At 40.3% G+C, this 72,089-nt stretch overlaps 1 protein-coding gene across 1 annotated transcript; it reads right to left on the bottom strand.

The window, feature by feature from the left end:
* Positions 1 to 40,505: 40,505 nt before the first annotated feature.
* LOC140130430 (protein FAM240B-like) lies at positions 40,506 to 63,913 on the bottom strand. Its single transcript, XM_072150812.1, has 2 exons — positions 63,739 to 63,913; positions 40,506 to 40,652 (listed from the first exon to the last, which is right to left on the bottom strand). Exon 2 carries the CDS (start codon positions 40,647 to 40,649, stop codon positions 40,506 to 40,508), a length of 144 nt encoding a protein of 47 aa, XP_072006913.1. The 5' UTR covers positions 40,650 to 40,652; positions 63,739 to 63,913.
* Between the last annotated feature and the right edge of the window lie 8,176 nt (positions 63,914 to 72,089).

Here is a 72,089-nt window from a genome sequence, read left to right as displayed (position 1 = left end):
AGTAAGCCGTTTTGATTCTCCTTTGGCTATTTTCTAGCCAAGTATGAAAGCACACTGATGAGATGACGCTGAGTTATGAAAAAATAAACGTAAAATAAAAAGAAACTGCCAGACTGTGCCTAATTGAAATCCAACCCCTAATAAATTTTCCCACTTCGGTCTTTGCGATGGATATGTGCGTCACTAAGCGCTAAACACAGCGGTTGCAAGTCTCACTACAAATTCCTCACAATTTGGTAGTAGATGCACTGCAGCAAGGACAGCCACCAGCAGATCAACCAGAAATAAAATATATATAACGCTATTGTAGGCGTAAGTAAGCCGTTTGGATTCTCCTTTGGCTATTTTCTAGCCAAGTATGAAAGCACACTGATGAGATGACGCTGAGTTATGAAAAAATAAACGTAAAATAAAAAGAAACTGCCAGACTGTGCCTAATTGAAATCCAACCCCTAATAAATTTTCCCACTTCGGTCTTTGCGATGGATATGTGCGTCACTAAGCGCTAAACACAGCGGTCGCAAGTCTCACTCCAAATTCCTCACAATTGGCTAGTTTATGCACTGCAGCAAGGACAGCCACCAGCAGATCAACCAGAAATAAAATATATATAACGCTATTGTAGGCGTAAGTAAGCCGTTTGGATTCTCCTTTGGCTATTTTCTAGCCAAGTATGAAAGCACACTGATGAGATGACGCTGAGTTATGAAAAAATAAACGTAAAATAAAAAGAAACTGCCAGACTGTGCCTAATTGAAATCCAACCCCTAATAAATTTTCCCACTTCGGTCTTTGCGATGGATATGTGCGTCACTAAGCGCTAAACACAGCGGTCGCAAGTCTCACTACAAATTCCTCACAATTTGGTAGTAGATGCACTGCAGCAAGGACAGCCACCAGCAGATCAACCAGAAATAAAATATATATAACGCTATTGTAGGCGTAAGTAAGCCGTTTGGATTCTCCTTTGGCTATTTTCTAGCCAAGTATGAAAGCACACTGATGAGATGACGCTGAGTTATGAAAAAATAAACGTAAAATAAAAAGAAACTGGCAGACTGTGCCTAATTGAAATCCAACCCCTAATAAATTTTCCCACTTCGGTCTTTGCGATGGATATGTGCATCACTAAGCGCTAAACACAGCGGTCGCAAGTCTCACTCCAAATTCCTCACAATTGGCTAGTATATGCACTGCAGCAAGGACAGCCACCAGCAGATCAACCAGAAATAAAATATATATAACGCTATTGTAGGCGTAAGTAAGCCGTTTTGATTCTCCTTTGGCTATTTTCTAGCCAAGTATGAAAGCACACTGATGAGATGACGCTGAGTTATGAAAAAATAAACGTAAAATAAAAAGAAACTGCCAGACTGTGCCTAATTGAAATCCAACCCCTAATAAATTTTCCCACTTCGGTCTTTGCGATGGATATGTGCGTCACTAAGCGCTAAACACAGCGGTCGCAAGTCTCACTCCAAATTCCTCACAATTGGCTAGTATATGCACTGCAGCAAGGACAGCCACCAGCAGATCAACCAGAAATAAAATATATATAATGCTATTGTAGGCGTAAGTAAGCCGTTTGGATTCTCCTTTGGCTATTTTCTAGCCAAGTATGAAAGCACACTGATGAGATGACGCTGAGTTATGAAAAAATAAACGTAAAATAAAAAGAAACTGCCAGACTGTGCCTAATTGAAATCCAACCCCTAATAAATTTTCCCACTTCGGTCTTTGCGATGGATATGTGCGTCACTAAGCGCTAAACACAGCGGTCGCAAGTCTCACTACAAATTCCTCACAATCTGGTAGTAGATGCACTGCAGCAAGGACAGCCACCAGCAGATCAACCAGAAATAAAATATATATAACGCTATTGTAGGCGTAAGTAAGCCGTTTGGATTCTCCTTTGGCTATTTTCTAGCCAAGTATGAAAGCACACTGATGAGATGACGCTGAGTTATGAAAAAATAAACGTAAAATAAAAAGAAACTGGCAGACTGTGCCTAATTGAAATCCAACCCCTAATAAATTTTCCCACTTCGGTCTTTGCGATGGATATGTGCGTCACTAAGCGCTAAACACAGCGGTCGCAAGTCTCACTCCAAATTCCTCACAATTGGCTAGTATATGCACTGCAGCAAGGACAGCCACCAGCAGATCAACCAGAAATAAAATATATATAACGCTATTGTAGGCGTAAGTAAGCCGTTTTGATTCTCCTTTGGCTATTTTCTAGCCAAGTATGAAAGCACACTGATGAGATGACGCTGAGTTATGAAAAAATAAACGTAAAATAAAAAGAAACTGCCAGACTGTGCCTAATTGAAATCCAACCCCTAATAAATTTTCCCACTTCGGTCTTTGCGATGGATATGTGCGTCACTAAGCGCTAAACACAGCGGTTGCAAGTCTCACTACAAATTCCTCACAATTTGGTAGTAGATGCACTGCAGCAAGGACAGCCACCAGCAGATCAACCAGAAATAAAATATATATAACGCTATTGTAGGCGTAAGTAAGCCGTTTGGATTCTCCTTTGGCTATTTTCTAGCCAAGTATGAAAGCACACTGATGAGATGACGCTGAGTTATGAAAAAATAAACGTAAAATAAAAAGAAACTGCCAGACTGTGCCTAATTGAAATCCAACCCCTAATAAATTTTCCCACTTCGGTCTTTGCGATGGATATGTGCGTCACTAAGCGCTAAACACAGCGGTCGCAAGTCTCACTCCAAATTCCTCACAATTGGCTAGTTTATGCACTGCAGCAAGGACAGCCACCAGCAGATCAACCAGAAATAAAATATATATAACGCTATTGTAGGCGTAAGTAAGCCGTTTGGATTCTCCTTTGGCTATTTTCTAGCCAAGTATGAAAGCACACTGATGAGATGACGCTGAGTTATGAAAAAATAAACGTAAAATAAAAAGAAACTGCCAGACTGTGCCTAATTGAAATCCAACCCCTAATAAATTTTCCCACTTCGGTCTTTGCGATGGATATGTGCGTCACTAAGCGCTAAACACAGCGGTCGCAAGTCTCACTACAAATTCCTCACAATTTGGTAGTAGATGCACTGCAGCAAGGACAGCCACCAGCAGATCAACCAGAAATAAAATATATATAACGCTATTGTAGGCGTAAGTAAGCCGTTTGGATTCTCCTTTGGCTATTTTCTAGCCAAGTATGAAAGCACACTGATGAGATGACGCTGAGTTATGAAAAAATAAACGTAAAATAAAAAGAAACTGGCAGACTGTGCCTAATTGAAATCCAACCCCTAATAAATTTTCCCACTTCGGTCTTTGCGATGGATATGTGCGTCACTAAGCGCTAAACACAGCGGTCGCAAGTCTCACTCCAAATTCCTCACAATTGGCTAGTATATGCACTGCAGCAAGGACAGCCACCAGCAGATCAACCAGAAATAAAATATATATAACGCTATTGTAGGCGTAAGTAAGCCGTTTTGATTCTCCTTTGGCTATTTTCTAGCCAAGTATGAAAGCACACTGATGAGATGACGCTGAGTTATGAAAAAATAAACGTAAAATAAAAAGAAACTGCCAGACTGTGCCTAATTGAAATCCAACCCCTAATAAATTTTCCCACTTCGGTCTTTGCGATGGATATGTGCGTCACTAAGCGCTAAACACAGCGGTCGCAAGTCTCACTACAAATTCCTCACAATTTGGTAGTAGATGCACTGCAGCAAGGACAGCCACCAGCAGATCAACCAGAAATAAAATATATATAACGCTATTGTAGGCGTAAGTAAGCCGTTTGGATTCTCCTTTGGCTATTTTCTAGCCAAGTATGAAAGCACACTGATGAGATGACGCTGAGTTATGAAAAAATAAACGTAAAATAAAAAGAAACTGGCAGACTGTGCCTAATTGAAATCCAACCCCTAATAAATTTTCCCACTTCGGTCTTTGCGATGGATATGTGCGTCACTAAGCGCTAAACACAGCGGTCGCAAGTCTCACTCCAAATTCCTCACAATTGGCTAGTATATGCACTGCAGCAAGGACAGCCACCAGCAGATCAACCAGAAATAAAATATATATAACGCTATTGTAGGCGTAAGTAAGCCGTTTTGATTCTCCTTTGGCTATTTTCTAGCCAAGTATGAAAGCACACTGATGAGATGACGCTGAGTTATGAAAAAATAAACGTAAAATAAAAAGAAACTGCCAGACTGTGCCTAATTGAAATCCAACCCCTAATAAATTTTCCCACTTCGGTCTTTGCGATGGATATGTGCGTCACTAAGCGCTAAACACAGCGGTCGCAAGTCTCACTCCAAATTCCTCACAATTGGCTAGTATATGCACTGCAGCAAGGACAGCCACCAGCAGATCAACCAGAAATAAAATATATATAACGCTATTGTAGGCGTAAGTAAGCCGTTTGGATTCTCCTTTGGCTATTTTCTAGCCAAGTATGAAAGCACACTGATGAGATGACGCTGAGTTATGAAAAAATAAACGTAAAATAAAAAGAAACTGGCAGACTGTGCCTAATTGAAATCCAACCCCTAATAAATTTTCCCACTTCGGTCTTTGCAATGGATATGTGCGTCACTAAGCGCTAAACACAGCGGTCGCAAGTCTCACTCCAAATTCCTCACAATTGGCTAGTATATGCACTGCAGCAAGGACAGCCACCAGCAGATCAACCAGAAATAAAATATATATAACGCTATTGTAGGCGTAAGTAAGCCGTTTGGATTCTCCTTTGGCTATTTTCTAGCCAAGTATGAAAGCACACTGATGAGATGACGCTGAGTTATGAAAAAATAAACGTAAAATAAAAAGAAACTGCCAGACTGTGCCTAATTGAAATCAAACCCCTAATAAATTTTCCCACTTTGGTGTTTGAGGTGGATATGTGTGTCACTAAGAGCTAAACACAACGGTAGCAAGTCCCCCTGCAAATTCCTCACAATATGGTACTAGCTGCACTACTAGTGCCAGCAAGCCCAGCCACAAGCAAACAAAAAAAAAAAAAGTATAACGTTATTGTAGCCCTAAGAAGGGCTGTTGGGTTCTTGTTGAATCACTCCTGCCTAACACTATTCTAATAGAACACCCTAACGCTTTCCCTGACCAGCAGCAGCTCTCTCCCTAGCGGCATCCAGACACAGAATGATCCGAGCAGCGCGGGCAGCGGCTAGTCTATCCCAGGGTCACCTGATCTGGCCAGCCAACCACTGCTATCGACGTGTAAGGGTACCACGTCATGCTGGGTGGAGTGCAGAGTCTCCTGGCTTGTGATTGGCTCTGTTTCTGGCCGCCAAAAAGCAAAACGGCGGGAGCTGCCATTTTCTCGAGCGGGCAAAGTATTCGTCCGAGCAACGAGCAGTTTCGAGTACGCTAATGCTCGAACGAGCATCAAGCTCGGACGAGTGTGTTCGCTCATCTCTAGTTATAACCATATAAAGTGACACAAGTCAGAATCCAAAAAATGGGACTGAGCCTTAAGCTGTAAAATGGCTGCGTCCTTGTTAGCTGACAGAGATAAATCTGCCCCAATTTTAACAAAAGTTTGTGCTAAATCTGCATTTCCAAAGTAAGAGTAAGAGAGTATTCATCCATTATTGTCGATCAATATCAGTTACAGAAGACACCTTCTGTCCCCAACTTTATTCATATAATATAAACTACATTATTCCTTAGATAGTTCTACTTTAGTTCCTATGCTGTTATTGCAGTGATCCCTACATCCCATGATTTACTTACAAACCCTTAAAATGTTGGTTACTAATGACATTACTTGTCGTAGCAACAAAGCTCTGCCTGGCCATACAAATGACCATACAAATGGCCATACAAATACAAAGTAGCCCCATTCTGGGGAGAATATCTTACAGCGTTTATTAATCCCTCATTAGGGGATTGGAGTAGAGCATAAATGATCCTGGGCCGCTCCACCTCTTAGCAGGGATGCTTTGCAATACTTTAATAAAAACTGGGGTTAAAATAAACTTTTAGGAATGTGCGCCCTCCTTTATGATTCTATATATCATACAGTCTCTTTTACTCCAGAAAATTTAGCAGACCATACTTACAGAGACTCACCTTGTTTTCCATGCTGACTTCCATGCTGTTTGGTGCACAATTTTAAACCAATGTTTTATATACGCAATTGTGCAAAATGTCAGACCACACAAATAAAGTTTACCCTGTTGCAGCACAGAAGTCTGGTTTATCAGGATAATCCAGGATGCAGCCCTTTAGATAATGTAGTCAGGGCAGGCGAGCACTATGGGGGTCATTTATCTTTATCTTTGTGAGTCTATTTTTTGCAACTTTTTTGTCTTTTATCTTTTAAAAAAGGTGCAATTTTGGTGCTTGACTCATACTGTTGCTTTTCCTAAAAATGGTCAGGACTGGCGTGTTATTGCGCCCATTTAGGTGAAAATCACTGTTAAATAAGGCACACACATCTGGATGCAGGAAAAATACAAAGACAAATTAGGCGCAAACCAGGAAACTCTGGTGAACTGCTGGAAAAAGTCACAAAAAATTGCGCAAATACCTAATGTGACCAAAAAGTGACTAAAATACAACAAAAAAACATGCATCAGACTATGATGAATCCACCCCATGACTACTGTGAACCTATTTTTTTTTCCTTATTAGATAGTTCACAAGCTTTTTTAACCATAAGTAAATCCAACAGCGAGGAAGCAGCACTCCAAGTTCAGTAGTGGTATTTATTTCACCAGTGGAAAAAGATACAACGTTTCAGCTATCTCTATGTAGCCATTTTCAAGTATACTGAACTTGGAGTGCTGCTTCCTCGCTGTTGGATTTACTTATGTAAGGGTCTTTCTGAGCCAGATTCCCTGAAGCGTGCACCCACACGGATCTCAATCCAATACACCACTGTGCTACTCCTCCAACTTTTCCTCTACTTTGCTTTTTTAACCATGTCATAGACTAACAGGATGTAAAGATCTCCTGAAGGCCCTAGGCAAGTGGTGATGAACCTATGTAACGGCTTCTAGAGGTGGAACTTTGACTTATCTCTGTTGGCACCCAGGCCATCACCCCAGAGTTTGCTAGACACAGTTTGACTCCAGGCATCCTCCTGCAGTCCTAGGTAGCCCGGGAAGTGGTACGTTCAGTGCCATTTTGAAGCAACAATTTCTGGGACTGGAGGTGTGAATAGGGCAGGATTATGATTAGAGCTCCTGGCCCTCCAGTCTTCATATTCAAGTGATCCCTACAGGCAGTGGCGTAACTAGAAGCTGATGGGCCCCAGAGCAAAGTCTGTGCCAGGCCCCCGACTATAATGTAGACTATAGTAATAGTCTTCTCATATGGGAAAGTGACACCATGAGGGCCCCCTAAACCTCTTGGGCCCTGGTGCGCAACCTCTGCACCCCCTCAAGTTACGCACCTGCCTACAGGGACGCTACAATGATAATGCAAATTTCTCCTCCTTCTTTCAACAGTATTGGTGTACTCAATAAGCCAATATGATTGAAAGCTGGGCCAGAGAAGGCAGCAATAAGTTACTGTTTAAATTGCCATGTTGCCACTTTACAATAAATAAGTGGGGTTTTGGCACTCACCCTCTAAAACGTTCGACATCACTGCCCTATTCTATTCTCATTTTGTGTAAATTTAGTAAAAGGAACATAAAGTCCATGGTCTGAAACATTTTCTTTGTTAACCGCAGTAGTAAATCAATTCTACAGAAGAAACTCACTTTCAGAAAAGGATTTGAGTAATACAGACAAATTGGAAAGTCCCTTCCACCCTTGACGTGCTGCAGTGTCATGCTGAATTCTCACTGAATAATGAACAGTGAATGGTGTGGCTTCTTTCCACCTGTTACCACTGCAGTCATCCACGTCTAGATTAACTATCATCTATTCATGACAAGTACATTTTTCTAACACATTACCAAGTGTTTTAGCTTAAATCTTTAGGAGGTATGATAGAGAAACTAGCAGGTAATCTTGGAAATTTATAGACAGCCTGTGAAAAGGGCAGAAAGGTTGGCACATAAATTAGTTTTACTGCAGAAATGGTAATAGGGCACTTAGTCAATAAAGCCATGGATATGAGCTAAACCTGTCCAAGACGTTGTATTACAGTGCAATCTCCAGAGTTTTATAAATATAAAGGGGCCGTAAATAATGGACACATGGTCAGACACAATATTCTGATATATTTATCAGCCCTTTACTAACTATTCTGTATCACAGCTCCTATTAAAATAAGATGGTAATTAAAACATACAACTCGATTATTTTTGTCCTGTAGAATTTTTTCCTGTTAGAAAAATAATTGCACTGTCTATACTAGAATGCCATTGTGTTCATCATATTAGCAATAACAAGTATTAAACAAGCAGTAGTTTTATAAAGAGTTTTATACAGTAGTCATAAACAGTCCTGTCCATATGAACTAATAGAATGATGATGGAAGATCACTGCTGGAACCACTGGGTCTGCCAGGAGTGACTAGCTGTAATCTGCAGAAAAACCTAGCAGCAAAGGTTCAATTCTTCTTCCCCAGTTTTCTGAGATGAGTAAATAAATGAATAAATGTATAAAGAATTCCAAATTCAGCACGGTTTCTCGATACACCTTCAGTGTAGTTGGAATTGTATCTCTTTACAGTATTTTGCAGTGGGTGTCAGGACTCGCAAATTGTACTGAATGGATCTGGTTTCAGGCCTTTTGCTGGAAAACCACACCCAGAGCTGCCTGTGATTGACAGCTCCATTTCTGATCCTGGGAAAGCTGGGTATATCTTTGTATTCGTTTTGCCTGCAGCTGTGGTTTGTGTGATGGACGGCTGAGCCAGTCAGTGCTGGAGGCAGTGTCCATTACTGCTTTATATTCTGCTCAGCCCCTTTATTTGGTGCTGGTTATTGCAGTCTATCTGTGTATCTAGTGCTCTTGCTATTGTGTTTCTGGCTATTCTGTGTACTGACTTCTAGTAGGTTTTCCCTGTCATCTTGTAGGGTCACTCAGGGACCATCAGTTAGGTTCCTGATAGTGGGTTCGCCCTTACCAGGGCGGTTTATCTGCTTTAGGCAGGGCCTTAGCCTGCAGGGACGTCGCAGGGTGAGTTCGCCACCACCTACCTAGTCTGACAGCTGGCGCCAAGCATGGTTGTGGTTGTGCGATTGCTGGACAGGTGCTGACAGTTTGGTTCTGGCTCTGTATCTCTGCCATTTTTCTGGCATACAAGTTCTCATAAGTCCCCCTGAAGTGTCAGTTTAATAGTCTGATTGCGGGTCCAATGATGAAAAAACTGCACAGCAGGAATCAATCACTTCTTTCATAAGCTTGCCTCCTACAAGATATGCAGTAGCAGTATCTCCAGCCTAGGGTTTGAATTCTGTGTCTATGTACTGTAGTAAGCTTGGTTCTGGTACTGCATCTACGCAGTAAATTTTATTCTGTTACTATATATGATTACTAAGCATGGTTGTAGTACCATTGTCTACCACACTTGCAATGTAGCCAGCAGCACTTGGGGCCTCTGGCAGCATTGACTAGTATTAGCCATTCAGTGCAAAAATCAATTGCAATGGTGCCTTTAAAGGAAATATGTATGCCACATTACATGGTTTATCATTCGTATAGAATACAACACTTATCAGGAAGGATAGTTCTATTAGACAGACAATATTCACTTCATGTTCCATTACATTGACCTCTACTATATAAAGTTCATTAGGCATGTATATTTGAATGTGAATTTACTAAGCATATACTACCAAGTGAAATGGATTCTGGCCAATATCTAAGTACAATGGATTTCTAAGCTGTGTGTAGGTGGTGGACCAAAGGTGGGCCTATATGTCTAGAAATTTTGATCATACAACTGTCCTGATTCTTAATGTATTTCATTTCTATGGAAAATACAGTAAGTTAGTAGCCTTGAGATTCCTGTAACACAACTCCTACTTTGATGAAACATGAGCAAACAAAAGAATTCTGCCATATCCATGGCCATGCCTATTATCCATTCCACTTGGAAGGAATAATAGGAAATGGGTGGATAATGCTGCTAAGCTGTTTTTTTTTTGGCTTAATGTATGTGGCTTACTATATTATTCATTAACCTTTTACAAATAATTTAATGGAGAAACATTCTTATCTGAACAACTATGAAGTGCATGCCATTTAAGGGAAGTTCATACTAATTTTCATTAGATTGCAGGATTGAGGATTCCCACCCATGCTTTACAATTACTGATGATACATTTAAAGGGGCTTTAATGTTAATCTGCACATAGGCCAGTTGTCAGTGCCCACAAGTGGGCTTATAACTGTATAGAGGTGTAGTCAAATTAACCCTGCTTATCTGTATAGTTGGGACTGTCGGAAAGATACCAAATATATCTGAGTATAAGCCGACCCGAGTACTGTATAAGCCGAGACCCCTAATTTTAACACAAAAAAACGTGGAAAACCTATTGACTCAAGTATAAGCCGAGGGTGGGAAATGCATTGGTCACAGCCTCCCCAGTATATAGCCAGCACACCCCCTGTACTATATAGCCAGCCAGCCCCCTGTAGTATATAGCCTGCCAGCCCCCTGTAGTATATAGCCTGCCAACTCCCTGTAGTATATGTATAGTCAGCCAGCCCCCTGGAGTATATAGCTTGCTTGCCCCTGGAGTATATAGCTTGCCAGCCCCCTGTAGTATAAAGCCTGCCTGTCTCTGTAGTATAAAGCCTGCCAGCCCCTGTAGTATAAAGCCTGCCAGCCCCTGTAGTATGTAAAAAAAAAAAAACAACTAGAAACTGCAGGCAGCAGGGTGGGGGCAGCAACCTGGGGAGTCAGCAGGTTGCACGTGGCCCCTGGGTTGTGCACCCCTGGTATAGAGTCTAAGACATTCATCCTGACAGAGGTCAAATTGTCTATATTCCTTTATGATGCATGAGAAAATGCCATCATAAAATGGGTCATTGAATTTGCCAACCTTTTCTTGGATCTTTGTTAAAATCCTCTACTCTTCTTCCTTTTATACAAAAAAACTAAATAAAGCAAAAAAATGTAAATAAAAAAAAATTAAGTTAGTATAATTCCTCCCCAAATGAATTTATGTCTTCCATTCTGATGTTTTACTGAAAACCTGATCGATGCTTGAATTTTATTAAATAATGCCTGATATCAAATTAAAGAAAATGTTAATATTCGTTTATGACATAGGCTCTTTAATTAATAAGATTTATCTGATGGAAAATAAAGCACAAGGATGAGGGAAAGAAGATAGGCTTTATCAAGATTTAGAGACAACTATTAAATAAAATCTATTTTTCGGAACTCGTCTTGCTCTATCTGTCATTCCTTCCATAAATGTGCATTTTTTCAGATGATATGGACAGCTAAAATGAGGGCACTCTGCTTTTATTGCTAAATAACTGTTTAGAGAGCGCAAGCCGTAGACAAAGAAATATAGCCAGCCGTGATAAGGCCACGAGTCTGTAAAATTTTTCTTTTTGGTTTAATAATGTCAGAATGGTCTTTTCTTTCAATAGTTCATTTACCACCTAATGATGCCAATTCATCCTTTGTCAGGAAAAAATGATCTATCATTGCAATTTTCCTTTCATACGCTCTAACAGTTCCCTGACAAAAGTTTTGCTCAGACTGAATGTACGGATGGCACTTCTTCTCTTCAGGGAAGCACCCAGACCAAATGTCTTAGACAGCTGGACGAAATCTCAAAAGCTTTTAACTATTGCTCTCTGACATTAAGAACTCCGCAACAGGATTACCATGAGGTAGAGAGGCAGCTAGTTATTAAGAATATGAGAAATGTCACTGGTGTTGCAGGCCTGGAAAACCCCTTCATTGTGCGCTGGTTTGATACTTTACTGAAGCACAGTGGGGAGATCACATTGAGGGTTTTACTTTCTTTATATTGAGACTTAGTGTCTTTGTTCCTTATGTGCTTTCGATACTTGAGCGGCGGTGGATTTACTTATAAATAGATCTAGATGGCGATTGCAATAATGACCTACAAAGCACAGCAACCAATTTACATTGCAGAAAAGAGCAAATTAATTAACCAAATCATTATGGCAATGTGCTGGGATTGAAGGATAATATCTATATGGAGTTTTTATGTTTTCTATGTGTTTTTGTAACACACCAAATGCTTATCATTGAATCGACATTATTTTCATTGATGTCACACCCATAACAGGAATATTTAATAAACTTAAATAGGGATTAAAAAGTTGCCCCTTAGTGACCACCCATACATGTTTTTACCGCTGCCCAATCTAAGTTTTGGGCCTGTCATACCTGGAAGGGAAATTGCATTTGCTCTAACAGGATGGATAGACGCAAGATCCCACCAGGGCATATTAACTCATTAGATCCCTGCTGCTTACCAGGGTATCTAAATGTTTTGCTTCTGCCTCTGATGACACATCTTACGTTGACCAATCAGAACTTAGACATTTGGACATGTAAGTCAATATTACTGCTTTGTATCAATTGGCTCCTAAGCTGCACTAGATACTAAAAAGTACCAGTTAGCAAGTACACCTTGATACTTTGCATTGGGGAAAAAAACCAAAGTAAACCAACCCTAAATAATCCAGTACTATGCAGTGAAAAGGTGCCTTAATATTAATTTAGTATATGTTACTACATATAATAATGTTACTACCTACTACTACTAGCTTTTTACCATTGCTATAAGGTAGTGCTGTATATGTCAAGTAGAGAAATAATATGCTTTTATCTAGACCCCAATTTAATATATGTTAAAGTGGGTTGTCCATTATTTTTTAAAAGTACTGATTTTGTACTTTTTCCCTCTTACACTACCTCCATGTCCAGTGTGCTTGGAGTGGGCTGGTCCATATAGTACAGGTTAGGCACGGGTAGAATTGTCTGGCCTCGCGGTCAGTTGCCAGATATACCAAGAGGCCACCAAGATGCGCCATCGCTTGATAAATTATATAGATGCGTAGAATCATGTAGATATCATTCATTCAATCTATGGATATGATTCCTTTATTTCAACTAGCATCACAGGCAAAGTCTGGCAGAATTTCTAGCTACTCCATTTTACAAAGCGCACATTTGTTCTATAGAAAAGTTGAGCAGTTTTGTAAATCATTCCTTTCATATAAATAAAATTGCCTAACTGTTGCTGTCAGTTTTCTTTGGTATATCTGGGACAGAAACCTATTAATCTATTTGGAGTACTTTGCCAGTAACTGTAACAAAACAATATTAAAATATTCCATATACAGAGGGAATGGGTTGCAGTGTGTTGGCTTTGTGACAGATTCATTTCTCAAATTTGACAGCTGCTTCTCATGAAATAGAAGGGTCATTAGTCCATGTAAAATATTGCTTTGGTTTGTTTATAGCAAATAATTGCTACCACAAAGCGAGACTGAAGTTTATAAATGTCACCTTGTATAAGTAACAGGGAAAGAACACAGTTTACCGCTAGCATGCAATGTATTATATGTATAGTATATAAGAGATTTTTCTTACTACATTGACCTATTTGTAAAATTATGGTAAATGCAGTTCAACAGCATATTCACCTCCTCTCCCTTTCCAGTACAGACAAATGGAATTTCCTACATTCATATCTAAGATGCAGACTATTGTTATAATGTAACATCATTTTTATTAAAGGCCTATTCACATCTGATTATGACCCTATCATATATTCCAGGAGGTCTATCCATCAAATTAAGGTGCATAATTAGATATGAACCCTGTTCTATTGAAGTTTGCATGCAGTAAATATCAAAGGACATACTACTATATACTGTATTTCATACAAACGCATCCTGGGCACCCATTAGCATTCCATTGCATTATTATGTAAAATAAATTGTGGCCTTCCATTAGAAGTATGTATGAGAATGGGCTCATGTATAAATATTTACATCTATTTAATATAATAATAGTAGAACTTCATTAAGTTTTTCTGTATATGAGAAAGTTAAAATGTGGCTTATATTGGATGAAAAATAAATCTATTACCAATGTCAAAAACAATAACGGTCTCTAACAGTGACCCATTTATTGCATGGCATGAGATTCAAAGAACTAACCTTCACAACTGCTCTAACAATAATGGACTCCTTGTAAATGATCTATACTCCATCCTTAGTGTATGCCCTCCTTCTTAGATTACAAGCCTTGGTGTTCGAAGATTCTTAGTAAGATCTCTTTAAGATGTACTACAGGCGGTCCCCTACTTAAGAACACTCGACTTACATACAACCCCTAGTTACAAACGGACCTCTGGATATTGGTAATTTATTGTACTTTAGTCCTAGGCTACAATAAACAGCTATAACAGTTATCACAGGTGTCTGTAATGAAGCTTTATTGTTAATCCTGATTTTTATGACAACCCAACATTTTTAAAATCCAATTGTCACAGAGACCAAAAAAATTCTGGCTGGGATTACAGTGATAAAATATACAGTTCCGACTTACATACAAATTCAACTTAAGAACAAACCTACAGACCCTATCTTGTATGTAACCCGGGGACTGCCTGTATTTAGAAAGGTGCAGTGTTTTGTATTTCCTCAAACCTCCTTGTCTGCTTTTTATGTGTGAATTTAGTCTGTAGGTAAAGATCTTGGTAAGCGGGAAGTTTAATTGTTAGTAACCTGATGCCCGACAATCTCAAATGCTAGGCAGTTTATCAATCAGAGTAAAACATAGATAGATAGATAGATAGATAGATAGACGGCTTTTCACTTCATAATGAAAAATGACACCTAATAAATTAGTGCAATGTTAAGAACAAGTTAAAGGGATTTTACAACTGGAAAGCATAGTAAATGGGTCACATGTCTAACCCTTAATCCCACCTCCTCTCTCTATCGTGTCATTGCAAGGGATTGTCTCAGCACAATAGCCAATGCAGCCACAGCTTGTGCAAAGCAATAGAGAAGACTGGGAATGGAAAAGGGAATTGGACATCTCTGGTCCTCTGGAAACTGTGGTTCCAATGATAGTGGGTTGAGAATAAAAATGATTAATTTAAGGTTAGAGATTTAAGGCTAGCAGTGAATATGGAAAAATGTATTGTTCTGGGGGAGTAAAAGGTTTGATGATGTCTGTGTAATTCCAATTGGGGGTTCTTGAGCAGAGTGTATCATTTTCCATGAATATTATTTCTGTAAGAAACATGCATGAGCATGGGCTGAATCCTTGGCAGGCAAAGCTGCTGGATCGCATAGAAGCATAAAACTGTTACAAATGTTACAATATTTTCACTCATCTCTTAAAGGAACAATCTGAGCAGAACTGATCTGTTGTGCCTACAGCAGGGCCAGTACTACAGTCAGTTGCTAACAGACTTAACACCATTGTATAAGCTAATAAAGCGTTTCTCAATAGAGTTGCCAATAAACGCCTTCTCTTTGACACAATTCTAATGCCATCGCCTGTCAGCCTCATTGCTGTGTGATTTACACAAATAAGAGTGGGACTAGTGGCATGAGACTCCTCTGATATAATTGGAAACCTGGTCGGACATCAGCTTCGTAAAATGAGCTGTTAACCCTGTCAGTTATATCATAGGTATCACAAAAATGGGATTCGACCGCAGTTTGAGAAAGAAAACATTGACATCAAATTGAGCTTAAAAGAAAACTCTAGAATCATTTAATTTCATTATGCAGAGTTTAATCATTTCCTTGTTCTACGGAACAAGCAGATGGATCCATCAATTGCTTTACAACAGGTTTCTCTCTTTTCATTAGCTGACTGTATTTATGCTCCTTTATTTTCTGCCCATTAAGCTCATTAAAACGTGTGCAATAAATATTTTGCTTGCGCCGTGTTTTATGTGCTATGACGGCTGTTGAGTGACCTCGTTGCATGCATGGCATGCCCTGACTCAGTCGACCTGCAAAATTCCCATTGCTATTCCAGCAGCAAATAATATGCTGTCCCGAGCCTTATTATACATGATTTATGGAGGCAAAAATCAAGGGGGAGATGTATAAAGCAAAATGCTATGTTTTTTTTTTCCTGAAACATAACACACAGTGACTAAGAGAACTTTGTGTACATGATCTGAGAATTAAAGCATTCCATCCATTATACAGCACAACAGCCTCAGTAATAAAAGAATTTTAGTCATAGAAATTTAGCCACTCACTACAGAACAGTCTTTTAACAGAACCCAATTTTCAGCTTCCATTTCTTAAAGTTATCTGTTTTATGTAGAAACAGCAATACAACTGCTGAATGTGTAGGTCATTTTCTATATTTTAACCTCTGCCCTGCAATGTTCTATATCTTGTAACATAAATCACATCCAAATCCTGCACATAAAAAAATACAAAGCCATAAATCAAACTGCAGTTTCTAAAATCATATCTAACGTTTTTTATCAATATTCAAAATGATGCTGTAACAGGGATGGAAACGGCACCAGGCAAAGCTGGGTTTGGGGGACAGGGGCTGTTGTGATCAGGTTAAGCCTTTGCAACTAAGCATAGGGTAGACATTTGCCCACTGATTCCATCATCTATTGCTTCCGGCCCACATTTACCAGACCTGACTGTATCTATGTTGCCTATTCTGTTACTTTTTAGAGAATAATAAGGTAGCACTGCAGGTATTGGTGTAATATGTTATAATACATCTATGCCATTTGGTTCTGCAACACTGCCTTGTGCAAATGATCTGCCTGCATAAGGAAACAGAATTATAGGATGTTATAGCAATACAGGTGACTGCAAAACAAGTGCATTTCATAACCATACCCATAATGCCTAGACAATTAAAGAAGATTTCACGGTAAGCATGACATTGGGACACATTTCTGTTGAGTTTCCCGACTATTACCGGTTAGCGATGCATTTAACAGAGGTTTTTGGCGCACTAGATTGGATTTTGGCGCAATCACACCGACTTTTATGCAGCACAAATTGGGGGCCGTGGCCGTCGAACAACCAGACCAGACGGACTAAGCGTGGGATTTAAAATTCAAATTGTGTTGCAAGACATGCACTTACATACAGCGGGAAGAAGAAGGTGAACTCTGGTGGACCTCAGCGGGAGAGCGACACATGCAGGATATTGGGCGCACGTGAATCGCGACGGACTTCATCCTCGTCGGACAACGCACCTCGGGGATCGCGACAGGACCTGGTAAGTAAATGTCCCCCATTGTGTCAAAGTGTATTCATTACTTATATCAGCATTAGAGGTTTTTTTGCTCTTTCATCCCAATCTTCTCACATTGTAAATGAGTGAAGTCACTCCTGGAAGTTGGCAAAAGACTGATGGTATTGATGTGCAAGTACCTTGTGACATACAGTGCTCATTTGAAAGTTCTACACTTTTGGCATTGACTCTATTGAAACATAAAGGTGAATAAAAGATACCATAAAAGTACTCATATAAAGCAACTGCTTCTTTTAAGCATCTATTTTTATGTTATTTGAAGAACATAAAACCAGACAATCCATTCAATGTTGTGATGCTAGCATACAAACTATGTGTACATGTTAATTGCATATACAGAACAGTATACTGGCTAATCATCCAATTTAATAAGCAGAAAATTAGATATTAAGAATATATGATGCAGAAACTATGGTGATTCCCGCAATATTCTGAAGAAACAGGGAATGGGAAGGGATAGATTTTCACACATTTGCCCTCTTGTTTTGATTCTGGCTTCTTATCATTTCAATCTTTTTCTCCAGTCTTTCAGCCCATTCATTTCGAAGCCTAGAAATAAGAAAAAGGGATATATTAAAATTCTTGTACAATATTTTAAAGTAGCGTCCCAAGTTTGAATACTATTCACTGCTGCTATCCATCATGTGAACAGGGAGCTTTTTCCCTATTCATGTAGAAGCTGGTCAAGTCCATCAAGTAACCTCTTGAATGCACAGGGTTTTTTCGCAAATTTTTTGCTCACTCCCTTCAAAAATCCATAACTTTTTCACTTTTCTGTGTACAGAGCTGTCTGATGGCTTATTTTCTGCGTAATAAATGTTGCTTCTCAGTTATTTATTATTCCACGCTGTGTACTGGGAAGTTGGAAAAAAATCCAAATGTGGTGAAATTGGCAAAAAAAAGAAATTGGCAAAAAAAAGTTTTTACAAATTTCACCAAATTCGTTCTCCAAATAACGCATCTGCATTATTCTTTGGTTCGGTACGATCACGGTGATACAAATTTATATAAGTTTTATTGTGTATATTTTCAAAAATTAAACAAAATTGTAAGGAGAAAAAAAAATTCTCTTCAGACACTAATAACTTTGTCATACTGTAATGTACGGAGCTGTATGAGGTGTAATTTTTTGCTAAATGAGCTAATGTTTTCATTTCTAGAATTTTGAGGACTGGCCAACCTTTTGATCACGTTTTCTCACAATTTGTATGTTATGTAAAACAGTGTAAAAGTAGTGGTGTCAGACATTTGGGCACTATTTTCCGTTTTGGGGTTTATCGCTGGCAATAACCGTTTTGATATTTTGATAGATCAGGCATTTTTAGACGCAGGGATATCTAACATGTTTGAGATTTTTACTCTTCATTATGTTTTATACCAGTTCTAGGGAAAGGGGAGTGATTTGAATTTTTAGGTTGGTGGCAGCATCGGAAGGGTTCATACCCGCAATCAGTGCTAGTACCAATAGTGGGTATAAGCAGTGAAGAGGGCTCAACCTGTGAGCCCTTTTTATATAGCCTCCACACCTCTGTGCTGTACATGTTATGGCACAGAGCATGAAGAGATTAAGAAATAAAGAAATGCTTTTTTTCCATAACCTGTGATATTTTTGCTCTCCATAAAGGCATCCAGGCCTCTTTTGAACATGTACATAGAGTACGCCATAACAAATTCCTGCAGCAGAGTTCTATAGTCTCACTGGTCTAACAGTAAAAAATTCCCATCTATGGCGATGGTAGAACCACCTCTCTTGGTTGTTTACTCTGCAATGTCAGTACTTCTATGTCCTTTTTATACACTGGTGCCCAAAACTGTACACAATATTACATGTGTGGTCTGACCAGTGATTTGTATAGGGCAAAACTAAGTCCTTATCATGAGAATCTATTCCTCTCTTGATAGATCCCATATTTTTATTTGCTCTTGCAGCAGATACCTGTCTCTGGTCACTAAAATAAAGTTTACCATAAATCAATACCTCAAAGTCTTTTTCAGCTGCAGTAATTGACTGTTTATAACATAATTGTACTTTTTGTTTCCATGGCCCAATTGCATAACTTTACATTTATCTACATTAAACCCCATCAACCATTTCTCTGTCCACTCCTTAAGCTTCCACAAATGACTATATTATCGGCCTCAGTACTAATTACTTTGCACAGCTGAGTATCACGGAAAATATTTAAACTTGACTGTGTAAACCCACTACAAGGTCATTAATAAAAAATATCAAAAAGTAGTGGCCCCAATACTGACCCTTGTGGCACTCCACTGGTAACGTCAACCACTGGTAATGTGCCATTAATGACGACCCTCTGTTTTCTATCCCTAAGCCAATTGCTTACCCAAATACAGGGCAGTATCATTTTATCTACCAACCTTTTTTAAGTTCAGATATACAACATCCACAGCCTCCCACATGTCCAGTCTGGAACTTACCTCCTCATAGAAGCCAATCAGATTAGTCTGACAGGACCGATTCTTCATAAACCCATGCTGATGTTTGGTTACAAGGTTATATACAGTGAGACACTCCAGGATAGCATCTCTAACAAACTCCTCAAATATGTTTCCCACAATATAAGTTAGACTCACAGGTCTGTAGTTTCCAGGATCACTTTTTGATCCTTTTTTGTATGTTAGTACCACATTTGATATGTGTCAGTCCTGTGGAAAAGAACGAGTCCTCAAGGAATCTTCAAATATTAAAAATAATGATCTCTCTATCATGGTACATAGTTCATGCAGTACCCGGAGGAATTCCATCTGGGCCTGATGATTTGTCTATTTTAGTGGTTGTGAGGTGGTGCCATACCTCTTCCTAAGTTAAACTGTTGACATTCTAAATTTACATGATTTCTTATCATGTCTTCCACTATGGGATTCTCCTGCATAAAGACAGTTGAGAAGGCAAAATTCAATAGATTGGCCCTTACCTCATCTCCCTCCATCATGACCCCAGGCTATTCTTCAGAGGGCTCACATTCTCTGTTTTTAGTCTCTTATCATTTATATACTTTGCTGCCTTTATCTGTTTTTTCAGAATTTATTTTTCTCTCTATATTCCTGTAACGCCTCATCACTACTTTCACGTTTTAGCACCTTAAATGCCTTATCAATTTCATTTATGGCTCTCCTTACAGTACTAGTTAACTACATTGGGTTTTTCTTGTTTCTCTTATGCTTTTCCCCCATATGTAATGTTTGCGACAGGTTATTGTCTTTTGTTGTTGACAAAAACCTGCTACCTTTAAAGGACCTGCAGGTTTCTGCCCCCCAGACTATATTGGGGTAAGTGAAGTCCCCTGTTATAAGTACTTGATATGAAGCCGTATCCACTTGACTTATCAGCAGTTATTTATTATTCTTTTTCTCTCCCCTTGTCTCCACCCATATGGACTCCACATTTTCATTTTCACCCCCGCAATCTTGCAGGACAGGCTTGAGGCAATATTTCACATATATTTATTTATACAACCATTTCTAAAAAGAATATAATGATTTATATTAACAGCCCAGTCATAGCTATTATCCAGCCATTACCGATATCATATTTGCCCTAGAACATGAAGAGTTCTAGTTTCTCCATTTTGTTTGTGATGCTTCTGGTATTAGTGTACATACATTTATGTTTTTTTTCTATCCCTATTCTTTGGTTCTTATTCCCTGATCTTATCCCAGCTTCCCTTCCCCCCTGTAGCTTGACTCTTCTCGGATCTCTACCTACCCTGTCTTCTTGCCACATACAAGTGTAGTTTCTATCCCAGCAGGTCTCTAGTTTAAACACTCCTCCAACCTTCTAACCATTTTCCCCCTCAAAACAGCTGCACCCTCCCCATTAAGATGCAGTCCATCCCTACTGTAGACCATTTTTAAATTTTTTGCTATTATTACAGACCCCCCTAAGGCAGTCATGGTGAACCTTTTGGAGACAAAGTGCCCAAACTACACCCAAAACCCACTTATATGTTGCAAAGTGCCAACATGACAATTTAAGCAGTAACTTATTGATCCCTGCTGTATCACAGGTCCAGATCGTATTGGCGTCCTGAGTTCAATACAGTAGAACGATGATGGGGAAATTTTGATTGTAGCTTCCCTCCAGGGTCCCCTGAAAAGGAAAAATAAGGGGAACAAGAGCAGAAGCTCCAATGATAATCCATCTCTGTCCATACTTTCTTTCTCTGTCCATACTATGTCGCTTTAAAATAGCGCTGAGCTTGGCACATCCTGGGATGTATTGGACCACAGGAGGAAGCCTTGAGTTCTATCTGGCAAACTATGTGTTGGGGTGGAGGCCTGGGTTCCCACAAAAAGGGCTTTGAGTGCCACCTCTGGCACCCATGCCATAGGTTCGCCGCCACTACTTTAACTGTAGGAGATCAGATTGGTCACACAGTTTTGTGAATATACTGCTCATCTGTAACAGTCATTAATTCATTTTATGGAAAAGCATTGAGACAGTTTTTATACACTTTGGGGCACATTTATTATTTGTTTCACAAGGTCCGTAGAGTGTGACTTTAGATTGTGTGCAGGGTTTTATAATATGGCTTACGGCAGAAGGTCTCTGTAATAACTCTCCATAGGTGTTTATAGAACTTGGTAGACTTGCTTTTTGTGGGTCTAATTGTGCCAGAAAAAGGTAAACTGTATGAACTTCAAAAAATGGACCGTGCACAACCACCAGTTACATATCAAATTCTGTCACAAGCGGTATCTGTCAACACATCAAAACTAGAATCAATTTATACAAAAAAAGCAAGAGATGTGTCATCTGACAATATACAAAATCACTTTATTGAAGTAACAAAAAGGCATACATGAAATTTATTTGTATCCCGACACAGATAAGAAAGACAGATTAAAAACAATTAAAATTGTACCAAGTACATTAGTAAATTCATTGGCCAGAATTCCCTGTGAGGATAACTGGCAAAACACCTCCTGCACTATAACAGTACTCCAAAAGCACCCATAATCCCTATTAATCAGAGTCAATGCTGAGTAGAAACTTGAACAATACACGGAACCTGTTGTAGAAAAAATAAAAGGTCAACAGAGGTAAGTCCTAAGTGTGAACTGGTCTCAATACTTTACATGTCCAATTCCCTCACAGGGAATTCGGGCCAATGAATTTACTAATGTACTTGGTACAATTTTAATTGTTTGTAATCTGTCTTTCTTGTCTGTGTCGGGATACAATGAAATTTCATGTATGCCTTTTTATTACTTCAATTAAGTGATTTTGTATATTGTCAGATGACACATCTCTTGCTCTTTTTGTATAACTAGAAACTAGCAATGCAGGAAAGTTGCACAAGTATTGAAAGAAAAAATCCAATTTGTGGCCCACAATAAATAGGTCGCCTCGGAAAAAAAAATGGCAGCTCACACCAAAAAACAGGTGTAACATGATAAATGTGCTCCTTTGGCAAAAGAGACCTGACCTTGGAAAAGGAGACATTTGCAAATTAGTCCCAAAGTGTGACAAAACATTTATCTACAGTGATAGCCCATAATTTGAATGTGCTACAATGCACTGACATTCATTGGAAATAGAAGGTCATCCATCTCAATTTTAACATATATTTAATAAAGGTTATTTTTATAATTTGCACTCGCACTTTCCCAACAAACCACTTTTTCCCTTGATAATTTACTTTAAATAAAAAAAAATGCAAACGCATTTGATTTTTACATATTTTTGTGGTATAAACAAAGCCAACTACATGTAGGTGTGCAGTCAGACTAGACAAAGTAATTAGGAACACTTCTTGATCTAACAACGTGTACTGAAATAATTGATGTTTTTTGATCTTTTATTTAAAAGAAAATTCTAAATCTGTCCTATAGCAGTATATAGGTTTTAATATTGATATAATATTCTAGCAGAAATAGATAATGCAATTCATTTTATTATGTACTAGGAAAGTAAAACTTCAGTTTTTTTGCATTTGTTGTTACAAATTGATCATCATATTTAATAGTTGTGAGGATTTAGATCTAAATAACAAGACCTGCTGTGTCTTCCATCCACCCAGAAAACTTCAAACAAGTTGCCTTGTCTCCCGTTAATTATTCTCGTTTGTTCCACCCAGGCCATAGCAACAACTGGTAATCTATATTTAGCGGAAGCATTTTCCATTTGACTAAGATGAAACATGACACCTTTTATCTAGTCCCAAATGTGTTGACTAATCATGTCGTTAATTAGGATTATCGCATAAGAATAGTAAATATTCTTGCCAAAAAGAATTCTTTATTTTTACTGCTATTCGTATTTTTATGTACATACCTGCACTCCACGATGTGGCTGTAACAACTGAAGATGAATTTTTATTGTGGTGAATTCCTTTTGTGAAGTACCCTCTTGAAACCACTAACTCCATCTAAAGAGATTTTCCCCAGTAAGTGATGATGTAATGTTAGGATATGAGGTAGTTAGGCCGGTTGTACACAAGCAAGTTTGTTCCAACAAACTCTAGGCAATCTGATTAAGATATCATTTTACAACTTTAAAAGTGCAGGGGTTGAAAGCAGCAGGACAGCCGTAGCAATTCCTGGAAGTGCGGCATGTTATTTGCTGCAGTGGACTTCAGAAGAACATGTTGCTGAGTTCCTTTGGGAAAAATTCAACAAACTAACTGCCCCAATGTGACTTCAGTCTAAGCCATAAAAGGGTCTGCCTCAAAGTCTACTCAATGGGGGATATTTATCATTAGGTAGGCTCCTTGAGACAGTTCTATGGTTGTCTTTGCAGCAACACAATTCTGCAGCGGAACAGCCCTTGCAGATCTTTGTGTTGCATCAGGGATAGTGCACACGCCACACAAATGTATCGCAGACACTTTATAGATATGTAAATGAAGATTGTTGCTGTGTGACACTACTCAAAATTTCTTAGTAATCTTGTTCTTATTCTGTCTGTCTGTCGCTTCAAGTGCGAAACAGCTGTCGGGCACCTTGCGTTATTCTGAGTCCCTGCATCCTCCCCCCTCCCCACATGCAACTGGTGATTCGAATTAGCTTTTGTAAGTATGTACCAATAAATTGGATGAAGGAAGAGAATTGAGGTGAGTGCCGATTTACTGTTATTTCCCATTATAGATATATGTGCAAGCAGTTTACTCTGAAAAGAACATGCAAAGTCAGACAAAAACTCGTGTAGGGGCTTTGATATGTGTAATAAATATTATGTCGCTTTGCTTTGTATTTTTCACTATAAAACTTTATTATAGGTTTTTGGATGATATGCAATATATCACTTCTTAGCTCTTGTTCCATTATCTATGTTTTGAGACTTGTTGGGTCCTTATTTTAAAATCTGGGGATTTTTTGCATATTCATTTTGTATCTAACACATTTTCACAAGATTTATTGCTGCCTTATCATTTTCACCAACTCTTTTAACCCCTTCCCGCCGCGGCCCTTTTTTCGATTTTGCGTTTTCATTTTTCACTCCCCACATTCAAAAATCTGTAACTTTTCTATTTTTCCATTTACAGAGCTGTGTGACAACTTATTTTCTGCGTAACAAATTACACTTCAAAATGGTGGTATTTAATATTCCATGCCGTGTACTGGGAAGTGGGAAAAAAAAATTCCAAATGCAGTGAAATTGGTAAAAAAAAGCATTTGTGCCGTATTCTTGTGGGCTTGGATTTTACGGATTTCACTGTGCACCCCGAATGACATGTCTACTTTATTCTTTGGGTCGGTACGATTACGGGGATACCAAATTTGTATAGGTTTTATAATGTTTTCATACATTTAAAAAAATTAAAACCTCCTGTACAAAATTTTGGGGGGGGATTTTGCCATCTTCTGGCGCTAATAACTTTTTCATACTTTAGTGTACGGAGCTATGGGTGGTGTCATTTTTTGCGGATTTTTAATCACTTTTTATAGAATTTAAAATTTTTTTTTAAATGGCATTTTCGACTTTGGGCGCGATTTTCCGTTACGGGGTTAAACGCAGTGAAAAACCGTTATCATATTTTGATAGACCGGGCATTTTTGGACGCGGCGATACCTAATGTGTTTATGATTTTTACTGTTTATTTATATTTATATCAATTCTAGTGAAAGGGGGGTGATTAGAATTTTTAGTTTTTTTTATTATAATTTTTTTATTTTAACTTTTTTTTTATTTTTATTTTTACTATTTTTCAGACTCCCTAGGGTACTTTAACCCTAGGTTGTCTGATCGATCCTACCATATACTGCCACAGTACAGTATGGCAGTATATGGGGATTTTACTACTCATACATTACAATGTGTTGACAGCACATTGTAATGAATGGGTTAACCCGAAGTAGCTTCGGGTCTTCGTGAGACTCGAATCTACCTTGGCGATGGATCGCCGGTTCCCAATGACGTCACGGGGAGCGACGATCCACGGAAAGATTTGCCGGCGGCGATCAGCGGTAAAACACCCACGATCGGTGCCGGCACCGATCGCGGGTGTTACCAGTAAGCCTTTGCTGCAATATGCAGCAAAGACTTACCGGCTGTGGAGAGCTCTCTCCATGTACCGGGACCCGACATGTGACGTACTATTACGTCACATGTCGGGAAGGGGTTTAAATTATTATCTGCACTGTGTGATTGCCCTTTTTGCTGTACACTTATTTCCCTTCTAAATCTTTAATAATATTTTTTTGTTAGTTTATATGTTTGTTCTTTTAAAAATGCAACCAAATCATTTAAATATTTTGGGTATTTAATTTTTGAGTATCCTTCTATTTACCTGCATATTTTTAAGATAATATAGTATAGTAACTACTGATGAGTGAGCTTGGCAAAATTTGGGTTCATTGAGTCCGACTACTCGAAAAAAAAGTTGGTTCCAAACACCAACCCCATTGAAATAAAAGGGACCTGAACTTTAACAACCAAATATTACTGTAAAATGGGAGTAGTAAGGGCTAGTGGGTTGGAAATAACAGCTGCACTGCCCAAAATGGGCTAGAGAAAGTACTTAAAATATAACATAACTTAGAAGAATTTAATAAATAAAGAAGTTAAAGAAAGAAAAAATAATTTTAAAAATGCTGTTTTTTTTGTAAATGTCACAAAGGTAAATGCACTTTAACCCTTTCACGACCTGTGACATAATAGCACGTCACGGGTCGGCCGCGGGTGCATGGAGAGGGCTCACGCGCTGAGCCCTCTCCATAGCCGGTAAGTCTTTGCTGCATATTGCAGCAAAGGCTTACCGGTAACACCCGCGATCAGTGCTAGCACCGATCGCAGGTGTTTTCACCGCGATCGCCACCGGCAATGCTGCCGGCGGCTTCAAAAGGATGGCGGCGCGTGGGCGCCGCCATCTTTTCGAGGATCGCCGCTCCCCGTGACGTCATCGGGGAGCGGTGATCCGTCGTCATGGTAACCTCGGGTCTCACGAAGACCCGAGGCTACTTCGGGTTAACCCATGCATTACAATGTGCTATCAGCACATTGTAATGTATGAGTAGTAAAATCCCCATATACTGCCATACTGTAGTATGGCAGTATATGATAGGATCGTGCAGACACCCTAGGGTTAAAGTACCCTAGGGAGTCTGAAAAGTACTATAAAAAAAAAATAATCGCACAGACCCAAAGAATAAAGTAGACATGTCATTTGGGGCACACAGTGAAATCCGTAAGATCCAAGCCCACAAGAAGACGGCACAAATGCGTTTTTTTACCAATTTCACTGCATTTGGAATTTTTTTCCCGCTTCCTAGTACACGGCATGGAATATTCAATACCATCTCTATGAAGTGCAATTTGTTACGCAGAAAATAAGCCATCACACAGCTCTGTACATGGAAAAATAAAAAAGTTATGGATTTTTGATCATGGGGAGTAAAAAATGAAAATGAAAAAACAAAAAAGGGCCAGGTCCTGAAAGGGTTAAGTGTTCAGACCCAATTATTTACATAAAGGATTAAAAAAGCAATGGAAAAACCACACACCCTTCCTCCTACTACAGTGAAAATAGTATTTGACTATTTCAAGTTTAAATTCCGTTAATGCTGAATTCAACAAGTTAAAATTCAGGTACTGCAAAACGGGACAACTTCAAGTTTCAATTTCAATTTTAATTCTGGTAATGAAGAATAGGACAATTTCAAGTGTATTTTCCAGTAATGCAGAATATGACAATTTAAATTTGAAATCCTTTTTATGTGAAATTTGACAATTCCAGGTAAAATTCAGAATTAGACAAGCTGTCTGAAAGTCAGAATATTCCTAGTTGCCCATGGCAACCAATCACAGCTCCCCTTTAAAATATTCATGAGCACTGGTAAAATGAATTGGTTGCCATGGGCAACTAGAAATATTCTGACTTTCAGACAGCTTGATAAATCTGCCCCTTCAAGTTTAAATTCTGTTAATGCAGAATTTGACAATTTCAAGTAGAATTTAGGTAATGCAGAATTTGACAACTTCAAGTTTATTAATTCTGGTACTGCAAAATTTGACAATTTCAAGTTTCAATTCCGGTAATGTGGAATTTGACAGTTTCAAGTTAAAATTCAGGTAATGCGGTATTTTACTCTCTAGCAGCTTATTCAGAAACTGGCACAGCCAAGTCCCGTGGGATCCATTCATCTTATTCATCTTAATAAATGTGAGGATGTCCATGTTGGTATCACCTCCTATTGGTGATGACACAACTGGCAAGGCTGAACAGACACTCTGGTACACTTGCCACATGGCAGGACATCCCATACAAGGCATAGAGTGTAAGATTTCACCCAGATATTGAATGGGGAGGACCCATCTTTGTGTACCAGGAGATTTGGGCATATAATCTTCCACTTTGTGAGTCTCAGTCTGCTTACTGGTACTAAGAGCTGTATCCAATGGTGGTGAAAGTTGAGGAGAATTGAACATGGTGTTCCACATTGTTCCCTGGGGAGGTGATGCTGGTGTTTCTGTTGTATCTGTGATTTCCTTCTCTCCTACTGCCAACAGAGATTGAATGTGGCAAAGATAAGCCATGGAAGTTGAGTAACTATCTTCCATGTAATTGACTAATGCCTCAACTTTCTGTGGCCTGTAGGGACCTACCAGTATATGCTGCACATCCTGGTGCCTGGTTGCACTAGAGAAACTTGAAGCAGGTGGAGACAGAATCCACCAGCTCAATCACCACCGCTAACAGCAGCACCAAAAGAGCCATGTCCCTGTAATTTTATTCCTCCTTTACTCATTTTAAAACACCTGGAGTACCGTTTGGTATAAGTGAAATAATCACATTACAACACTACAATGTAGTACTGTATGACGCAACTAAGTCTAAGAGTTAACGCGTCTTTATAAAAGCTGAGGGTCTGTAATTTTTCAAGATTTCTTACAATATGATGATGTCTAAAATCCACATATACTGCCATACTTTAGTATGTATGGCAGTATATGGTAGGATCAAACAGACAACCTAGGGTTAAAGTACCCTAGGGGGATCTGATTTTTTTTGTAAGGTTAAAAAATAAAAACATAAATAAATTTCAAATCACTCCCTAGAAATAAAATCCTAAACGTTAGATATTGCTGCATCCCAAAATGTCTGATCTACCAAAATATAATATAATTTTTATAATATAATATATACTCATCGGCCACTTTATTAGGTACACCTGTCCAACTGCTCGTTAACACTTAATTTCTAATCAGCCAATCACATGGCGGCAACTCAGTGCATTTAGGCATGTAGACATGGTCAAGACAATCTCCTGCAGTTCAAACCGAGCATCAGTATGGGGAAGAAAGGTGATTTGAGTGCCTTTGAACGTGGCATGGTTGTTGGTGCCAGAAGGGCTGGACTGAGTATTTCAGAAACTGCTGATCTACTGGGATTTTCACGCACAACCATCTCTAGGGTTTACAGAGAATGGTCCGAAAAAGAAAAAACATCCAGTGAGCGGCAGTTCTGTGGGCGGAAATGCCTTGTTGATGCCAGAGGTCAGAGGAGAATGGGCAGACTGGTTCGAGCTGATAGAAAGGCAACAGTGACTCGCCACCCGTTACAACCAAGGTAGGCAGAAGAGCATCTCTGAACGCACAGTACATCGAACTTCGAGGCAGATGGGCTACAGCAGCAGAAGACCACACCGGGTGCCACTCCTTTCAGCTAAGAACAGGAAACTGAGTCTACAATTTGCACAAGCTCATCGAAATTGGACAGTAGAAGATTGGAAAAACGTTACCTGGTCTGATGAGTCTCGATTTCTGCTGCGACATTCGGATGGTAGGGTCAGAATTTGGCGTCAACAACATGAAAGCATGGATCCATCCTGCCTTGTATCAATGGTTCAGGCTGGTGGTGGTGTCATGGTGTGGGGAATATTTTCTTGGCACTCTTTGGGCCCCTTGGTACCAATTGAGCATTGTTGCAACGCCACAGCCTACCTGAGTATTGTTGCTGACCATGTCCATCCCTTTATGACCACAATGTACCCAACATCTGATGGCTACTTTCAGCAGGACAATGCGCCATGTCATAAAGCTGGAATCATCTCAGACTGGTTTCTTGAACATGACAATGAGGTCACTGTACTCAAATGGCCTCCACAGTCACCAGATCTCAATCCAATAGAGCAACTTTGGGATGTGGTGGAACGGGAGATTCGCATCATGGATGTGCAGCCGACAAATCTGCGGCAACTGTGTGATACCATCATGTCAATATGGACCAAAATCTCTGAGGAATGCTTCCAGTACCTTGTTGAATATATGCCACGAAGAATTGAGGCAGTTCTGAAGGCAAAAGGGAGTCCAACCCATTACTAGCATGGTGTACCTAATAAAGTGGCCGGTGAGCGTATGATATAAATATATTAAGTTATTCTCTGTGTTGAACACCATAATGGAAAATAGTGTCTAGATGTTCAAAATGCCGCTTTTTTGCCATTTTGCAAAATATAAAAATGTAATAAACAGTGATCAAAACGTTATACAGTCCCCAAAATAGTAGCAAAGGAAACATCACTTTAATATTGACACCTCATACGACAAATCCGTACACTCTGTACACTGAACTATGAAAAGTTAAATGTTTAAATGTATTAGAACACAATAAAATCTATATAAATTTGATGTTTCCATGATTGTACCAATCCAAAGAATAAAGAAGATGTGTCATTTTGGGTGCACAGTGAAATCCTTAAATAAAATAAGCCCACAAGAATAAGTCCAAAATTGGCAATTATTTCAGATTTCAACCTGTCGCTTATAACACAGTCTCCTCTAACTAACTTAGTGCTCTAAAAAGGGCAATTGGTAATTGAAAAGTTGCTATCTGCCTGACTGACCCTATGGAGAGCATAAACCTCTCTCTTGTTATGTCTCATATCTGTTACTGCATCTGGATATGTGACCCTGAGCCAGTTTCCTAGGGTAGAAGTCCTAATAGCCCCACTTTATTTTACAATTTATATATTTGATGCAGTTTAAGACTCTCTGTCTGACATTTCAATTTTCAAAACTTTTGATAAATAATCCTCATTACTGGGGTATTCCAACGAAGCCAACATTAAATATACTCAGGATGGCAAAATAACATTCTTTAATTCAATGTCATTAACAAAAATGCTGTATTTCACAGATATAATTCTAACCTGTCTCTACCAGTACTGCTGTTGTCTTTTTTGTTTATCACTGGATCAGACCATAAACTCAGTCCTGATTGTGGCCGGATAGGTCTTCCTGTCTGGTCAGATTCCTCTCACATTAATGTGCATAATTGGTATAGCAGGAGCAAGGGGAGGAGAGCAGCAGTGTGAAGAGAAGACCTGGTCTATAAACAAGATAATTGGGTCAGATTTACTTATCCTTCCCTGCGCGATCCCCGAAGTGTGTTCCCCGACTCCAATGCACAGCTGCTGCGATTTACTAAAATTGTGCGCCCGATATTCTGCATCTGTCGCTTCCCTGATCAGGCCCGCTGAAGTTCCCCTTCTTCTTCCCGGGGCATGCAATTGCAGGATCTTGCGACACGAATTTGTCGCAAGATCAAGCGACACAAAGTTGTATGAAAGCCAGCGCCGATGCGCCAAAATCTGATCGCATGCGACACAATCCCCAAAAAGTCGGAAAACCGGACGGAAATGCGGCCGCTGGACCCTTAGTAAATAAGCCCCATTGTCTTGATCGGAAGGAGAGGGGCATAGCAGAGCTGAGTGTGTATTTGATTGTATAGGTGAGAATGTATAGAGCTAAATGTTTCATTAGAAATCTTAGATCCATCTAAAGACTCTGATCTGTTTCATCTCTCTATTTCAATGTGTCAGATATGAATAGAATCTTCAGAAGATAAATGAAAGTTTAGATAAATCGTGTACCCTGATAATGTTAACAAATTGTCAGCACACAGAATCTCATGTATGCATAAGGAATAAGGAGGTGTCTGCTCAGCTAGTGCCCACCCATAGAGCTTAATGTTACTGTAAGGACTAATGCAGTGATAGGAGCAAAAGCAGCAATAAAACTGAGAAAAACTCCAGAGTAAACTGCTGCTGTAGGCGTGTAGCCCCATATTTAGTTATGACAAAGCATCATATGCAAGTAGGTCTCAAGCTCAGCAAAGCAAACATGAACATACCTATAATTAACCAAACATCCAAAAGTGAAAAAATAGGGGGGGTAGGGAAGAGAGGGAGGGAGAGGGGGGGGGGGCGACAAGGAATCGATCACTACATCTCAAGGTTGGGATGGTGCCCCATGTTGCTGGGTCAGCGAAACCAACTATTAAGTCACCTGTATCCAAGAGAGTAAAGCGGGTGAGTTCCTGAACGTCTCCCATCTGTACCAAGTTTTATGAAAAACATTATATTGGTTGTTATCTAATGCTCTCAATTCCTCATTACGTCTCAATCGGTCCATCTCTTCCACCCACAGTAATCTGGTAGGTGGAGAGGTGGATTTCCACAATCTAGGGATTACCAGTCTCATTGCCACTAAACAGTGCCGTAGGAGACCTTTTTTGATGTCTCTGAGCCTTCCTGGGAGCATCGACAACAAAGCAATATCAGGAGAAATGCTCCCTGTGGAGCCGTATAGCTGCTTATAAAGATCCCAAATGGCATTCCAGACTGCTGCCACCACTCCACAGTCCCACCATACGTGAAGCATGGTACCCCTGTCCTTGTGACACCGTCAACAGATAGGAGAGACCAAAGGAAACATGCTGTGCAAGCGAGTGGGGGTTCTATACCACCTGGTAAGGATTTTAAAATTAGTCTCCTGGATTTTGTTAGACACCGACATCTTATGAGTTAGGAGGAGAGACTTTTCCCACTGTTCTTTAGTGAAGGTTTTACCCAACTCTGCTTCCCATGCCCTCATATAGGGCAGTGCCAGGTCCTCCCCCTCACATCCCGACAAAATCCCGTAGACTAGAGACACTCCATGAGGCGTCGGTTTGGCCGATCTGCAAATAGACTCAAATGCTGTAGGTGTGGAGGTCAAGGTTCCCCCGGAAGTCAGAGCTTGAATAGCACTACGTAGTTGAAGATAATGTAGCCATACCCCCGGATAAGGTCTCTCATCTCCTAATATGTCGTTTAGGGGGCGTATCCCTGTTCTGGATAATATCTCTCCCAGAGTCTTATGACGGCCATTGTCGTTTAGTAAAAGAGGGCAGTTTTTTTAAGGTTTCCGGCATTCCGGAGAGTCCCAAAGTCGGAGAAAGAGGGCCAGGGACATTAATAAGTTTAACCCTGGTTGCGAATTTACCCCAAACTTTTAAGATGTGCATCATTAGTGGTGAAATATTGTAGGAATCCCAGTCACTCCTAGAGGGGAGCCAAAACAAATCTGGGAGATGTCCCATGTTAAGGAGGGAACACTCCAGATCTACCCATAACTTCCCGCTATTTCGGCTTGTCAGGTCTAATACCACTTTACTTATGACCGCCTTATGGTAGCGTGAGAAATCTGGGAGACCTGCTCCCCCCAATTCTTTATGTCTTGTTAGGATACTATGTTTTATCCGAGGGGGAGCGTCTCTCCAAATAAATTTAGTGGCTAGTTTCCGGAGGCGATCTAGGAACGCGGCGCTTAGATCTAAGGGAACCGTCTGAAAAATGTATAGGATCTTGGGCAGGGAGTCCATCTTAAGCGTATTCATCCTACCAAACCAAGATAGGGAAAGAGAACTCCAAGATTTGAGGTCAGTTTCTATGTTCCTAAGCAGGGGAGCGTAATTCAAAGCGTAAATTTGGTTCAAGTCCGATGGAATGTACACTCCTAGATATTTAATATGACCATTTGCCCATTTAAAGAAAAGGGACCTGGATCTTTTTTATATACGTGCTCAGTCGCATCAGACCTGGGTGGTTATACTATATATCTCAGCTTGTTTCTCACTTGTGTTTGCTATTGTTTTTCTATCACTTACTATGGTTATCTGTACTATAAACTATCCCTATTGGACTCTGATTCAGTACTGTACTTGCCATTTCATTTTTATCCGGACCTCGTGTCTGCACTGTGACTTAGGGAGGCATTGATGCCAAGTTACTGCCCAACGCTTACGGTGGGGCGAGTAAGTAGACAGTTGATAGATTGGGTGGCTCAGTTTAGTGCTCTCTGTCCTGTCTGTCTTTCCCTGTGCTCCAAGCCGCCCCCTCCTTCCAGAAACTCCTTCAATGTATGTATGATTGGTATGTTAAAGTTGCAGGCTGCATGCAGACTTACTAGTTGATTGAATTTACATTACCTACGTTTATGGCAATGGAGTAAAATGTGTACAAAACCAAAACTAACACCAGTAATTTATACTGTGCATACTTGTAGGCCCACCTAATCAGAAAGGAGCTTACCCTGAAATTGCAGCCAAACCCAGCAATTTCGGCAGTACTAGCTGATGAACTTACTTGTAAGGCTCCAAATATTCGGTAACATGCAGTTGTGTCGTGGCCAGCCAATAATTCATTAAAAAATTATCATTTAGCGACTGTTTGATTTTTAACAGTACCTGAAACTGTGACTAAATAATTATCTTTAAATGAAAAAATATAAAAATAAACTTTGCAGAGAACAACGGATGAAGCAGCACTCCATAAAGTTGAAGTGAAATACCTTATTCCACCGTGGATGCGACATTTTGTCTTTTCTACAAAAACATTTTCAAGCCTAGTGAGTCAGCGATCAGCTGACTTAAATAGGCAGGTGAAGTAATCACCAACATGTGTGACATGAATTACATAAACTTGATACAGATAAAAATACATTAATGTTAGTGCACCGTATACACAAATATTGTTATTGCTAAACATATGTACAAGTGAAACATAGATACATAAAACACAAAGAGGCGGGGTCCAACTGTGTGTATGAAATAGTTCCGATCATAGCCGATCGGTATACGTCCAGCAAGTTTCACAGAGGACATGCGCACAAGATGAGTGTACACAACGCGGCCATCTTACTTAAGAGTAGAATAGATTCCGTGCAGCCATAATCTGGTGATGAGACTAGAGCGCTCAAAACGGGACTTGCATTGGGGATCTCCAGGAAAGCAACGAGTGGTCCATGGGTAAGCAGGCACCGCTGGGCTTAGACACCTGCAGGGGCTGCTTCCCATGTATGGAATGTGACAATTGCACATTAATGCACAAAGGTGAGACATTCACCCATCCACTTCTGCATACGACATTTAAAATTAATTTTTTTCTCACATGTAGAAGTGACTACGTAATCTATGTATTACAGTGTCCATGCAATCTCCTTTACGTTGGTGAAACTACCACTGAATGTAGATTATGTCTTAATAACCACAAATCGAGTATCCGTACGAAAAAGATTGATCTCCCGGTACCACACCACTTTAATGAAGCTGGCCATAAGGTTGAGGACTTCCGATTCTCCATTATAGACAGGATCCCCCCGCTGAAGAGAGGTGGGAATAGGGAGCTTCTGCTAAAATGCAGGGAGGTCCAGTGGATCCATAAATTGGGGTCCCTGAGCCCTCGCAGTCTCAATAGAGATCTTCCCCTTAATGTCTTTTTATAAATGCAACTGGTTCATTTAAGGCATGTACACTAGGGGTCCTGATTCTGCTTGCATTTTTCTGTCTGTTGAAATTGACATCTAATGTAATTGTTTCACTATATAGAACGTTTACATTTGACTGTCACACCGGCCTTATATACTTACCTTTTCCCTTTTTACTCCACAGCAACCTCTGGATTTAGATGTGGACAAAAATGACCGTTTGATAAGCAGTGACTCCAGGGCGATCGGGATATTTTTGAGCTGGTGGACCTATAAGAGGAAGCAGCGATCGCGGATGGGACATATCCTGCTTGTAAAGATCTCTCGAGCCTTCTAGGTTTCATCTGATGTCTTAGCCCAGCGGTGCCTGCTTACCCATGGACCACTCGTTGCTTTCCCGGAGATCCCCACTGCAAGTCCCATTTTGAGCGCTCTAGTCCCATCACCAGATTATGGCTGCACGGAGTCTATTCTACCCTTAAGTAAGATGGCCGCGTTGTGTACACTCATCTTGTGCGCATGTCCTCTGTGAAACTTGCTGGACATATACCGATCGGCTATGATCGGAACTATTTCATACACACAGTTGGACCGCGCCTCTTTGATGAACTATTTTCTGTTCGATATGTTCTATATGCTGCTCCATTTGTTTTTAATTTTGCACAGGACACTTTATTGGCATACATTTGTGGACGTAAACATAAGCTTCCTGCTCACCTCTTGCACTGGGCGTCACGCCGGTATCCATGGTGATGCGTGAATTTCATGCCTTGAATTTTATGTATCTATGTTTCACTTGTGCATATGTTTGGCAATAACAATATTTGTGTATATGGTGCACTAACATTAATGTATTTTTATCTGTATCAAGTTTATGTAATTGATGTCACACATGTTGGTGATTACTTCACCTGCCGATCGCTGACTCACTATGCTTGAAAATGTCTTTATAGAAAAGACGAAACGTCGCATCCAGGATGGAATAAAGTTTTTCACTTCAACTTTACGGAGTGCTGCTTAATCCGTTGTTCTCTGCTACAGTTAACGGTGTTTGTCGGACCCCTGACGAAGACCTGCACCCTATCAGTCTTTCACGGTGCCGCTCCACCACTTCTTTTCTCTAAAAATAAACTTTGAATATAACAGGTACAATACACAACAACTGTCCCTACCTCCACTGTAGACATAAAGTATAAAAAGTAGCTGTGGCTGGAGATTATTTTCTCTCCTCAGGGGGAAGTACTGAGCTCAGTTTAGCTTAAGTAACTGTAACCACATGTCTTTGATCATCTGCTCCCAGAGTTACATGTTTGGGATGATACACAAGGGTGTTGTAAATATCCAGTGATCTCACTAGGTCTTTTGTCTCATTAGTGTTATCTATGGAATATCATATCCCACTTCAAAATGAGGATTAGCAGGATGATCTTCAATTTGCATCATGCTATTTATAGAATGTGTTCAGCAGGTCTGCAGTTTAGCCTAATTACTACTAATGTAATGTTTATTTTAAGCATCCAGACCTCCTAAATATTTCACACATTACACTGCACCAGAAGGTGCCACTACTATGGTCAAGATCTAGGCTTTATATTAATATAGATTAATTACACACCATAAATTAGCTAAATCTTTACCAGTATGAACACATTTATAAAAAAGGTAATGCTTCAAAGCTATATATTGAATTGATTATCTCTTAACTAGAAATGTTGGATTTCACCTTTCATTTGTTAAAAATTATCAGTTTTTTCAGGGCACTTCTAATATGTCTAGTAGGTAGCACAATGGAATGTTTGAAACATATCATCTATTGTCTAAAGGGACATGTGGACCATAAGCAATACTAATTATAATAATAATTCCTTTATATAGTGCAAAAATGCAAATACGTTTTCCAAGGTGTTAAATGGAAAACAATACCTCCTTTTGCTACCTTGAAAGGCAGCCCCCTTAACATCAAGTATGACTTACAAGAAGTCTAAAAATATGATGTGGGATTAAGCCAAACCAGTATATCTATTCCATAAGGAACAGACTCCCAACTGTAGACAGCACTGTTTCGACCTGATTGGGTCTCCTCAGTACAGCGTAGGGAACTGATTTGGCTGTGTGAGAGGCTATTGACTAGGGACAGACAGTAGGTGTTCTCCTTAAGGAGACAATGCCAATTAAGGCCACCTTAAAGGCGTGTGGAGACTTAAAGCCATAATGCTCCACTAGGGAATTCTGGGAAAAATGCAAATACGTTTTCCAAGGTGTTAAATGGAAAACAATACCTCCTTTTGCTACCTTGAAAGGCAGCCCCCTTAACATCAAGTATGACTTACAAGAAGTCTAAAAATATGATGTGGGATTAAGCCAAACCAGTATATCTATTCCATAAGGAACAGACTCCCAACTGTAGACAGCACTGTTTCGACCTGATTGGGTCTCCTCAGTACAGCGTAGGGAACTGATTTGGCTGTGTGAGAGGCTATTGACTAGGGACAGACAGTAGGTGTTCTCCTTAAGGAGACAATGCCAATTAAGGCCACCTTAAAGGCGTGTGGAGACTTAAAGCCATAATGCTCCACTAGGGAATTCTGGGAAAAATGCAAATACGTTTTCCAAGGTGTTAAATGGAAAACAATACCTCCTTTTGCTACCTTGAAAGGCAGCCCCCTTAACATCAAGTATGACTTACAAGAAGTCTAAAAATATGATGTGGGATTAAGCCAAACCAGTATATCTATTCCATAAGGAACAGACTCCCAACTGTAGACAGCACTGTTTCGACCTGATTGGGTCTCCTCAGTACAGCGTAGGGAACTGATTTGGCTGTGTGAGAGGCTATTGACTAGGGACAGACAGTAGGTGTTCTCCTTAAGGAGACAATGCCAATTAAGGCCACCTTAAAGGCGTGTGGAGACTTAAAGCCATAATGCTCCACTAGGGAATTCTGGGGGCTGCCTTTCAAGGTAGCAAAAGGAGGTATTGTTTTCCATTTAACACCTTGGAAAACGTATTTGCATTTTTCCCAGAATTCCCTAGTGGAGCATTATGGCTTTAAGTCTCCACACGCCTTTAAGGTGGCCTTAATTGGCATTGTCTCCTTAAGGAGAACACCTACTGTCTGTCCCTAGTCAATAGCCTCTCACACAGCCAAATCAGTTCCCTACGCTGTACTGAGGAGACCCAATCAGGTCGAAACAGTGCTGTCTACAGTTGGGAGTCTGTTCCTTATGGAATAGATATACTGGTTTGGCTTAATCCCACATCATATTTTTAGACTTCTTGTAAGTCATACTTGATGTTAAGGGGGCTGCCTTTCAAGGTAGCAAAAGGAGGTATTGTTTTCCATTTAACACCTTGGAAAACGTATTTGCATTTTTCCCAGAATTCCCTAGTGGAGCATTATGGCTTTAAGTCTCCACACGCCTTTAAGGTGGCCTTAATTGGCATTGTCTCCTTAAGGAGAACACCTACTGTCTGTCCCTAGTCAATAGCCTCTCACACAGCCAAATCAGTTCCCTACGCTGTACTGAGGAGACCCAATCAGGTCGAAACAGTGCTGTCTACAGTTGGGAGTCTGTTCCTTATGGAATAGATATACTGGTTTGGCTTAATCCCACATCATATTTTTAGACTTCTTGTAAGTCATACTTGATGTTAAGGGGGCTGCCTTTCAAGGTAGCAAAAGGAGGTATTGTTTTCCATTTAACACCTTGGAAAACGTATTTGCATTTTTCCCAGAATTCCCTAGTGGAGCATTATGGCTTTAAGTCTCCACACGCCTTTAAGGTGGCCTTAATTGGCATTGTCTCCTTAAGGAGAACACCTACTGTCTGTCCCTTTATATAGTGCACACACGCAGCGCTACACAGAGCTTGCCAAATCAGTCCCTGTCTCCAATGGGGCTCATAATCTAATACTGTACTTTATCCTTCAGCAGGGGTGTGACATGGAGAGCCAGGACCCCATAGTAGACATTTAAATGGGGCCCCCGTAACCCTCAAGAAAATATATATATTTGTATGCTCACAAATTTATTCACTAATAATAATAATAATAATAATAATATATCCCCTTACCGACATGTGACCTAGTATTACTATGTTTACTTGGATAGAGATCTGTCCATGGTCATGTGATAGGTATGCAGGTACATCAGCTTTTATTATTTTTATTATCACACAGGAATTGATACACAAAGTATTGGAAAATTGTATATAACTATTCCTTACACAAACCATATCAATTATTTGCTGAAAGTGGACAACCCCTTTAAGTACCAAAAACTGATCTTTTGGCTATGTACTACAAAGGTTTCACTTTGAGAAGGCCCTGTTGTCCACACAAGGAACAGCAATGTTTGAGCTGGGAGTGCCAGTATTTTTATTTGACTTTCTGAGCAGTCTCACATGGTTTACAACCCTCAGTGGTAATATACAGCTTATCAAAAATCATTATTTATTTGCTCAATTAAATGGAAAATAAATCAAAAGAGCAATTCCAATAACTATATAATAGTTCTTTAGAATGGGGCATAAAAATAATTCCCAGGCAGTTAACTGATGCTAGAGCCCATGAGGAGAAACTGAGCAATGTGGATCACCCTCGTAATCTACAGAAGCAAAGATATGTATTACATATTCTTCTTGTTAGCTTCATTGAGGAATCACTTTTTAATGGATATTAGTGTTAATCATCTATTTATACTTCTGAGCCACTGTATATTTTCTCACCATGTACACAGTTACATCTGTCAATTTAATATAGAGAAAGGAAAAGACACAGGGGCTTATTTACTAATGGTCCTCGGCCGCAGTATAGTCTGATTTTCCGGCGTTTTTGGGGTTTGCGCCACTGTGACAGGTATTTAACTGGGGATCGTGTCGCAGCTGCGCTGGCTTTCATGTTACAGAAATCGGGGGTTGTGGTGTCGGGCGATACAACTGATTCGGACTGAGCGCAGCATTTAACTTTCAAATTGTGTCGCAAGATCAAGCACTTGCATGCACCAGGAAGAAGAAGGTGAACTCTGACAGGCCACAGCGTGAATAGCGTCAGAGTGCATTCCGGTCGGACAATGCACTTTCAGGGAACACGTCAGGACGGGTAAGTAAATGTGCCCCACAGGATCAGAGGTTCGAGGAAAAGTGGAAGAGAGTGAATAAGGGACAACTATTGAGCCCTGAAATTGTAGGTACACAAGCAGGTATATCATACGAAGGTCTTTAAAATAAAATAAACTGTAATATACAGGTAAGCTATTTTATATTTACAATCACATGCTTCTACAATACCAGCACTAGTCTGCAGGTTATACATGATGTGAAGCTCACCTTTTCAGAGCACTCCTCTGTTGTCTGGCAGCTTCTATTTGTCGTGCTTCATTTTGTTTTTGAATTCTCTCTTCCCAAGCATTTTTAAGTTCACAGGTTTCCAAAGCAAAAATTTCTACACGTATATACTGGTTGTTCATATTCTGCAAAAATATAATGCACCATTGTGAAATGTTGTATACCCTCGCAAGACTCAAACATCCCTCTTATGTTCAATCATATATTTGAAAGCAGTTGCTCTTTGGCTGTGCATGGCAAGTTGCACAAGCTAAGCCAAAGACACAAGAAATGTTTCATTTTCCGGTTTCTCTGAACAACTTGGAATTATTTTATCTCATGTAACAGAAGGCAGAAGACTGGCATTATCTTTGTACACTTTCAGCTTAGTTTGTTTGAGAAGTCTTGCATCATTACTTGCACAGGTGGTTTCTTACAAACTCCACCTGCTTTCTGAATTATACACTCTTAAGAAAATCCACTGCTTTGCATATAAATGTGTTTGCTTTCAGTACAGAAAGACAAGATAGATGAAAAGAAATTAACAGGCTTTTTGTTTGCATTCTATATCTTTTGCCAACAGTGTTGTCCAGAGAAAGTGATATGATTCTCACTTTGCATCAGTCATATAACTCATGGAGGATAAAGTTCAGTTATAATTAGGCATAACTGATAAAATAATACATTAAAATATAGTTCAGTAACTGCAGCAAACTTTACAATTTGCTACATCTGTAGGAATATAAAAGATGGGTGATGAAATTGAGAATTAGATAGCGTTGGGTCTGATGTAGACTTCAAAATAAAACATCATTTCAAGAAGAGTAGCATTTTGTCTGCAAAACAGTTTATCTTTTTTTTTAGAAAACAAAGTCAGTCAATCCTTTAAGTATTTTCTGGAAACCCCATTGGGTGCCAGGGTAGAGACAATGGACAAAAAGGCATTTTCTTGCTGCAGCGGTTACATGACTAGATATGCAGGACAACAAGGAACAAAGGATCCAGCAACCAGGCAGGTATAAAGGAAAAAGGTTTGATAAAACGTGAGTTTATGTTATCTTCTAAAAATACTAGTGAAATAGGTACCATAGTAGAGAAATATCCAAATTACATTACTGTTAACATTTGCATTTACAAAATGTATAGTAAATGCAATGTTAACACATGCATTAACCTTGCGTTTCTATTAAATTTTATAAACGCAAATGTTAACAGTAATTTAATTAGGGAAATCACCTCTCCTCAGCTGTTGTAATGTTTTTCAAAAAGCATTTAAAATGCAATAAAAACACAACGCGTGACCACAACCTTAGAAGTAACCATTAAATAAAAAAAAAATGTAAATGCTAAAATTTCAGAATTTTTGAAAAAGAGGTTACTGTGCAAATTTTTAAACATTTAAAGCATGTGAAATAATTCCAATTTACATATTAAAATAGGATCCATGAAAAAAATCCCTCCTTTCCACCTGCCGTGGACCAGGTGCAGATTTGCGCCTAAATAGTCGCAAAAATAAGCAAAAAAAGTGATGCACAAGTGAAAAGTCGCACAGAACATCTGGAAAAACAAAGATATATTAGGCACACTACACAAGATGCACAAAGGTGTACTTGTAAAACAACAGCAAAAGTAGCAGTGAAAAGTCGCAAAAACAACAAAAGTCGCAAAAATGAGACAATTTGACTATCAGAAATAAAGGTACATGTCCCCCATTGTTTATGTAGCTAATTGAATATAACATGTTTTTCACCCAGGTGGCTACTGCAATAGAACATGCTTGTTGCCTAGGGTTAATAAATTGTGATCTCTCTAGATGAGCAAAGCAAGATCTCACTGTGCATGTACACAGCAGCTTCTCTGACACTGTCTCCTGATTTTATAGTTTCAGAGAAGATTAGCAAACCTTCCCATTCATACCTCATGACACTTAATTACACCTCTTTGGAATCTTTTTTTTGCAGCCTAAGGTCAGATACAAAGAGCCAGTTTGCGCCAAAGTTTGTGCCTTAACGGACGATGAAATACATTTATTCAGTTCTATTGTGAGAACTTGGCTATGTAAGTTTAAAGGGGTTGGCCACTTTACCTCATGTTATTTGTAATGTATGTGTAAGTGTGGAGGCCAGAATATTAGGTAATTTACATCTATTTAATTTTTTGCAGTGCTTCCTTGATATGTAAAGTGAAGCCTCCTGTCTTATACCTCATCAGCCATTCATTCCTATCCATAAAATGACTACAGATGGAGGTTCATGTTATCTCTGACCATGAACAATCGCCCTGCCAGGACCTTGATCATATATTTGTGAATACTTTTATAAGGTCCTGGCACGGTCATTGTTCATGGACAGATAGAGATCACATGACTCTCCCTCTGCGGCTATTTTCTGGTCAAGAATGTCTGTCTAATGAGGTAAAAGACAGGAGGATTCACCCTATATATCAAGAAAGCAGTTGACTAACCTCTGTTGACTATAGCTTATGAGGATCAATGAAAAACAAATTAATACCATGTTCGTACAGGTAGCCTTAGGTTTATTGTATAGCTATCTGTTACCTCTTCATGAGGGCCAATATCAGGATTACTGTTCAGAAAACAGATAACAGCCCATCCCTTCACAATGGAATGGTGCTCTTCTCTGTTATCATTAGTTTTAGGTCTTTCTGAAAACGTACAAGATCTTCTTGCGTGTTATCCCCTTCAATTGCACAGTTTGGGCCCAGTTTCAATCAAACGTGAAGAATTCCCAAATAATTCAAAAGACAAAAAGTGTCCAGTGGGTCTCTTGTTCAGAGTGGGACAAAAAAGCATGACTATCTACCAGGATCATTGACTTAAGAGTACCATCATAAATAAGCTCTTAGGTTTATTTGTCCTTCTATTGAAATGTACGCTCTTATTTACAAATCTCTATGTGTCTAGCTGTTTTTGTTGTGTGAACATGGCTTTAGTATCTGGGTTGTCCAGGATTATTCCCCATACACATCTCCTCTACAGCTCAATTCTGAAATAGCAATAGTTAATCCACTGAGATTGACAGAGCTCTGCCCTGTTAAACAACTTGTTCACAGTTTGTCTAGCGTCGGTTAAAATTTTTCTTGGTCTGAACTAGACTTTTGTCTGTATTTGACTATTCTCCTGTATTTCTCTGTACTGCAACCAAATCTCTTTTGTGACTCGGAATGTTTATAATTCTTCAGTATTGGATTGTTTTGTCCTGTTTTATGTTTACACCTTAGCGTAGGGAGGGAACAACGTCCAGTTATTATCCACTGGTTAGGGAGGACCCAACAAGTACAGTTTGGAGGGCTCAGTTTTAGGGCTCATTGTTCTTGTTCATGTCCGGGCCATCACACTTTGCTTATAATATTTGGACCTCCAATAAATCCACTCAAAATATTTCCTTCATAGGGTTGTTATTTCTATAATGGTTAGGCTGTATTCACACCGATTGTCTGAATTGTTATTTGATACTGAATTCAAAGGCTATAGGGAACTTCCTACCATTTTTGTATTTACATTTCATTAACATTGCATTTCTGTAGTTTCTCTCTGCGTTAGTTGCGAGCGCCTGTGTGATGTACACAGAGCACTTGAGCTAAGCTAAGAGCTAAGTAACATCTTTTTACTCTGGCCTGTTACACCATTACATATCTTCATCAGGCTTCACATGCTGCAAGAAGACTTCTAAAAAGATGTTATGCAGCATGTGAAGCCTGATGAAGATATTTGCCGCAATAACAGGCCAGAGTATACCCCCAGCCCAGACAATACCAATACCCAGGGTTTAAGTGACCTAGCCCAGATTTTACCCTGGTAAACCTTGGCCTAGGACAGATTATGCCCCTGGGTATAACCCGGCCTAGGACAGAATATATAACGCCCCCCATACCAAAGTATACCCCATCAGTAGCATTGTGATATATACAAAATAATTTAATTTAAAAAAATTTATTGGAGAGGAAGCTGTGTTTCTAAACACATAACCATCACTGCTAGGCCTCATACCCACATTGAGGTTTTCAGTGCAGTTTTGTAGCAGATGTGGATCCTAATGGCTTCTACTCAGGAGCGTTGCTAGGGTTGTAAAAGATCCGGGGCACGGGCCCCAATGCATATGTAGCGCTCTTTCAGTAATGCCCCCTCCTGTACATAACCCCCTCACATTTGGTTGTGCCAATAACAACTTAACAGACGGTATATACAGCTACAGAAACCACAGGAGAAATCGCTACTTTTTCCCTCCAGTGACTGCAGGTGACATGTCCTATGTCTTCTCCATTAGACATCACCACATCTTATGTTCCTCATTGTCCCTACATCTTGGTTCCTGGGCAGTGTTATCCTGCTGCCCCTAACAATCTCCCCAAATACTGTATGGCTGCAATCACACTTTCGCCTTGGCGAGGCAGCTCCTCATTCTGCTCTGCACCTCTATAACAATAATAAAGAAAGCATTTTTTCATCATTCCGGTGAGTGCCGCATTTCCCTCTTTTGTTATGCCTTATCTGTCTGCATATATTGGACGTGCACCCTGGACTGCTTTGTTTTCCCTAATGCCCAGTCTCCTGCCTTTGGTCTGCAGAAGGTGTTCATTTATGTACTCTGGTGTGAGCCTCTGGTGTGAGCCTCTGAACTTTCTTTCCTCCTCCTGAATTGCACTGCAATCACACTTTGTCTTGCATTTAAACAACACCAGGTGCTCATTACCCATCACATGTGTATTACTGGTAACGCAAACGAGATCAAACCGAGGCCTGCCCTAGTGCCATGTGTGAACACGCCCCAAGAAATGTCCCCTAGAGCCCCCAATATTGCCCCCCACACAGCCGTCCCATGAATTAATGTCCTCACACAGCCCCCAGTAACGTGCCCCACACAGCCCCCCGGTAAGTAATGTCCCCCACACAGCCCCCCCCCGGTAAGTAATGTCCCCCACACAGCCCCCAGTAAGTAATGTGCCCACACATAGACCCCCAGTAAGTAATGTGCCCACACATAGACCCCCAGTAAGTAATGTGCCCACACATAGACCCCCAGTAAGTAATGTGCCCACACGTAGACCCCCAGTAAGTAATGTGCCCACACGTAGACCCCCAGTAAGTAATGTGCCCACACGTAGACCCACAGTAAGTAATGTGCCCACACGTAGACCCCCAGTAAGTAATGTGCCCACACGTAGACCCCCAGTAAGTAATGTGCCCACACGTAGACCCCCAGTAAGTAATGTGCCCACACATAGACCCCCAGTAAGTAATGTGCCCACACATAGACCCCCAGTAAGTAATGTGCCCACACATAGACCCCCAGTAAGTAATGTGCCCACACATAGACCCCCAGTAAGTAATGTGCCCACACATAGACCCCCAGTAAGTAATGTGCCCACACATAGACCCCCAGTAAGTAATGTGCCCACACATAGACCCCCAGTAAGTAATGTGCCCACACATAGACCCCCAGTAAGTAATGTGCCCACACATAGACCCCCAGTAAGTAATGTGCCCACACATAGACCCCCAGTAAGTAATGTGCCCACACATAGACCCCCAGTAAGTAATGTGCCCACACATAGACCCCCAGTAAGTAATGTGCCCACACATAGACCCCCAGTAAGTAATGTGCCCACACATAGACCCCCAGTAAGTAATGTGCCCACACATAGACCCCCAGTAAGTAATGTGCCCACACATAGACCCCCAGTAAGTAATGTGCCCACACATAGCCCCCTAGTAAGTAATGTGCCCACACATAGCCCCCCAGTAAGTAATGTGCCCACACATAGCCCCCCAGTAAGTAATGTGCCCACACATAGCCCCCCAGTAAGTAATTTGCCTCACACAGCCCCCCATGTTCTCCCCCTTCCCTGGCCCTTGTTCTGTCTCCCCCCATCACCTCACAGATGAAGCTCTCTCTGTGTGTGCAAGGCTTTCCATGGCAGGTCATGCAGACACGGATCGTGTTGAGAGAAGGGAGGATGCCCGGGGAGATCCGGGGCACAGGCCAAAAGATCCGGATCTTTTGACCTAGCGACCCCCCTGCTGCTCCTCCTTATTTTTTCTCCACTCCTGGTTTGGACCCCCCCCCCATTTTTATCTCAGCATTCACATTACTAGGCATTTCTTCAATTACATTTTATTGAGAAAAAGTCCCTGTGTGAAAATAATTTCACACCATTTCATCCCTCAGAAACAAGATAGTTGCCTTTTGATACAATAGTTTATGGACATGTAATGTAACAATGGTATTCACATTAGAAAAACAAAGTAACTCTGGTTCGCTCACCCAATCACCTTTAAAGCACCTCCAGCAGTATCTCCATGTGGCGGTGCACGTCTGCAGGTCCTCAACTCCAGTAACCGACTACGCAGAAAAATGGAAATGGACGGCACTCTTAGTAAGCCACACCGGTACTGTGTTAAGAAAGCTTCATCCTTTATTTCATTCCATTTAGAGTGCAACACAGGAACAGCAAAATCAGCGATCAATGCGTTTCGACGCTAGTGTGTCTTACTCATGACCTCAAAATGCACTGTAATAACTGCATGAAAGAACACACCCACAATGCTACGCCCATCCGGCGGTGGGCCACATAAACCAAATGTACTACAATTTCCCAAAAATACCCCATGCCCATAATCACTCTACCTTGTGTGCCGGGAAGCCATTGCTACCATCGGGATCCTCATGGAGTGGGGGGGGTGGTGAAGGGAACTACACTTAGTGCTAGTGGTGGAGTTTCTTCTCCATCACAATTTCTTCCTATTTGATGGCCGCTTTTATTTACAAGTTATTTGTTAACAAAAAGCAATTTCCAGCTGGACATCAGGAGTCCATTTGAAGATAAAAATTGCGAGTATTATTTGTATTCCATTAAAAAACAAAGCTTGTACAGCACACAGCATATGGAAAAAAGAAATAGCAATGGGGCTTATGCGTTTCGGTAATATACCTTATTCATAGCTTCAGCTGAGAAACGCTTCAGCTACCGAAACGCGTAAGCTCCATTGCTATTTCTTTTTTCCACATGCTGTGTGCTGTGCAAGCTTAGTTTTTTAATGGAATATAAATCTTTTATCTTCAAATCGACTCTTGATGTCCACCTGGAAATTGCTTTCTGTTAACATTACCTTCATGTGCACCTGTGGCCAAGGTTGTCCGTGCTGGAGTGTCCCGGGTCGAGTTCATGAGGACTGTATGAGCATATGTGGTGAGCTGATCTTACAAGGTTCCCAGGATGTTTCAAATGTGGACATACTAGGTGTAGGGCATGCACATACATACAGGTGCAGAATGCCTTCACCTCTTATGTCTTGGGAAATAAATACAATATACATAGTTACATTAATTACAATACTGAGAATGTTGTTTGCTTAGCAGGTTGTACCATTTGTAGAAAACAGTATGTTGGACACACAGCAGACCCTTTAAAAACAAGAATAAGATGGCACCTATCAGATGTCAGTGGTAATACTGTTAATGTTTTGGCCCTGTCCAGGCATATTAGAGAAAGATAAGAGTACTCAGGGGTTTGTATGGTGTGGAATAGAAAGGGTGTTTAAGCCCAAAAGAGGTGGTGATATGAAACAGAAACTGTTGAATCGGGAAACTTTCTGGATGTTTATGCTGTCTACTCGATACCCAGAAGGTCTCAACAGAAGGCAGACTTAATATATACCTATTGATGTTTACATGTTGCATGCATAATCTCTGACTTATTGGTAGACAACCCAGAGCATTGCATGGCTATTTTTCCTGGATTGATACCAAAATGTTGATATAAAATAGCACTTAAAGGAGTGTTCGCATCTGGGTGTTCACATTTAATTTATTTGACATATTAAAAGATTTCTTCACTTGGATGTTATTAAAAGATTCAGTGTGAAAATAATGGCCCATAATTGTAGCCATGTTGTCCCTTAGAAACAAGATTGTTGTCCTTGGATATCACCACCCCACACTCTGGTAGAGATGGCCTAGTGGCCTAGAGACAGGACAGCAGTGGGTCCTGCAGTAACTCCTGGTCATTTCATATATAAAAACTATTTGTTTTATAAATCCAGCAGCAGTGGTCGTATCCATGGACAGCAATCTAATTTGTACGGGACAACATGACTACATTCATAGGAAATTAACATCACACATTTTTTAAAATTGCATCCAATTTAAAAAATGTATGTGGATGGCAGGCGAATTAAATTAAATATGAATGTCCAGATGAGAATACCCCTTTAAGCTCAGGATGTAGAAGGAAGACCTTAAGGGAGGGGGGTCAATCCCATCAACTGACTGTCTAGGGGAAAAAATAATATTGAGTCAGGGGAATTCCCCAACAAAAGATCCTGAGAACTACTCACAGTTATCAGGACTAGAGATGAGTGAGTATACTTGTCCAAGCTTGATGCTCATTCGAGTATTAGAGTACTCGGAACGGCTAGTTGCTCGGACGAGTATTTCCCCTGCTCGAGATCGAGCATTTAATTAAGAAAAGACAGTGAAGAACAGTGAAGAATACAATTAAAACAGTGAACACAGGATCATTTAAGTGAAGAACACAGTGCTAACTTAGCCGAAGACATGAGCGCCAAACGGTGGAGGAGCAGAGCGGGAGCTGGAGCGAAATGGAGCGGGCATCACGGAACGGAGGCTGGATCAGGCATGCTGGAGCGGAGGCTGAAGTGGAGCGGAGCGGGGGCTGGAGCGGGCATGGAGGAGCGGGCATGGAGGAGCGGAGCAGGGCTGGAGCGGGTATGGAGGAGTGGGCATGGAGTGGAGGAGCGGAGCAGGGGCTGGAGCGGGCATGGTGGAGCGGAGCGGGGGCTGGAGCGGGCATGAAGAAGCGGATTGGGGCTATAGCGGGCATGGAGGAGCGGCGCGGGGCTGGAGCGGGCTTGGAGGAGCGGAGCGGGGGTTGGAGCGAAACCGAGCGGGCATGGAGGAGAGGACCGGGGGCTGAAGTGGAGGCTGGAGCGGAGCGGGCTGGAGCAGGACCAACAGTCCGACCCTGATCACATCACAGCCCAGCCCGAGCACAGAAAGAACACAGTGAAGACAACATTGCAGATGTTCCAAACATCTGCTAACTTATCGGAAGACACGCGCGCCGAACGGTGTTCTTCACAATAGTATGTGAAGAACATTATGTGTGAAAAACACATTGCAGCTGTATGGAAACATCTGCAATGTGTTTTTCACATATATTGTTGTTCTTCACTGTGTTCTTTCAATGTGTTCTTTCAGTGAAAACATCTGCAAACATCTGCAATGTGTTCTTCTTTAGTGTTCTTTCAATGTGTTCTTTCAGTGAAAAATGCTTGAGTCTCCCATTGACTTCAATGGGGTTCATTATTCGATACGAGCACTCGAGCATCGGGAAAAGTTTGACCCGAGTAACGAGCACTCGAGCATTTTAGTGCTCGCTCATCTCTAATGAGGACCTTACTGGAGGGAGCAACTAAGCCACTACCTCTGGATGAAGTACTGTTGGAGAAAACTGGCAAAGTTGTTTTTGGGTAATCAAAGTCCAACACAGGTTAACCAGATACAGAAATTTCAATAACCAGTCCCTGTCCCATTTTCTTGACTTATCTGTGGGGGTTCTAGGTGCCGAAAACCAAAAATCTGATATTGACAACCTATGCTTTGGATAGGTGATGTCTATTTTCAATATGTATTGTATCCATATCTGTTTTTTTCATGTCCGTATGTCACCTGTTTATTTCACAGAGCATGGCACATACTGATAGAAAGTCGTTTCATCTCTTATTAGTGAGAAATATTTACAATTGTATTGCAGTGTATACAACACATAGTATCATATAGAAAGCAGATCAAAATCGTACAACATTTTGGTCCTCTCGATCTTTGTAAAGTTAGATCTGTGTTGTAGGTATATGAGGCAGAGCACCTCAATACTTCCTTCTTGCTCATATACCCAGAACACAGATCTAACTTGACAATGGTCGAGAGGACAAAAACGTTGTACAATTGAGAATGCAATATCCCTTGTGTCATAAATCTGTTTTTTTCACATCTGCAAAAAAAAACTAATGACTTTCGAATTACTTTTGCCCTTCCCATCTGGTTGCCTAGAAACATTTGAGAAAAAATAGACCATATCTGGATGTCATCTGTGCACTGTCTGTTTTTTCACTTCTATAGAGATCCGTGGTCTGCATCTGAGAACAAACAGTGCATGCTGCAATATTTTTCTCACTGTCTGCACATAAGTAAAAAAAGGGATCTGTGAACAGACCCAAAGGAATCAATGGGGGTCATTTACTAAGGGCTTGATTCGCGTTTTCCCGACGTGTTACCCAAATATTTCCGATTTGCGCCGACTTTTCCTGAATTGCCCAGGAATTTTGTGCACGCAATCGGATTATGGCGCATCGGCGCCGGCATTCACGCGACGGAAATCGGGGGGCGTCGCCAAACGAAAACCCGACAGATTCAGAAAAACGCTGCGCAGCAGCGACACCTGGTGGACGTCGGAGGAACTGCCTTAGTGAATCCCGGCCGGACCCGAATCCACCGCAGAGAATGCGCCGTTGGATTGCGAATGGACCGGCTAAGTAAATCTGCCCCAATGGGTCAGTTTACCATACGCAAAAAATCGGATAGCATATGGACCTCAAAAAAAATAGGAAGATTTATAATATCTATTTTTCTGGGCATCTTTTTTTTTTTTTAAAATAAAGAAGGATCCCATGGTAATTGATCAGATCAAACTATTATATCAGTACATTTTAAATATAGAACCAAACCTAAGTCTTGATTCTAAATAGCTGACCCTCTACCATAAGAAAGCGCTGCAAATCCATTATATATAAAAAAGAATAACAAAAATGCATCAATTATTGATACTGTATATATTCCCAGCAGAGAAAATATACTGTAAGAGAAAACAAATCAAGAGATTGCCTTATTTGTGGACACAATGGCTAGAAAGACAGCCTGTCCATTACTTCTTTCATTCTATTATCTTTACGCATGCAAGGTGAATGAAGTTTGTGCATCATTACATCTTCCAAGCAGAATGTGACAATGAAAGTCTTCATTAGAGTGTAAAATATTGCTTTAGACAGCACATGGTTGTCCTGGTAATGGGAAAAATGATCTTTTATATTTACTTGGTGTCCCATAATTCTAATTGACAGAATATGGTAGATTTCACATAGGTACGGTATTGTTATTGCTATTCTGCATTTATAACAACAACATCAGAAACAATGGCTATAAAACTTAATACCAACTGCTGACAATTATGGTTTACTTCTCATTGGCTGTAAAAAAATAATCAATAAAGGACATACATAGGGCTGTAAAAGGATTTTATGAGATCCCTAGGAATCAGAGTCAAAATTGAAGTTCAAAATAAAGCAGGGGAAATACATCCATTCTGTTTGTATCAAAACTGATGCCTAAAAAATGTATAGCTAAAGCAGACCAGAAGTGTTAAAGGGTTGTCCGCTTTCAGCAAATAATTGATAAGGTTTGTGTAATCAACAGTTATCCAATTTTCAAATATACTTTCTGTTTCAGTTCCTCGCGGTTTTCTAGATCTCTTGCAGTGGGCAGAAATATGTCTATGTTCTATGATGGACAGGCAGGTGCACATCTAACGATAACAATAAAAAGATGCACACAAGTGCGACCATGGACAGATCTCTATCCACTGACCGTAAACATAACAGCTTTGTAGAGAATGAAAGCAAGCAAGGAATTGATACAGAAAGTATATTGGGAAATTGTATAACCTTTCCTTACACAAACAATATCAATTAATTGCTGAAAGTGGACAGCCCCTTTAATCATATACTGAATAATGTTCATTAAGTAGGAAGTAACTCTTTCAAATCCACCACAATACAAGCTCAACTAGGCTGAGCATACTTGCATCTTGAAATTATTTATCTCCTACAGATACACATTATCAGGTATGTGCACTATGTATTATCCTTCCTTCTCCCAAAATAGATGTATGGGAATTGGAACAGCCGCAGCTTCTCCCATTACTAAGGAGTTGCAAAAACAGCCAAACATGGCTGACATCATTGCTTCCATAGCTCCCACTAAGGTGAACTGGGCCTCCAGGAACAGCATAGCAAAGTAAGTTTTGCCGTTTCTATATATTGAATGTGCTATACTGTTTCTATAACTCCAATTCACTCCTAGGAGATTTACGGGAACCATGTGGCACAGCTGCATCCAGTTGTTTTTTGCAACTCTAACTGTAGAGAAGGTTTTTTGTCTTGTCAAAGAGGGCTGAGATGGGGATAACCCTTTAACAGTTAGGGTTTATTCAGATGGGCATGCATGTCCGCAAAAAATGCAGCAGTGTGTTATCTGTGTGCAGTCCATATTGTATCCGCATCCATTTTTTTTGTCATCTGCTTCTTTCAAAAAAATGGACAGTTTTCTAATGTATTTTATGTCCCTTTTTTTTTGCAGATCCTTTGACTTCTAAAGAGGTCCATGGTCTGGATGTGAGAAAAAATAATGCATGTAAATGGTACAAAATAATACTGCAAAAAAAAAAAAAAGTCAATTAAATCATAGAAATCAATGGGTCAATATGCTATCTGTAAAAACAACTAATAGCATAATGCTTTAAAAAAACGCCTGTCTGAATGAGCCCTTAGTGTTTATTTAAGAAAATTATTGGCGGACTTATAACGAAATGATGCCCCTCTAAATAAAGTCAGTTGATCCATTCAGTTTACATTATAATCAACTACAATCATCCATATTATTAGGATGCTTAAACTACTAAAGTACCGTACAAACATCCATATTATTAGGATGCTCTAACTACTAAAGGTTATAAAATCGATAAATAATCAGTAAATAATAGAAAGTAATTTTTAGCGAGATAACCTACAAAATGTCCAGGTTCCTTTCCTGTATATTGGTATTCCAATGCTATCCATTAGCTGTTAAATTCCATCAGGGCAGTCTTATTACACTAGAAAATACTGCAGAATAAGAGCTTTCGACATTTAAATAATCAATGCTATATTCCCAGACAGAAAAGATGCGCTAATAAGTTTTGACAGTTGAGTTTTAGACACTTTCCCTGTGCTTGAAGGATGATTTCCATAGGCACATCAGCGTGAATAAAACTTAACATGATTATGTTGGTAGGTCATCAAGCATGATTACTGTGCAGTGTGACATCTCTCTGTTCCACTGTATGTGACAGCAATCACACTCCTGCTGAGTAATGCTAAAAGAATCAGCAATGAAGAGCCATTATCATGCTTTAATTTGCTCTCAGCCGCTTTTTGCTCATTTTGTGATTCCTTACACTTTATTTCCTCATTGATTGGATTTTTAAAGGCAGAGACACAGAGATGTACTTTATGTGTAGGAATCTGTCACAGATATTTCTTCAGAAAGTGGGAAACTATTATGGATAAAAGTAATAACAAGATATTTATTTTTGTTAGTGCAATCAAATTACTTTAGCTTTTGCAACAACAAGTGTGGCCATGTCACAAAATCGATACCCTCATTACTTATGTTACTATTTCTCTGTTATTTCGATATTTATTGGTTGGGAAAGCAATAGAAAAAGTAAAACTAGGATGTCAGAATGTTTATACTTTTCAGTCAGTAAAAAAGTAAAAATGAGCAGAGAAGGTTAGTACTGCCTGTATTCACTGCAAATTAAATGTGGCTCGTATCTGAAAATTCCAACTCTAGTATTTGAATGTTTGTTTTTGTATGTTTTGGTAGATTTTAGCACTTTTAGCTCCTCAAATAAACAATAAGTGAAAAGAGACACTTGAGATGATCCATAGGATAAGTTCATTCACATAGATGCTCTGGATTTATGGAATAAAATATCACGACCTGAATCTGAAAAAAAGAGTCACTTTTCAATTGTGGGTGGGAAAGGTAGAGTGGTTAGCCTCTTTACACCAAACTGAACAAATGCCACTTTTAGAAGAGTGATAAACATTGTCCCAATCTCACTACAGTAAGGGGATATAATGAGGCATTTAAAAAGATTGTCTGCATTTCCGCAAAGCAAACTCCTACAAAACTGTCTTAAAAAATTCAATACATGACAATTGCACCTACTCTACTCCTCCCAAATATTACAATTTTAGTCTACCTGCACACAAATGTGGTCTACTGCGATAGGATCTGCTCTAGAGATGAGCGAGCACTAAAATGCTTGAGTGCTTGTTATTCGAGACAAACTTTTCCTGATGCTCGAGTGCTCGTCTCGAATAACGAGCCCCATCCGCTCTGTGATGCCCGCTCCGTGATACCCACCCTGATCCTGCATGCCCGCTCCAGCCCTGCTCTGCTCCTCCATTCCCGCTCCAGACCCCGCTCCGCTCCTCTATGCCCGCTCCGTGATGCCTGCTCCAATCCTCCATGCCAGCTTCACCCCCGCTCCGCTCCTCCATGCCTGCTCCAGCCCCCGCTCCGTCATGCCCGCTCCGTGATGCCCGCTCCGATCCTCCATGCCCTCTCCAGCCCCCGCTCCACTCCTCCATACCCGCTCTGTGATGCCTGCTCCGCTCCTCCATGCCCACTCCGTGATGCCCACTCCGCCCCGTGATGCCCGCTCCAGCCCCCGCTCCGCTCCTCCATGCCCGCTCCAGACCCCACTCCGCTCCACCTCAGCCTCCGCTCCTGCATGCCTGATCCAGCGCCGGTGCTCGTGTCTCCGGCTAAGTGAGCAGATGTTTGGAACATCTGCAATCTGTTCTTCACTGTGTTCTTCACTTAAATGATCCTGTGTTCACTGTTTTAATTGTATTAATCCCTGTTCTTCACTGTCTTTTCTTAATTAAATGCTCGATCTCGAGCAGGGGAAATACTCGTCCGAGCAACGAGCCATTCCGAGTACTCTAATACTCGAACGAGCATCAAGTTCGGACGAGTATACTCGCTCATCTCTAATCTGCTCTATAATTTGTGGCTCAGGCAATCAATTCATACAGCTGCCCGTTTAGCTTGATAGCATACCTGAGAGCTAATTTATCAGTGAAGAATATCAAAAAGAAGCACTCTTTCCACGTTTGTGCAGAAAGGGTACAATATGCAAACATTAAACAGAATACAAATAGAAGTAGGCCAACTGGATCACTTACAATTATTACAAAAACAAACCAACAATGTTAACATTGAAGGGGTTTACCCTTGAAAGAAAACTCTCAAATTTAAATCCCCTAGTGATGTATACACAATAAAGATCATTTATAACTCCATTACTTTACAATTTTGTGTGGATGGGGCCTCTCTAAGCAGACACTTTGCGATCCCTCTAATGCTATGAGATGCTGTTTGCTGACAATGTTCTTAGATGACCAGGGTCCAGGTTTATATACACTTTCATTTACGTTCAGAACATTGTACAAGTATCTGACACATAGAAAGAGGGATGAGACAGATCAGAGATGAGATCCATGAGATGGATATTATACCCAAAGACACAGTCAGCTCTGCTACATCTCTGTTCTATCACACTGTTAGATCTGATGTGCCTCCCTCCCTCTCCCCGGAAGTAAGATCTTATCTGCTTGTAGCTTGTAGCTTGTAACTCTCTGCTGCTGCTGTTTACCGGTAGGAAGTCGGTGTGTATCAGTGTGAGCTTGTCCTGGAATGCAGGGGGGAATGCAGGTTCTGCAGAGAGCAGAGAAGAGCTCAGCTCCACAGCATAAGGCAAGTTAGCTGCCAACCTTAAAGTCAGAAGATGCAGGGTAGGAAACCAGGAGCAACTGAAATTGTGTACAACAGGACTGATAGAGAAAGGTTGGACTTTTATCTGTGAAATGCTATATTTTTGTTAATAACATTGACTTAGAGAATGTGTTGTTTTGTTATCCTAAATATTAAATAAAAATCCATATTATCATGCAATATAATGCAGAGTTAGGCCTAACTCGGATGGTCGCAATCATACGACTAGATCACGGATCCCATATATATCATTGACTCCCAGTCACGGCACAGTGAGCCTCTTTTCTGCAGGAGGAGCACTCACACCTCCCTCCTCCATCTCCCGGCCTCGTACTCGCCCCGGGATCTGGTCCGGGCGAGCACACGGCCGTGTGAATGAGCCCCTAAGAGAATAGTTTGTAAAAACTGGAGCATTCTTCTCCAACATGAAACAATAGGTGCACTTCTCCCAAAACAACCTTTGTTTGTATTTTCTGAAAGCCAGAAATTTAGGAAGTTATGTTGCATGCAATGTAGCGAAAAAAAGACCTCTCTAAACCAATAGCTTTGTGGAACACAAAGGTTTATTTCCCTGCAAACAATGTCAGGCAAAAAAGTCCACTGAATAAATAAATCTGATGAATATTACTCTTACAGGGCCCCCATAATTATCATTCAAACTTTAATTACATGTGACACAGTAGGGGTGATATATTGGGGCAAATTTATCAAGCTTTCTGAAAGTCAGAATATTTGCCCATGGCAACCAATCACAGCTCCCCTTTAAAATATTCATGAGCACTGGTAAAATGAAAGCTGAGCTGTGATTGGTTCCCATTGGCAACTAGAAATATTCTGACTTTCAGACAGCTTGATAAATCTGCCCCATTGTGTGCAGTGCCTCTGTTATAAGACATACGTAGGCCACACAATATCGACATTGTTGTCAGAATAGGTGAAGATGTGCGTAATATAGAAAAATAGAGAACAGGAACCTCCCCTATCCCACCACTACAAGTCGCTTTTGGAGAATAGAGCCATCGGCCGGACATTGGACATCAGCTCGTCTTTACCATGAATCTGAGAAACATCTGCTTTCTACTTAACACAATAAGAACATTAGCATTTGTTTTTTGGGACTTTTTTTGTGGGACATTCATGTTCATGATAGTATACAGTAGGTCTTTCACTGCACTCACCTACCCCATCAGCACCATCATACAGAAGAGGGCCTTTACGGATAGCTTTACGGAGGTACTCTTTTCCGCTAAAGTTGTTGGTGCAGGTGTAACGCATGTCAAGGCCTAATATAGAAATATTTTAGACTACTTTTTTTCTTACCTAATAATGTCTTATGTATTTCTTGATACATCAAACTGATGTTATCCTTGGTGCATTCACTAGTAAAATACATCACTGCACACACAGGGACTGGATCATATGCTCAGATCAACCAATAAATATTGTAACAGCAGGAGGGCCTTCCGCTCATTACAGTAAAAGACTGACATGATTAAAGTAAATTGACTGTAAAATTTTATACAGAAAAACATTGATGCACTGTAAATCTAAAGTTGTACTGAGAAGGTGGTCATGAATTCATTAAGAGTCACCTCATTACCTGCCATATGCTACACTAGAACCTATTTAAACCCTCTTACCGTAGATAAAAGGACACATCTCTATATAAACAAATGAATTCACTTAGTGTTTTTTATAGCGACTGATAACTGCAGAAGCATGAAAGACAGCGGTAGCTGTAGTGCTGCCTTGTATGATATTGTCACAAGACATGACCTTGTAGAATTGAGAGAGACACAACCTTATCTTTCCATAGACAATTAGGTAATGAGCTAATGGAACGTCACAGCAATAAGCAAATGTTTTCCCCTGATGCAAATACCAGGGCATTAGACTGGAAAGCACCATACAGAGACACCGTAGCGTATTTGTTTCAGTAACTGACCCCTGTTGTATTAGGTTTTGTTAATGTACTGTACAGCATTGCTGGGGGCAGGTGGTTCTGTGAATTGTCATATAGACATAGAATGTATATATTAAAATGTCTAGCAATAGACTAAATCACATCTTTAGAACAAAATATTATTTTATCCCACAGAATAAAGCTTTAAGAAGTCATGTCTTTAACCACTTCAAGATGCAGCCAGTTTGTATGTTAAAGAGGACCTGTAACCCGGGAAAAACACCCCCAACAAATTATCTCTCCCTCATCCTGTCCCCAGCCCCTTTATATTTATTGAATTTTTATTAAGATTTTGTTTTATACTTCGTTTTAAACAATCCGACCTCTTATCAAATAAGAGGTTGGATCATCGTACAAGTCTCCTAACAGTCAGCCATATTCATGAGGGGGGCGGCCGACACACCCCTTTCACGCCCCTGATACCCTTTTGGTTGGTATGCCCTATTGTTGCAAACATGCTGGGGGAATTCCTGATTGCCTCTGCATCAGAAAAGATGTTTTGGGCCAAAAGAAATGACTAAAATGCCTTCTGACACATTTATGAAGGCTTCTAGACCATTTTTTGGCAGTTTTCCGACCCATCCAACAAAAGGAGCCTGTTCTTGCAAACAAGGGCGTGGTTTCAGAGAATGGGGGCATGGTTGTATGGAAATTAGACCATGCGCCAAAAAAATCAGAGGTTGCACCAAAATGTGGTGCACAGTTTAGATCAGCTAAAAGCAGGTCTAAAAGTAGAACTAGACAGTCCGGATTCATTATCACAATAATGAATCTGGTGCAATTCAAACTAGTAGTGGCCAGTTCTCCACTGTCGGAGCCTGAGACACATTAATGAACCTCCCCCATTAACTTTTTTTGGGGGTGGATGAGTAGAAAAGCCTCAATTATGTAATTGATTTTTGACATAATTTTTCTGGGTGTTCACCATATAGCCTAATAAATGTCTTATTTTTATTCCATGGGTCAGTACAATTACGTTGATACCATACTTAGATATTTTTTCTTATGTTTTACTACATTACTCCCAATAAAACCTAATACAGTATGGGGAAAAAATCTATTGTTTTTACATCACCATTTACACTGGGGTATCAGCTGTAAGCTACAACGGTTTTATGATACCGGCCCAGCTCCAATTACGAGCATCAGCTCTGCTTCCGAATATATATATATATATATTACCATAGCTAACAGGTGAATACATATTTTTAGCATGATGCAAAGACTCCCGTGTAGTGCAGTGTGTTCAGTCCATGGAATCAGTTCAACGTATGGGTCAATTTCCACAGGCTGCGCACAACCTTGTTCCGCAATCTATTGACTTTAAATTAGGCCCTACCATTTTGCCTGTCAAATTGGGTTTTCTCTATACAATTCAAAATTAGAAACTTGTCCAGTATACTTGGACATCTCCTTTCCCCAACTAGTATCTCTTAATTTCTTCATAAACATCCAGGACAAATAAAAGAGCATATTGAGAATTTAGATGTTTAAAGAATGATCCACAAATTTTATTTTGTAAGGAATATGTGTTCCTTTGACAACACCATACAAATAACACAAACTGTGCAAAACCCATTAGCAAATCCATCACCACAATTTATATACCTCAATCTTATGTAGGACAATGCCACCCATTGTATTGTACACTGATCTCTTGCCGCTAGACTAAATCATCAAAAGAACATGGCAGGTTAAGCGCCATGGCTCTGGGCCCTGGGTCCCCACCACAGCACTACAGTAACAGCAGATGCCTTGAAGTACTGCACTGTGTAAACAGGTCTTGAATGTTCAGCATTCCATGTGGTCTCAAAAACAGGCTGAGAGCAGGTAAGTTTTGCAAAAATCTTTGTTTTTATGTTCAAGCTGCTCCGACCGTGGAAAAACATATTTTTGAAAAAAGCTAATTCAGCTCAAGTGCTTTGGCAGAGCACATAACAGCTTCAGCTTCACATTCTGCTGCACGCAGGAGTGATGTAGCTGAAGGGGGAAGGGTGAGAGGTGACAACTGGTGGGCATTTTAATTTCTGTGGAGCCATAGCCTTGAGGTGCTCTACTAACGCCCCCTAAATCAGTAATGTAAGTAAAGTAACGTAAAAACTTTGGTGTGAAAGGAGCAGCTGGAAATATAAACGGATAATTCTTAACGAAGGCATGTCTACATAACATAGCAGCTAGTCCAGGTAGTTGAATTGTGGTAATGTATTCCTTTAAAATGGAACTATATTTATTGACTTAGGTATAACCACATAAATCCTTCTAAAAGAAAAAAATATATATATAAGCTGAAAACGTCAAATATCAATGGTGTATACGCAATGAAATTGTATTGGGAAAGTGCAGAGAAGGATGCTTACAGTGAAGATAAGAAGAATAATTCCTCCTTGCAGTTGAGTGCGGGCTCTGCTATGCTATAAAGGATTCCTTGTTACTGCACTGCTGAACACACAGAGGGACGGGTAATGGGAGGTAATAGAGGCAAGTCGCTCATCCATAGAGTTTGGCAGCAGCTGGCAATTGCACTGTTGTAAGTTATTTTCCCCTTGGTGCACAGTTTTAAATATTTTCACAGCAACCAAACTGTTGTAAATTATGCATAAAAGTGAGTTACACAGCAATAAACCACATGTAGTCACTTTTAAAAAGGCATGAAACATAGGATTATTGAGCCAGATGAATTACCATGGTTACCATGTTATCTCCATTATAAAACTCATGAAATTTTTGTAAAGTATCAGTGCAGGACAACTTAGCACTGAAAACCTCACTGAAATCTGCTTCAAATCTGAAACACAAACTACATTGGTGACTGTTTGATGCCTATTTTCTTCATACCAATCCAGATCATGTACATTAAAGCCACCATACACATTCAGTGACTTCTCTTATCCACACTGTTATTTCTCCCCCAATCTTACATGTACATAGCTGTCTAGCTGAATGTGGGAGAATTCCACTAATAGACACCACTGGTGGTGGTTTATAAAAAAAAATTGTTAGTTTAGCCCTATAATTTATGGTGGATAAAAGGAGAAATCTCAAAATGTGCTGTGCAGTGTCTAATGAGTATGGTAGTACCCCACATGTGGATGTTTGTCTGGTGTATCAGCACACAGTGGGATGCAGAAGGGGAGGAGCACCATTAAGCTTTTGTAGGCGGATTCTGAAGGAATTGTTTAATGAAACATTTAAAAAGTTACCAAAGAATTTATCAAGAGATGCAATGAACATTTTGGCACCACAAGTGTTTCACTGTACTTAATTCATATTTTCCAAGCAACTTTACTTTGGCCCCAAAAGATTTATTGGTTAAAAAGGAAAATGCCTTTCATTGTTTATTACGCTATTTGCCCTGAATATGGAAATAACTCACATGTGATCAGTAAGTGCTGTAGGGGTACAGAGTGGGGTTCAGGAGGCAAGGTACACCAGGTGTACCCTTGTAGTAAATTTCCGTTAAACATCCTAAAACCCCAATATTTCATGGGCATCCAGAAGTTCAGAAATCCATTTTCCTCCTCCCTTTGGACCTATTATTCCTGGGATAGGTTATCTCAATTAAAAAGGTTAGAAACTGAGTTGATGTACATCTTGAGGCACTAGTGCAAAAGATTCTAGGATATTTCAATTCAAAAGATCATGTATGATACGAAATGGAATGCTGGGCACCAATTAGCATTATGAGCCTTGAATTTTACTTAGATAAATATAATGGTTATTCTAGTTATCTAGTTGTATCTGTAATTTTCAATTCATTTCAAACCAAACAAATTAGTTTGAATAGTTATTTCTCTTGCAGTTCGAGGGTCAACTGATAGGGTCTAAGTTTATTCCCTCCATGCCCAATTTCTATATGCTTGAATGGTAATAGCATGAAGCTGTTACTTTATAGTAATCATGTAGGATTATTTTTCATTACATTTAGCCTTTTGATATTGGAGGAACTTCACTAGTACATGAACTCGGCTTATCTTCAGAGTGGTAAATTAATCCAACAGGCATCTGTGATGTATAAATGTACATGCATGGCCATCTCTACTTCTACTGTAGGCATTGTCGAGAAAGCCCTGCACCTGAGACTGTTGAGTACTCACTAGTGATGAATGATGCATGTGCAGCATTACTATATGCAGCACTTCTTCTACAACCCTCTTTTTCCAGGATACACATCATTTTAGCATGGTGGCCAACAAACAATTGTTGCTGCACCTATTCTAGCTGGTACAGCGTGGCAAAGTGGCTATACTCATGCATTTTCCAAGTGGGAAAAAATTGTGGACCCGTAAGGCTACAAATATGCAACATTCAGCCTGTAATGTTTGTGTTGTTTTACCTCCAAAATCTCACCCCCTTAGAAAGTGGAAGGCTATATGGAAGGAGAAATAGCAAGATCTAAACACGCAGACTGGATAGACCTCTTATTTTTTTGCTGCTATCACATTTCTTTAAAGGTGCTTCATTACCCACATACATGAAAACGATACAGAAATATCTCATAATAATATATGATTTAAAGGAAATGTCATATGAGTATATACTATTGAATTACATGAATAGACATTTTATACAAGGAATGGTAAAACCTAATGGAAGCAGGTAGCTCTTTTATATCTCTTATTAACAGCATTGACAGATGGGCAGTGAGACTATTATTTTTTTTCCACTGGCTTCTAGATGTGTCCCTGCATTTACTGTAATTGTAAAATGATAGGGTACAAGCATATAGCAATGCATAGACTGTAAAATCTCAATGGAAGCCTGTCCAAAGATTTCATGTCAATGAGAATTATTTAAAAAAAAAGTGTTTTGAAAAATTAGCCACTAAAATCTATTGACCAAGTAGGAAAAAGTCTTCATTTACAAGAAGAATCTGACAGAATCCATGTATTAGTATGTCCCCATGTGGCATTTGGAAGGAGGTTTCATTATCACACCAAGTCACAAAAGCACCAAACACTGAGTCACTAATCCAACACTAGCTGCTCGATATTTTCTTGATGAATTCTCACTTTCTGTATGCATAAAATCAAAACCAAGCTGTCTGGAAATTGATTTTGTTCAAAGAAATATGCTTTAAGCACTGAAGCTAATTACAATTTTTGATTAAAACATAAACACAGCGCAGGGATCTAAGAAAAGAAGTCAGACATACAAATTCCCAAATTTTACAAATTTACATCTACTTGCAAGACTAAGGAAAAGCCAAGGAATTTAGCTTATGGACATATATATACACACCCATATACATACATATTTATATTTATTTTATGTATATATTCTATTAGTATATTAAAGATATTTGTACAATATACATAAGGATTATATTTTTACATATGAAATAAAAATTAGCTGATGAATAAAGAAACATATCCACATCTATCTAGTTTTCCAGCTAGCTGGTCTTATTATTAAATAATTCATTAGCTGGAAAATATAGCTTCTTGGTTATTTGTATTGTGTAACTTGCCCTGTTCCATTCCACATTGAATAAATTCAACAATATAAATTGTTGTAAATGCTAAACAATTTTAATTAGTTAATATTACTCATTAAAAAGACTTTTCTTACCTTTGAAATGAAGGGTCACTTGAGAGTCACCTAAGTAGCTGCAAAGTGCCACCCTTATTTTCCTCTTCTGCCTTTGGAATAGGCTCAGTTTGTCGGACCTATTGGAAGTTATATACAGAGATATCATTGGCAGCACTTGGAATCACATAGCAAATACCTGCATGATCTCTTTATTCCATCTCCGTTAGGGTTACTGAACTATCCCATTGCAAACACTTTTGTGTTTTCCATAAAGCATGCACTGTGTAAACATAGATCTAGTATGCTTTAATGAGACAAATGTAACAGCACTTAGCATAAGCCTACAAGTCCTCCTAAAAACATAGCAAAGTTGCTTTACTCCATTTTGTATAGGGCATGAAATCTTTTGCAATGTGATGCCTCAACCAGAAGAAAGCCTGGAATGTTGTCCGATCACAGTCAGCTATTGTATTACACGTGACATCAGAAAATATGTTGTTCTTTAGAACTGTTAATCTACAAATGCATTCTTCATTATCACACAACAAACCATCTTGTCCACAGGAAACAGCAACGTTAATGACCTGTGTGAAAATATATTTACTTGAGTGAGACTGACAATGACTAAATTACCAAAAGCGTTGTAGTGTGGAATCTTTAATAAGCTTAAGAGGTTAGATGGCCAGCACTAGCACATAAGAGCAGTATGGAGACACATTTTGCTTCTTAGTTTTATCAATTACTTAGTAAACAGACTCTTTAGTTAGGGTCATTAGGTTTCTTCTTCAGATAGAAGACTATTTTCAAGTCATCAAAAAAAACATTGTTTTGCTGTTTTGATTGCAAATAATTATAACGCTTCAATTAATCAGACAGATAAACATTGGAGTCATTTGTATAGGCAGAAATTTCATTTCTTTGACAAGGGATGATAAATATTAATATAGCACATGCTGTAAACAATTAAGACAATTATATTCATTGAGGTGTTTATTTTAGAAAAAGCACCTGACGACTTCTAATTGAAAAAGCATATGAAGTAAAGTACAGACAGTTCTTGGGTTATGTACGTAGGATCTTGAGGTTTGTACTTAGGAAAGATCTGTCAGCCCAATAAAACAATATAGCTCCACATACTAAAAGAAGAATCTCCTGATCCCCCCACCACTTATCACACTGATAAATTTCTAGCTTTATCAGAACATACTGAAAAGCTGATAAACACTGAGGTCCATAGCAGTCTGAATGACGGACCTAGCTTCAAGTGGTCCGACATATTCATGAGGGGATGATCTAAGACAGTCTGAGAAGGCGGGGACTGCAGCATCAAGCCTTGCAGTCACTTCCGACATCTGGTGTGGAGAAGCTGAAGAGAGAGGAGTGCCTAGGACCGCCCCTTCAGGAATATGCCAAAATACTGGAAGCTAGGTCCATCGACTAAGGCTATGTACCTCAGGGTTTCGCAGCTTTTCTGTGTGTTCCGATATAGCTATAAATTCAACAGTGCGATAACTGGGGGAGGGTTTGGAGATTCTTCCTTTAGTATGAGCAGCAGATTTTATAATTGAGCTGACAGGTCCTCTTTAAGTTGAATTTCTATGTTAGTCGGTACAGGTATATTTTATAATTGTAACTCCAGACAAAAATTTTTCAGCCCTGTGACCGATGTTATAGGAACAAGGATTATCAATAAAGCTTCATTACAGACACCATACAGCTGATCATTGCAGCCTGGGACTAAAGTAAAGCATCCAAAGAACTTCACCAGAGGTCACATTGGTCAGAGAGGTCCATCTGTACCCAGGGGTTGTCTTTAACCCATGATGCTCCCTCCACCTTGCTTCACAGTTTATATGCAGTTCTTGTGGTCTTCAGTTTTCTCTATCCTTAAAACAATGTTGTGCATTTGCAATAAAGGGTTGCATTCTGGGACATCCATGTGGTTTTCATGGCGCATCTGAAGTACTCTGGGCAATTTTTTTCAGTCTACAGTAGGTCTTGGGTAGGGTTCTTTCTCACCCCTTTCAGGATTTCCTGTTTTGCATTGTGATTCAGGACTGGCTTCAATTTTAGATGGCCATAATTTTAATCAGTAATTATTTCAGTATAATATGCTTGAGACGAATTGTTAAAGTTTATGACTTCCATGCCATTGGTCTAGAGATAGAATCCTGTCATTCACAAGGGATGATAAAAACGCATATTAAATATTTAAAGAGTCTATAAATAGAGAGGGCCACCCCCTGACATAAGATGGGGAGTCTCACTGTAAAGTCCTCTAATGGGATGGCCTCGCAAGGCTTTCCTCCTGGCGTGGGTTTCTGCTGAGCCAAAGCAATCTCAACCAACCCTACATCTACACAAAGTAGAGAGAAGCAGTGAGTAGGTCATTTGTTTAATTATAGATTAATGTATACCTAAGCCTTAGTATTGTATTTTTGTTTCTAAAATACATCTTCCTAGATTTTTAAAAGTTGCTTGCAGTTATCCATGGTTAAGACCTGGGGGTGAGGCAGCTCTGTGAGCATCTGACCTCGGGATACAGTTGAACCCAGCACATGGTGTCAAAGACTCCCTGCAATTCTTCATTCTGAACTGTGCTAGTTCACTCTATTGTGCAGTGAAATGGGGTTGCAGGAGCACTAAAAAAGAGGACAGAACTTAACAATGGGACCTAACCTAAAAACTTTATTTTAGTAATAAGTAATTTAACTGCAGAGGCTACTGGGGTGTGGAGTAGCCTCAGCTCCCGATGCCTGGCCAGGCTAGCACACCCCCCAGTAACATCTGCAGTTAATTTACAAATTACTAAAATAACGTTTTTAACAAGTTAATTTAGGTTCCAGGATTATTATATTACAGATTAGGGCAGAGGCAGGCAGGAAGAATCTACTTTAAACTGCATAGATGAAAAGAAGTGCTGTAGCTCACCTGATGTTGGCTCTGTGCGTTGCAACGTCACGAATTCCACCTGGACCAGGTGCGTTAAACTTGAAGAAATCGTGGTAATGAATCCAGTGTCCAAACTTGAAGGTATTTTAAAAAAGTTTTTTGTAACCATGATAACACACAACAACGCAACATCCAGACATACATGAAATGTAATACAGAAGGAGTGGTCTATATAATTGAATGCATAGAATGCAATAAAAAGTATGTAGTGGCTACAACCAGGAAACTGAAAACTAGATTTCTAGAACATCTAGGAAATATGAAAAACAGAGACATTTTTCAAAATAACAAAACAATATCTAAACATTTCATTTCACATCACAAAGGCAAAACAGAAACATGCAAAGTGTATGCTATTGAAAAAATACAGATGGGTAGAAGAAGAGGTGATGTGCAGAAGAAGCCTTTTGGATCTTTCATCTACAAACCAGACAACCACAGGGTCTTAATTACAAAAATTAATTAATGTTTCACTATAGAAAATGAAACACATCATATATATAATATTAATAACCAAGATCTGTGTTATCTCCCCTTTTCTTTCTTTTCCCACATTTTTGGGCTGCATCGCCACTGACCATCTGTGTTGACTCCTCAAAGTTACTCAGCACCTGACAGATATCAGACATCCACGTCCACTCCTCATTGTAGACTTGAGGAAGCTGACTGACCTGACTACCAGTTCTGGTGGAAGTTGACATCTGGCAGTCTACAATCGCTCTGCGCTGCTGGTAAACTCTGGATAACATGGTTAATGTTGAATTCCACCTCGTGGACACATCACACAACAGTCGGTGAGCAGGCAGTTGGAGGCGGCGCTGCGCTGCCCTGAGAGTGGCAGCATCTGTTCTGGACACACTGAAATGCGCACAGATGCAGCACACCTTCGTGAGCAGAAGGGGTATGTATTGAGGAAACGCTGAACTATTAGATTTAACACATGGGCCAGGCATGGTACATGTGTCAGTCTGTCGAGTTGCAGAGCCGCCACCAGGTTACGGCCGTTGTCACACACAACCATGCCTGGCTTCAGGTTCAGCGGTGCCAGCCACAGATCAGTCTGCGCCGTGATGCCCTGTAATAGCTCTTGGGCGGTGCGCCTTTTATCGCCTAGGCTCAGCAGTTTGGGCACCGCCTGCTGTCGCTTAGCGACGGCACTGCTGCTGTGCCTAGAGCTACCGACTGATGGCGCCATGCCCACGGATGGTCATTCGGAGGAGGAGGTGGAGGAGGGTTGGGAGGAGGTGGCATAGTAGGCCTGAGAGACCTGGACCGAGGTAGGCCCCGCAATCCTCAGCGTCGGCAGTATATGACCAGCCCCAGGGTCAGACTTGGTCCCAGCCTCCACCAAGTTAACCCAATGTGCCGTCAGCGATATATGGTGGCCCTACCCGGCAGCACTCGTCCACGTATCCGTGGTCAGGTGGACCTTGTCAGAAACGGCGTTGGTCAGGGCACGAATGATGTTGTCTGACACATGCTGGTACAGGGCTGGGACGGCACATCGGGAAAAGTAGTGGCGGCTGGGGACCGAATACCGAGGGGCGGCCGCCGCCATGAGGTTTCGAAAGGCCTCGGTCTCTAACAGCCTATAGGGCAGCATTTCCAGGCTAAGCAGTTTGGAGATGTGGACGTTGAGGGCATGGGTGTGTGGGTGGGTTGCACTATACTTCCTTTTGTGCTCCAGCGTCTGGGGTATGGAGAGCTGAACGCTGGTGGATGCTGTGGAGGATCGTGGAGGCGAAGATGGGGTTTTTGCACGGGAGGTGTTTGGGCTGGGGTCCTGGGCAGGGGGCTGACTAGCAGATGACACAGGGGAAGGAGCAGTGGTGTGCCCGGCCGGAGGTGAACCGGCTTGGTGCCATTGAGTGGGGTGTTTAGCATTCATATGCCTGCGCATACTGGTGGTAGTTAGGCTAGTAGTGGTGGAACCCCTGCTGATCCTGGTTTGGCACAGGTTGCACACCACAGTCCGTCGGTCATCCGGTGTTTCTTTAAAGAACCTCCAGACTTCTGAAAATCTATGAATACCAATAGCCGTACCCACTTCTTTTAGTAACAGATCCTTATGTTAATCAAACAATAAATACCAACACACAACATACAAGACCAAAAAATCGTACTTAAAGTACCAAAATGTAATTCTGAATGCAAATCTTTATTAATAGGAAATCAAATATTAGCCATTAAAAACATACACGTTAAAACCACGCAAACAAACAACATGGTGGTGGTCAGTCCATTATCCATAGTACACAATAACACGTCATATAGACATACAAAATGGATCAATAAATGTAGATATAGGGGCTAAGCTGAGCACCAAGACTGTAAAGTCCATGCAAGGAATATCACAAATGTATATAAAAAGTACCTGTGCCACAAGTTAAATAAGCCCCAGACCACCACCACAGCACCCCGACGCACGTTTCGCCGTCGCTTCCTCAAGGGGGTGTGCTGTGGCAGGGCGGGGGGAGGATATATATGCCGTCACACTCATAACCAGCTGATCTTTGTAAACCAATAGTAAAGCGTCTTACCCAAGATTTGTAAAGTGGGCAGGTGTCTGTCTTCCGGTCGCGCGCTTGTCGACCGGAGCGATGCGCCACTAACATACACCTGCCCAATTTACAAATCTTGGGTAAGACGCTTTACTATTGGTTTACAAAGATCAGCTGGTTATGAGTGTGACGGCATATATATCCTCCCCCCGCCCTGCCACAGCACACCCCCTTGAGGAAGCGACGGCGAAACGTGCGTTGGGGTGCTGTGGTGGTGGTCTGGGGCTTATTTAACTTGTGGCACAGGTACTTTTTATATACATTTGTGATATTCCTTGCATGGACTTTACAGTCTTGGTGCTCAGCTTAGCCCCTATATCTACATTTATTGATCCATTTTGTATGTCTATATGACGTGTTATTGTGTACTATGGATAATGGACTGACCACCACGTTTGTTTGCGTGGTTTTAACGTGTATGTTTTTAATGGCTAATATTTGATTTCCTATTAATAAAGATTTGCATTCGGAATTACATTTTGGTACTTTAAGTACGATTTTTTGGTCTTGTATGTTGTGTGTTGGTATTTATTCTGAAAATCTAGCCCTCGCCACGGGAGCTTGACTACGTGAAACATTTGGCGCTGATGCACCAGCTCTGGCCCTGCCTCTCCGTCTGGCCCCACCACTGCCTCTTCCAACCTGTTCTGGTATAGGACTCGCCTCCGTCTCAGAAGCACTGTGTTCACCCGGCCTATCAACCCAGCTTGGGTCTGTCACCTCATCATCCTTCGATACCTCAGTCTGCTCCCCCCTCGGACTTCGTGCCCTGACAACAACTTCACCACTGTCTGACAACCGTGTCTCCTCATCGTCCGACACCTCTTTACACACTTCTTCCACTACGTCAATAATGTCATCATCGCCCACAGACTGCGACCGAAGGGAAAACCTGGGCATCGGAAAATAGCTCAGCAGCAACCGGACAAGTGGTTTGTGACTGTGGGAAGGGTCCAGAAAACAGTTCCTCAGAGTATGCCGGTTCAAATGCCAAATTTTGCTGGGAGGGGGCAGACTGGGGGGAAGGAGGCTGAGGTGTAGGAGTGCTGATTTCGGTGACATGGGTGGACTGCGTGGAAGACTGACTGGTGGACAAATGGCTAGAAGCATTGTCCGCAATCCACGACATCACCTGTTCGCACTGTTCTGGCCTCAACAGTGCTCTACCACGAGTCCCAGTGACTTGAGACATGAACCTAGGGAGTGTAGCTCTGCGGCGTTCCCCTGCTCCCTTATCAGCAGGTGGTGTCTCACCCCGCCCGGGACCACGGCCTCTGACCCCTGCAGTAGTTGGACGCCCATGTCCATGCCCTCGTCCTCTATCCCTAGCCCTCGGGTTAAACATTTTCAAAATTAAAGTGTAAACTGTTTTTTTGTGTGTTTTTTTTTTTTTTTTTAAACAAAACGATGCTATCCTATTGCTATGGCTAGTTTCTAACCTAGACTGACAGCACACAACTGGATTTTGTGCTGTGCCTGATGACTTTGGTTTATAAAAGTACATAAACGTAAAAAAAAATAAATCAGCAGACTGTGCCTAATTCAAATCAAACCCCTAATAAATTGTCCCACTTCGGTGGTTGAGGTGGATATGTGTGTCACTAAACACAACGGTCGCAAGTCTCCCTGCAAATTCCTCACAATATGGTACTAGCTGCACTACTAGTGTCAGCAAGCCCAGCCACAAGCAAATAAAAAAATATATATAACGTTATTGTAGCCCTAAGAAGGACTGTTGGGTTCTTGTAGAATCACTCCTGCCTAACACTATTCTAATAGAACACCCTAACGCTTTCCCTGACCAGCAGCAGCTCTCTCCCTAACGGCATCCAGACAGAGAATGATCCGAGCAGCGCGGGCAGAGGCTAGTCTATTCCAGGGTCACCTGATCAGGCCAGCCAACCACTGCTATCGACGTGTAAGGGTACCACGTCATGCTGGGTGGAGTGCAGAGTCTCCTGGCTTGTGATTGGCTCTGTTTCTGGCCGCCAAAAAGCAAAACGGCGGGAGATGCCATTTTCTCGAGCTGGCGAAATACTCGTCCGAGCAACGAGCAGGTTCGAGTACGCTAATGCTCGAACGAGTATCAAGCTCGGACGAGTGTGTTCGCTCATCTCTAATAATAATGTACACCTCACAAAAATATAACTACCATAATACTAACATATGTACAAGAATATAACTACCATAATACTACCCCCATGTGCAAAATTATAACTACTATAATACTGACCTAATGTACAAGAATATAACTACTATAATACTGCCCCCTATGTACAAGAATATAACTACTATAATACTGCCCCCTATGTACAAGAATATAACTACTATAATACTGCCCCCTATGTTCAAGAATATAACTACTATAATACTGCCCCCTATGTACAAGAATATAACTACTATAATACTGCCCCCTATGTACAAGAATATAACTACTATAATACTGCCCCCTATGTACAAGAATATAACTACTATAATACTGCCCCCTATGTACAAGAATATAACTACTATAATACTGCCCCCTATGTACAAGAATATAACTACTATAATACTGCCCCCTATGTACAAGAATATAACTACTATAATACTGCCCCCTATGTACAAGAATATAACTACTGAAATACTGCTGCTATGTTCAACAATATATCTACTATGATACTGTCCATACGTACAAGAATATAACTACTATAATACTGCCCCCATGTACAAGAATATTACTAATCTAATACTGCTTCTATGTACAAGAATATAACTAGTATAATACTCCCCCTATGTATAAGAATATAACTACTATGAAACTGCCCCTATGTATTAAAATATAACTATACAACTTTAATACAACTCCTATGTACAAGAGTATAACTGCTACAATACTAC

The sequence above is a fragment of the Engystomops pustulosus genome, chromosome 1 (genome assembly GCF_040894005.1).
Source record: "Engystomops pustulosus chromosome 1, aEngPut4.maternal, whole genome shotgun sequence".
Taxonomy (NCBI): domain Eukaryota; kingdom Metazoa; phylum Chordata; class Amphibia; order Anura; family Leptodactylidae; genus Engystomops; species Engystomops pustulosus.
This window is presented reverse-complemented; position numbering and strand designations above follow the sequence as displayed.

Excerpts from the sequence above, each read along its gene's own strand:
- LOC140130430 (XM_072150812.1), bottom strand. The coding sequence starts at position 40,649 with ATGAACAACCAGTATATACGTGTAGAAATTTTTGCTTTGGAAACCTGT.